This window comes from Budorcas taxicolor, chromosome 18 (assembly GCF_023091745.1).
Source record: "Budorcas taxicolor isolate Tak-1 chromosome 18, Takin1.1, whole genome shotgun sequence".
Classification (NCBI taxonomy): Eukaryota; Metazoa; Chordata; class Mammalia; order Artiodactyla; family Bovidae; genus Budorcas; species Budorcas taxicolor.
The window spans coordinates 10,446,856-10,518,944 of NC_068927.1; the positions used below are offsets into that span (position 1 = coordinate 10,446,856).

The 72,089-nt window shown below is 39.8% G+C and overlaps 1 protein-coding gene across 1 annotated transcript; it reads right to left on the minus strand.

Annotated features, from left to right (window-relative positions):
- Positions 1-13,071: 13,071 nt before the first annotated feature.
- Positions 13,072-23,544, minus strand: MPHOSPH6 (M-phase phosphoprotein 6). Its single transcript, XM_052656453.1, has 5 exons — positions 23,439-23,544; positions 21,296-21,408; positions 16,448-16,538; positions 14,064-14,158; positions 13,072-13,633 (listed from the first exon to the last, which is right to left on the minus strand). The coding sequence occupies exons 1-5, from the start codon at positions 23,487-23,489 to the stop codon at positions 13,501-13,503; spliced, it is 483 nt and encodes a 160-aa protein (XP_052512413.1). The 5' UTR covers positions 23,490-23,544; the 3' UTR covers positions 13,072-13,500.
- Between the last annotated feature and the right edge of the window lie 48,545 nt (positions 23,545-72,089).

Genomic DNA, 72,089 nt, shown 5'->3' on the forward strand with positions numbered 1-72,089 from the left:
CCCAGAAGGAGACCCTAATGAGGGTTCAGGTGCAAGCAATTTATTTTGGAAGTGCAGGAAATATGCAAACAACATGGATAAATCCCAAAACATTAGGATGAACAAAAGAACCTAGGTACAAAAAGTATATATAAGATTCCTTTTATATAAAATGTTAAAACAGGCAAAACTTACATAATATGGCAGAAACATATCAGTGGTTGCCTAAGACAGGAGGTCAGGAACTGACCACAGGGAGGCAGGAGGGACTTTCTAGGGTGCATGGAAACAGTCTACATCTTCGTTGCGGTGATGGCTTTGCCAAAAGTGAATACTTGTGTCAAAAGTCATCAAACCATAGACTTAAAATGGGTGGATCTTCTCACATGTACATTATATTCCAATGTTGACTTAAAAAAAAAAAAAATCCCTTTACCAGTAGACAGAGTGTCAAAGTAAAAGGGCTGTATAAAATGACCCAACCTCTGAAAAGAATTACTTTTAAAACCTTCAGCTTGAAGCCAGTTTCTTCCTTGGCCCCTTTCTCAAGGAAGCTCAGTGTAAAAAGAGCTTTCAGGACTTTCTCCCCACCTTCATTTTCTTCTTATGGAGGAAAGTATTCTCCATCAAGGAAATGAAGAGTGAGTTTATAGTCAATTTTTTATATTTAGAGTTGATTTAATATGAGTTAGAATATTTGGAACAAGACAGTACTACTAATTCTAACACTTTAAAGTATTAAAACCCATAAGCCTCCAACATGCATAATTCACATTCATGAGACAGCTTTTCTTAGCTTCATAATTATTACTTCCTCCTACCTTTGGAATCGTTGGCATCTATTTCATGCATTTCTTGTTTTTTTGTAATCACTTCATCTGGGCGAAGTAAGCTCCAGGAGACCTCAGGCATTTCTTAGTTTTGCTCTTCTGCTCCCAGGTATAAACACTTGGAAGCATACCATTTTTGATTTGAAAATTCCCAACTGCCAATCCAGGGGGCTGGAGGGTGTGTTGAAACCCTCTGCCTCCACCCAGCTGTCTCTGCCTCAACATGAGGACAGCCGGTTTCAGCCTCACTTTCTTTTATACCAGCGAGCCTTCTGACCCAGTGGTTTCCCATTGATTCTTGCTGGAGGCTCTGGGGCTTCTGCCACTATTGTTACAGAGGATAGGAGTCACTCAGAATTGCACATTTGGTACTATGGATTGTAATGTCTAAAAATCCAGTCGACAACTTTCCCAGAATCAAGGGCATAGGTGCCACAGTCTGTTGAACAGTGTTATCACTGAAATCAGCTACAGTGTTACCACCAACCTGTGTAATATGTGGCTAGCCAGCAACCTAACATTCTGGGATTATTTGCATCCCTTACAACTTCTCTCCAGAAATATCTGCACTGTAGTTTATCCCACAGAGCTGATTTCTCCTGGGTAATTCAGAGAAACATGTTTTTTTTCCCCCTTCCAAACCTTGTTATCCAATGTACAGGTATAGGGGTACCCACAGGGATTAAAAAAAAAAAAGGATTCCCAACCCTTCTAACTGTTGGTGGGAATGTAAACTGGTATAATCACTAAGGAGAACAGTATGGAGGTGCCTTAAAAAACCAAAAATAGAGTTACCATAGGATCCCGCAATTCTACTCCTGAGCATATATCCAGAAAAGACAAAACCTCTAACTTGAAAAGATAAATGCACCCCAGTGCATGTATGGTAGCACTGTTTACAATGGCCAAGACATAGGAGCAACCTACATGTCCATCAACAGATGAATAGATAAAAAAAGATGTTACCTGCACACAGTGGAATACTACTCAGTCATAGTAGTCGTGTGCAGCAACATGGACGAGCCTAGAGATGATCATACTAAGTGAAGTCAGACAAAGACAAATATCATATGATATCACTTACAGGTGGAATCTAAAAAAAGGGATACAAATGAACTTAGTTACACAACATAAACAGACCTACAGACATAGAAAAATAATTTGCAGTTAACAAAAGGGAAAGGGTATAGGGAAGGATAAATTAGGAGTTTGGGATTAACAGACACACATTACTGTATATAAAATAGATAAACAGCAAGAATCAACTGTATGGCACAGGGAACTGTATGCAATATCTTATCATAACCTATAATAGAAAAGAATATACAAAAGAACATATATATAAAATATACATAAGTGAATCACTTTGCTGTACACTTGAAACTAATGAAACACGGTAAATCAACCACATTTCAAATAAAAAGTTTCCTAAACTCACTAGTAGCCGGGAAATGTAGATGAGAGAAACAAGATGCCATACCTCATACACGTAAGATTGGCAAATGTTTCAAAGTCAATATCTGTTACGCATGGCTGTGTAACAAACCACTCCCATTAAGATTTTTAGAATCTCTCTTACATAACAAAGAAGATCTAGGAGACAAACCTTCAAATCTGACATCCCCAAATCGGAAAATGATCATATAGCTACATCCTTGAATTTGATGATTTACTTCAATATTTATTCTAAGACCAAATTTTATTGAAAACTCTCCAGATTTAATCTTCACATTTTCTTACTTTGAGGGCCTTTTGCTTGGCTAGAAAGATTACTCCAGGCTCTCACATTTTCTCTAAATTCTGCTACAAAACTAAACAGTTCCTTCTGTAGCTCATCTATCTGGCTTCTTAAAACCACATTGTACACTGGTGGCGGATTCATGTTAATGTATGGCAAAACCAATACAATATTGTAAAGTAATTAGCCTCCAATAAATAAATAAATAAATTAATTAAAAAAAACCACATTGACCTGTTTTATCATAGGCATCAAGAAGAAGCCATCTGTCACCTTTAACTTTTTACCTGGGAATGTCCCCAACCAGATGTTACCAGATGTAGTGGGCCTGTAGTTAATTTCTGGGAAGAACCTTGCATCTTCTGCTTGACAGAGAGAGTAGAATCTGGCACCAGGATTAAATCAGAAGGGAGAAGTACATCCTAAACTAAGATTTTCATAATTCTAATCTCCCGGAGAAAACTCGGAAGTTCTCCATTACTCTTGAGCACTGAACACCTGAAGACTTTGAGTTTGTGAATATATGCCTGCAGATAGATTTATCTTGCAAGACAGTAAAGTATGCAGAATATTTGAGGAGCCAATATTTATTAAACAAATTTCACAGGAGAGTCACTAAAAACATTATGTGCAGTTAGGTAAATAGAAAAACAGTTTTTTAAAGTCTATTATCTTTTAATTACCTACTTAAAAAAACAAACAAACAAACAAAAGCCTGCTTGAGGAATTTGGCTTGGAACTAGACAAAGAAGAGTAAGGCATAGTTGACTTTCCTGGTGGTCCAGTGATTAAGACTCTGCCATCCAATGCAGGGGGTGCAGGTTCTATCTCTGGTCAGGGTGCTAAGATCCCACAGGCCTCGAGGCCAAAAAACCAGATCGTGAAACAGAAACAATGTTGTAACAAATTCAATAAAGACTTTAAAAGTGAGGCATAACTCTTGTTTTCAAATTAGGTAATATTTCATAGAATGCGACCTAAACAAATATGTGACGACATACAGTTACATTCCAAGTGATCACTCGTAATTGCTTTTCCAATTGTTTTTATTACCATAGAGAGTCACACATGAAATCTTTCTTAATACAGGATTACTGATGTTGAGAATATCCTATTTAAAAAATAAATCATTTGTGTTGAAAACAGATTTTTAGTGTGAATTTAATGGAATGTGAAGTCAAGTGGGCCTTAGGAAGCATCACTGTGAACAAAGCTAGTGGAGGTGACGGAATTCCCGTTGGGCTATTTCAAATCCTAAAAGATGATGTTGTGAAAGTGCTGCACTTAATATGCCAGCAAATTTGGAAAACTCAGCAATGGTCACAGGACTGGAAAATGTCAGTTTTCATTCCACTCCCAAAGAAAGGCAATGCCAAAGAATGTTAAAACTACTGCACCATTGCACTCATCTCACACACTAGTAAAGTAATGCTCAAAATTCTCCAAGCCAGGCTTCAGCAATACGTAAACTGTGAACTTCCAGATGTTCAAGCTGGTTTTAGAAAAGGCAGAGGAACCAGAGATCAAATTGCCAACATCTGCTAGATCATCGAAAAAACAGAGTTCCAGAAAAACATCTACTTCTGCTTTACTGACTATGCCAAAGCCTTTGACTGTGTGGGTCACAACAAACTGTGTAAAATTCTTCAAGAGATGGGACTACCAGACCACCTGACCTGCCTCTTGAGAAATCTGTATGCAGGTCAGAAAGCAACAGTTAGAACTGGACATGGAACAACAGACTGGTTCCAAATAGGAAAAGGAGTACGCCAAGGCTGTATATTGTCACCCTGATTATTTAACTTATATGCAGAGTACATCATGAGAAACGCTGGGCTGGAGAAGAAAGCACAAGCTGGAATCAAGATTTGCCAGGAGAAATATCAGTAACCTTAGATATGCAGATGACATCACCCTGATGGCAGAAAGAGAAGAACTAAAGAGCCTCTTGATTAAAGTGAAAGAGGAGAGTGAAAAAGTTGCCTTAAAGCTCAACATTCAGAAAACTAAGATCATGGCATCCTGTCCCATCACTTCATGGCAAATAGATGGAGAAACAGGGGAAACAGTGTCAGACTTTATTTTTGGGGGCTCTAAAATCACTGCAGATGGTGACTGCAGCCATGAAATTAAAAGACGCTTACTCCTTGGAAGGAAAGTTATGACTAACCTAGACAGCATATTAAAAAGTAGAGACATTACTTTGCTGACAGAGGTGTGTCTAGTTGAGGTTATGGTTTTTCTAGTAGTCGTGTATGGATGTGAGAGTTGGACCACAAAGAAAGCTGAGCGCCGAAGAATTGATGCTTTTGAACAGTGGTGTTGGAGAAGACTCTTGAGAGTCCCTTGGACTGCAACGAGATCCAACCAGTCCATCCTAAAAGAAATCAGTCCTGAGTGTTCATTGGAAGGACTTATGTTGAAGCTGAAACTCCAATACTTTGGCCACCTGATGTGAAGAGCTGACTGATTTGAAAATACTCTGATGCTGGGAAAGATTGAAGGCGGGAGGGGATGGGACGACAGAGGATGAGATGGTTGGATGGCATCACCAACTCAATGGACATGAGTCTGAGTAAACTCTGGGAGTTGGTGATGGACAGGGAGGCCTGGCGTGCTGCAGCCCATGGGGTTGCAAAGAGTTGGACATAACTGAGCGACTGAACTGAACTGAATGCATACCATCTGGAAAAATAAATTCAGGAAAAAAGGAAATATTAAAAGAAAATAAGGTAGTACATTGTACTGCTGAATGATTCTGTTTGGAAACAATCAGGGTCTTGGGAAGCTATGCGATTTTATGCCTATTTCCTAATTCTGTTCTTTTGCTTTTGCCTGTGGAGTGACATGAGAGGAAAAGTGTCGGCTTTGAGGTCAGTAGACCTGGGTTCAAATCCTGGTTCTATCACTTACAAGCTGTGTGACATCGGGTGAGTCAGTGAATGTCTCTGTGTCTCAGCTTCTCCTTGGATAAAATGGAGATGGTAAATTACGTCTCCAGCCCACAAGGCAGTGCCTGGCTGAGTGTCAGAACTCAACATTTATTAAACAGACAAACAGTGGAATAATCTCAGAAATATCCCTGGCACATGGCTGACATTTAATGACAAATCTCCTCTGCATGGTTATTGTTGTGGTATCAGAGAAACTGTTTCTTCTTTGATTTATTTTTCTCCAGATGACATCTGGGTCCTCCATTACCAGCACCCTTCTTGGTTAAACACCTGCAGGGTCTCTGATGATCCAGTGTGGGTTTGTGCTTCATACTACTGACTTAGTTCAGGTGTTCCGTTATCATGGAGTCAAGAATTGGTCCATGCCTTGAAGAGCACGCTTATTGTTCTTCTCCGTTTTTGAGCCGTTGCCATTCCAATGAGGTCAAATGAGAAGCTGAGGTGGGAGCAGAGAAGTGTCAGGTTCAAGGATAGGATCTATTCAACAGGGGTGTCTTATGTGGTAAAGTGACGCAGGGACAATGATCAGAGCAGAGGTCGGAGAAGGGGAAGTGGGTGTGAGAACCTAGGTGAATGGTAGATGAGCGAGAGAAGTCACGGGGAATCACCCTCTGTCAGTATTTGTCAGATTGCCATCTGCACTACCTGGATGGTCTTGCTTGATCCTGTTGCAATTTTGCAACAACATACGGTTACCTCTGATACTTCTGGGCTGACAGGGTTTTCTCCCATCCAGGCAGTACTGACGAAAGAGGGATTTTAGCAAGGGATACCATCCAGATTAAAATACGCCTTGAGGAGAACACTGTGACTTTGTAGGGTGCGTCCAGGGACTTCTACTTCACAACGAATGTCTGAAACTCAGTGTGTCTTTCATCCCGGGGCAAGTGAAATCATAGGGCCATATGGAAAACAAGCTAAATATGTTGGAAAGAAACTCCAGGATATGAAATTGAGCTGCTGATTTAGAAAGTAGCATCCTCTCTGTGCAAATAGTTTCTTTGTCCAAACACAGCTAAACAGGGCACATTTATGGGTTAATGACTTTCACAATGACTAATGTTAACATTAGAATTTACTGTGTAGTGGGAAGCTTATAGCTCTGTAAGAACTTACAGAGCCACCAAATAATTTTAGTAAACTGCTTATGGAAGGATATGCCTATACGGAGAGGGAAGGTCAGACCACAGACTCTTTAAGAAGCTGCCAACACACCTTGGACTCAAATGATAAGGTACCTGTGTGTTCTCTAAAGCCAGGATTGGGAAAATGAAAGACTGTTTTGGCAGGCAAGTGGAGAAACTGATTTTTCTTCATAAAAGACATATTAAACAGTGGAAGTTCTCTGGGGATTTTCTTGAAATTACTATTAGAGCTATATCTTCTCTTCCTCTCCAAATATAGCCCACTTTGATAGTTTGTCAACCAACTTGAATGTTAGTGAATGGATGGTTGTATACCTGAGTGGAATGATGATATCTTTTCAATTGAATTTTATATCCATTAGCCAGTGGTATTCAGTTTTCGTCCCCAAGATCTGGGATGGTAAAAGGTTTTAATTGCTTGATTTGGTGGCTTTGTCTTTGTGGCATTAACTGAAAGTGTCTGCCTCCAACACAGACAGCTCCGTTAACAGCTGGAGCCACAAAAATCCTCGATCCCATCGGTGGCATTCTGTTTTTAAATTGGGTGCACATTTCCTTGGAGACATGACGAAATGGTTGCATTTTACAGTATGATTAGAAATAAACTTGCACAGAGACTGAATACACAAACGGACCATGGGCAGGCCACATATAAAAACAGAACTTTGATTCATAACCTGCAGTAACCTGCCCAAGAAATCAAACCTTCATCTATAATAAACAACTTAGGAAGCCAGCCTGCTAAATGTCAGACTTGGCAGGAAGTCAGTTAGTATCTCCAGTGAGCTAAAAAAAAACTTCATAATAGTCAGCCCCAAATAGTCAGAACTTGATTAATAATTGACAATTATCTTACCTAATTTTTGTCCCCACTTCCAATTTGGGACCAACTAGAGAAAATAACAGGTTTCCCTGGTGGCTCAGTGGTAAAGAATCTGCCTGTAATGTAGGAGACATGGGTTTGATCCCTGGGTCGGGAGGATCCCCTGGAGAAGGAAATGGCAACCCACTCCAGTATTCTTGCCTAGAGAATCCCATGGACGAAGGAGCCTGGTGGGCTACAGTCTATGGGGTCACAAGAGTCAGGTATGCCTTAGCTACTAAACCACCCCCACCAGAGAAGGTAAAATGTGTGACCCTAACCAATGACTTACAATATACTGCTTCTAGTTGGCTGCCTAGGGCTTTTCAAGGCTTTGACAGCCGCCAATCAAGGCATCCTCAACCCTTCCCTTCTTCCCCACTGTAAAGCTCTCCCACTCTCTACCTCCCTTTGAGTCTCTGCCAAAGCACAAGAGATGGTGGCTGACTCCCTTGCTATATAGCAAGTTCAGAGTAAAGTCTTTATTTTCTCTCATTTGATTGATTGTTAGTTCCATAGCATGCGTGCGTGCTAAGTTGCTTCAGTTGGGTCCAACTCTTTGCGACACTATGAATTGTAGCCTGCCATCTCGTAGGCTTCTCTAACAATACTGGAGTGGGTTGCCATGCCCTTCTTCAGGGGACCTTCATGACCCGGGGATCAGATCCTTGTCTTTGGCATCGACCTGCATTGGCAGGCGGGTTCTTTACCACTAGCGCCACCTAGCAGTGTGGTTTAAATACACTCTGTAGACCAACTGGTTCCCAAATCATCCAACTATCATTCATTCATCCATTCATTTAAGAAACATTTATCACAACCTTTAATATAAGCCATACTCCTTGCTAGGTGCAGAGGCAAATGAAAAAAGATATAGTTCCTGCCTTACAGGACATTAATTTGCTTGGCAACTAAGGAGGTGAACATGAACAACTCAGCAACCAGGTTGATGGGCGTTACTGTGCTGGGCAGTGTTCTTCAAAAAGTGTTATGCTAACTACGGCTTCCATGAGATAACTTCCAGGAAGTGTGAAGGGTTGAATGTTTTTACTTTAATAGCCATAAACTTGAGGGGTATGATGCTAAGGGAAGGAAGCCAGATTATAGAAAGACCAAACTTGCATGATTTCACTTATATATGGAATCTAAAAGAGCCAAACTCCTAGAAATGGAATGAGGAATGACAGTTGTCAGGGGCTAGAGGGATGGGAAATTGGGAGGTGTTTGTTCAGGCGTAGTTTCAGTTAGGCAAGATGAATTCGCTCTGGACATCTAATGTATGCAATGTGAATAGGGTTAATAATCCTCTGTTGTGTACTTGAAATACACTAATAGGGTAGATCTTCAGTGTTCCCACCAAGAAAGAGAGGAGGGAAGGAGGGGAAGGGGCAAGGGAAGGGGGGAAACGTAGCTGTGTGAAGTCATGGATATGTTGACTGTGGTGATCATATACCAATGTATACACGTACCAAAATGTATACCTTAAAGGCATATATTTGATATTTGTCAATTATGCCTCAATAAAGGGCAGAAAAGGGGGGAAAAAAGGGATTTCAAGCTCTACCAAGCCCACGGTTTCACAGATATTACTGCCTTATCTGTATCTGTCAAAATCTAGTCAGGAGATAAATCACCCTTCTTTTAACAGGAGAAATTCAACATAAGTAACTATTCAGTTCAGTTCAGTTCAGTTCAGTCGCTCAGTCGTGTCTGATTCTTTGCAACTCCATGAATCGCAGCAGTCCAGGCCTCCCTGTCCATCACCAACTCCCGGAGTTCACTCAGACTCACGTCCATCAAGTCAGTGATGCCATCCAGCCATCTCATCCTCTGTCGTCCCCTTCTCCTCCTGCCCCCAATCCCTCCCAGCATCAGACTCTTTTCCAATGAGTCAACTCTTCGCATGAGGTGGCCAAAGTACTGGAGTTTCAGCTTTAGCATCATTCCTTCCAAAGAAATCCCAGGGCTGATCTCCTTGCAGTCCAAGGGACTCTCAAGAGTCTTCTCCAACACCACTGTTCAAAAGCATCAATTCTTCAGCACTCAGCTTTCTTCACAGTCCAACTCTCACATCCATACATGACCACAGGAAAAACCAGAGCCTTGACTAGACGGACCTTTGTTGGCAAAGTAATGTCTCTGCTTTTCAATATGCTGTCTAGGTTGCTCATAACTTTTCTTCCAAGGAGTAAGCGTCTTTTAATTTCATGGCTGCAATCACCATCTGCAGTGATTTTGGAGCCCCCAAAAATAAAGTCAGATACTGTTTCCACTGTTTCCCCATCTATTTCCCATGAAGTGATGGGACCAGATGCCATGATCTTCATTTTCTGAATGTTGAGGTTTAAGCCAACTTTGTCACTCTCCTCTTTCATGTTCATCAAGAGGCTTTTTAGGTCCCCTTCACTTTCTGCCATAAGGGTGGTGTCATCTGCATATCTGAGGTTATTGATATTTCTCCCGGCAATCTTGATTCCCGCTTGTGCTTCTTCCAGCCCAGCATTTCTCATGATGTACTCTGCATATAAGTTAAATAAGCAGGGTGACAATATACAGCCTTGACGTACCCCTTTTCCTATTTGGAACCAGTCTGTTGTTCCATGTCCAGTTCTAACTGTTGCTTCCTGACCTGCATATAGGTTTTTCAAGAGGCAGGTCAGGTGGTCTGGTATTTCCATCTCTCTCAGAATTTTCCAGTTTATTGTGATCCATACAGTTAAAGGCTTTTGCATAGTCAATAAATTAGAAATAGATGTTTTTCTGGAACTCTCTTGCTTTTTTGATGATCTAGCGGATGTTGGCAATTTGATCTCTGGTTCCTCTGCCTTTTCTAAAACCAGCTTGAACATCTGGGAGTTCACGGTTCACGTATTGCTGAAGCTTGGCTTGGAGAATTTTGAGCATTACTTTACTAGCGTGTGAGATGAGTGCAATTGTGCGGTAGTTTGAGCATTAATGGGGTATTAAAAAGCCAAAAAGGCACAGAGATAATACTCAGGGTTATCATGCAGGAAGCTGCCACTCTTAGGGAAGAGGCTGAAATCGTTCAATTTTAGAAGCTTGGAGGACCCTGGAGAGCTGAAATACAAGATCCTTTGACAAGTAGCTGCTTAGTTAAAACCAGGGTCTCTGAGCTGTGAGTGGGGGGTACCAGATAGACATAAGAGGGCATCAAGTGTTACCGACAACTGTGACTGGAATGTCAGCCTCTGTTGGGGTGAAGAGGTATTGGGGGATGGGTGAGGTGGGCAAAGGAATAGGAAGCAAAGAGACAGAAAGAACTGAGCCCCTCCTCCTCCGGTAGCTTTGCTGTCTCCTTTGGGCTTCATTGGCAGATCCCAGTAAGGAGGCAGCTGGCAAAAGAGAAATGGGATTTGCTGAGGGCTTCCCTGATAGCTCAGTTGGTAAAGAATCTGTCTGCAATGCAGGAGAACCCCATTTGATTCTTGGGTTGGAAGATCCCCTAGAGAAAGGACAGGCCACCCACTCCAGTGTTCTGGCCTGAATTCCATGGACTGTGTAGTCCAGGGGTCGCAGAGTCAGCCACGACTGAGTGACTTTCACTTCACTTCTTCACTTAGCCCAGCGTCAAAGCTGAGTACAGAAGCATTTAAATATGAGAAACAAGAGGTTAGAATCTGCTACAGTCTGTTGAGTGGGCCATTCAACATTCACGTATATACATGCTTCAAAATGTGATTAAACTTCCCAGAAGAAAAACTCCATTTCTCCCAAATGAATTGCAAACATCCTTTGTACAAAAGATGTTCTCACTCTCTTCTCCAAAATCTCTGTGGACATTGTATCTGTTTCTGGGAAACAGTCACACTATTCATCTTATCTCCTGTCAGTTATACCTAGACTTTGGTCAGACTCATCTGAATATTGTTATCTCAAGGCTAAATAGCAAAGTTAACCCTCTTTAGACAAAAATGGACACAATACTAAGAGGAAGGAGAAATTAGCACACACACACACACCAAGAAAGAAAATGTGTGAAACTGCTTGGTAACCTGTTTCTGTAATTGGTTGCAAGTTAATCAACTTCATTTTTACCCCTAACACTCCGTGTTTCCTCTTTCCTCAGCCAGTATCTCAACTGCTCAGGGTTGACACCTGCTAGAGCGACCCAAGACTTCAGAGTCTAAAGGGTTGAAATCTTTTTCACCTCTGAGGTGTACTTTTCCTTTAAAACTTATCACTGGACATGGAAGTGCTACAAAAACACGTCCTAGAGGAAGCTCTGGGTTTGACATCCTTCATCACCTATTGTGTAGGAACAACACAAATGTCCCTTTGTTTCCAAGATGACAAGCACTAGCCGGGAGAGTTAACGTTTTTTGCCTACTGGTTTAGTGGTAAAATGATCAGATTGTTTCAATTTCTGTCTTCTCGGGACCACTGTTGTCTTCCCTAGTGGAAACAAACCTTCCTTGGAAACCCAGAGCTCCAAACAACAGAGATCAAAATCGAGGGACAGGAAGCAAAATGTCTGTGTGGGTGTGCGTGTAGCAGAGGAGCTGTTCCCTTTGCCTCCGCTGATTCCAGACGGTATGTTCTGACCAACAGGAGAGCAGATGACCCATCTGAGTGCTCAGTGACTCAAAGCATCAGTTACATTTTGTAAGATAAAGAGTGTCGTATCCCACCTAGAGCCACGGTGCGTTGCACCTTCAGTAGACCATTCCACTGTCCTATCACGGTGCAGTTTTGTGAGGGTGGATGAGATGTTCCATAAATTCAGGGACTGTGGTGCTGGCCAAGCGCCGTGAGAAACTTCCAGCTTGTGGCTCAGGATGTAGAGAGCGGGAAGGAGAGCTGTCCTCACCTTCACAATGAATTCAGAGCCAAATTAACTTCAAAGTCACAACTTTTTTGTAACTCACCAGAGAACTGCGGTCACAGAGCAGTCTGAATCTAAGGAGCCTCTGAGAGAGAGGAGGAAAGCACCTCATTCAATTGCTAGAACATAATTAGATGAAATCAGTATTTCTCAGATGTCCTAGGTAAACATCTCCAGATGGACAGACACACATACACATTTAATTACATGGGCCTCTCACTTATTATCTAGAATAAGGTTCAGATTAAGAGATGGTGTCCCTGGTTTGATCCCTGGGTGGGGAAGATCCCCTGAGAAGGGAAAGGCTACCCACTCCAGTATTCTGGCCTGGAGAATTCCGTGGATAGTCCATGGAGTCACAAAGAGTTGGATATGACTGAGTGACTTGCACTTTCAAGAGGTGGTATGGTTGGTGGTAAATTTTACTGGGTTGAACTATTAAAAATTGATCACTGTTTTTGGCCCACAAAAGTTTCAATCTAATATATCACCATATTCTAAGTCAATGGCTACTGGACATTACCATTTGGACAAAAGTTCCAATGCTGAATTAGACTAAAATTCTTATTTGATAAGAGAACAAAAAAGTATATGAAAACAGGTATTTATTATAGAACAATGTCTAAAAATTAATTAAAGGCTTAAACAACAACAAAAAACATAATTCTATACATTGACATTGACTTTGTAGCATGAAAATACTTAGGCCGAAGAGGCAAGTTTGTTCTTGATGAATTAACATATAATAAATTCTCATGACATGATTCCAAAATATATGTATGAACTGACTTGACATGTTTATAAACATAAGGGCAATTTAAACACTGGTATTAGTTTTCATGAGTTCAATTTAAGGTCAGTGACTGGGGAGTTATATTAAAAAAAAAATCTGAGATAAAATATTCTTTAGGAAGCTACCACATACCTATGTACATTTGAAGACCAAGGGTTTAAAGTCCACTCTTGATGAACACCGTTAAGCAAAGGATGTATAACATCCATCACATGTCTGTTCCCAAAACAGCATGTTTCCAAAAGTATACATTTCTTTACAAATACACATTATGACATTAATAACTATAGAGGAACCTACAGAGTTGAGTTCCAAAATATGCTCTCATCCCTGAGCCATAGCTTAAGGCCTCCACTTTAATCTTGGGGCTTTAAGAACATCTTCTTTGCTTTAATTGGTTTTATCTCTCCATTTTCATCTTCTTCGTAAATGGCACGGTCTCTTTTCTTGGCAAACTTTTTCCCAATTGTCCCCACCAAGGTCTCATATCTGTTAAGATGATAAAACAAAACAAGTTTAGTTTCAGATAAAAAAGGAATCAAAACTTGTCAAGAATATCAAACCAAATACACAACAAAGAATAAGAAAAACCAAAACTAGGATTGAAAGAAATAATCTGATTTAAAATTCATGAGTTTCTCTGTGAACAATTCTTTTTTGGTTCTGCATTATCCTAATAAATTAAGATGCATATTTTAAAATATGTATTAGAAGCAGCACTAGAAATTAGCCCTCAGCTGCCAGCCTGTGACAGGTATGAATCCACCCCAGGTCATGTTAGAAAAAGCAGGAAGCCCCCTTTCTGCTGGGGTTACTCCCTTCAAAGGCAGGGCAGACCCATCACTGGGCGGGAGGAGGGTAAGCATGAGTCAGCGAATGCTGGGCTCAGATTATAAACCTGGTCTAAGGTAACACTTACCTTCTAGCCATTTCTTCATCTGACACATCGAGCTCCACTGTTTGCTCTTCATCTTCTTCTGTTTTGTTCTTGGCGTTCATCTGAAGCATTAATTTCTGAAAAAAACACAACGGTGGTGACTAGCAGGGCTGGAAAAAGCTTGTTAAAGGAACTAGTGTCAGACACATTTGAAGGTAGACACAGAATCTACAGGACTAGCCAAAACTTATAAGGGAGTCTCTGTAAAATTTAACCAACTTTATTCCACAATATGTTGATATAAGCCAGCTCTGAATTAAAAATAAGACAAAGCCTCAGTAGATTAGACTTCCTGTTAATGAGTTCAAACGGTATTTTAGATTAGAAATGTATTAGTTACTTCTGTCTGAAGCAGGCACACTGCTAACACACTGCAGTGAGTGGGGGAAAGAAGTGGCAAACTTCAGGCATCCTCTGAACTTCCCACTTTTGAGCCAAATGGGAGAAACACTGCAGTCTGGAGTAATTTTAAACGCAGCTTTGGTGGTAGCTGGGGAAGGAGAGCAGCGCAGTGCTGAAAGAGCTGGAAGGCTGGCGCTGGTGTAACGGTGGGGGGCCCTCCTCACCCCTTAACATGAGGGAGGATAACACACTGATGCCCACATGATGTCTGTATGCCACGGATCTTTCCTTGGCTTCTTTTTCTCACATTAATGTTTTCTTGACAGGTATCCACCAACAGACTTAAAAACAGTATCCTCTTTACCAGAAAGGTGGGACCAGGAAAGGAAAGCAGAAATCACTGTTGACTAGCTTTTCCAGCGTTTAAAGGACTGAAGACGAAGCAGTCTCAGTACAAGCTCTGTGGGGGCACAGACTTTGGTTCCCTGCTGCACTTCCAGTGCCTCCACAGGGCTGATGCACCACAGGCACACAGTAAATATTTCACTGAATAAACCCCATGGCAGGCATCCCTAGAAACACACAGAGACTATGAAATGTGTCCTAAGTACATCCCGCTTGTAATAAAGTAAGTGTTCCCAAGTTGGTATCATTCTTTTTATAACCAGGTACACTGAACTTTTCTCACAATTTATGACAGCTCAGACCTGCACGCCAAACAGTTCAGAACCTTTTCCCAGAGAGAATATATTCAGTGTAATAGAGTGCTGGTAATTAAAGTCACTTTCTAATAGCGTCCCACATCAAATCTGGAGGGTCAGATCAACACTATTCCCCACTGCATCACTTTGGAGTCCCTGCCCACCCAATACCCTGGTCTCTGGGCATCATTCGCTCATCATCTTTGTTATCTTTATCTTTTACCCCCCTTGCTCTCATTCTCTTCCTAAAGTTTTCAGCAGGCCAGAACAGGAGATATATTAAAAACAAACACTTCTAGTGTTGATTTTGTGTAAAGTCGCTTTTACCACTTTAATTAGCACACCCACTCAAAAAAAGGAGACAAAGGAAATCAACCTGCAGTCTTTATAAATAAACACTGGTGTTTAGTTTGGCTAACTGTGGTTGCTCCAGGCGTCCTTAGAGAACCAGTTTTCGACCAGGGATGATTGTGCTCACCGGGGCGCCCCTGGCAACATCTACAATGTCTGGACACAGTTCAGGTTGTCACAACTGGAGTGTGTATGTGTGTGTCTAGTGGGTAGGGGGCAGAAGTCAGGGATATTGTTCAACATCCCACAGTGCACAGGAAAGCCCCCACCACAAAGGAAATTCTAGCCCCAGTGTCGACAGTCCCAGGACTAAGAAACCGCAGCTTCATGAGATAGTTACCGAACGAAAGCTTTGTATCACAAACCTCCATTTGGTTGGCTAACTACTGATAGGAGAGCTTTCAATATCTGAGCCCGAGTTCCAATAATTATTTGTTAAATGGACAAGTCTGTGCTTCTCTACAAACCCGAGGCAGGAAGATTAAAATAAACAGCTCAGTTATAAGGTGAATACTTCCTTTGAAGACAAACTTTTTAAAGAATCACTTAAAAATCTATTTACAAGCTTGGATTAAAAGCTGTCCATTAAAAAGTCAAATCATTCAATTTTTAAGTAACACTTTTTCCATTAGAAAAGATAGATTTATAGATGCCAGAAAATAATTTTTCATAATGGTATCAGATGAATAAAATCCTGACATTCCTGTAAAAGACCTGAGCTAAAATTCTAATACTTACAGTGGCACTGTCAGGGACTGTATACTGCTAAATTAAATCATCTACTCAATTCTAACACAAAACTAGACTGCAATGCCTGCAATTTTTAAAAATAGCTACGGCCATATTTCAAGACTTGTTATTTTCTATATAATGAGGAGAAATGGTATCTGTTGGGAAAAAACCTAAACCCAATCATTAGCAGAAAAAATTCAACTGGAAAAATTTTAAATCTGAAGCAATTATATTTAATACCTCAACCTCAGGATTAAATCCTCTGAATGACATTCTTCCATAGAGAAGATCTTCACACAACAAGAAACTCTGCTCTTCTATAATGAAACTCCTAAATGAGAAAATAAACCTGTATTAAAAGCATGTCTACTTGTAGCAAAGCACAGCAAATAAAAGTCAAGATTTCAAATGAAAAATACATCTTATGGTTCTCAGTGGAATCAAGGAAAAATACACTAAGCTTTCTAACCTAAGGTTAGAGATAAAAACAGATTGCTTTGGTCAACAAAAGCACTGTGAGGCAAGAACAGAGGGCACCTGAATTTTCCAAATGTAAAGTGAAGTTTCCTTGATGTTTATGCCGCCCCCCAACCCCCAGTTTTTTATTAAATTTGCAGAAATCAGTGTCCTAGGTAGCTTTAAGTGAGTGTCTAAGTTGGAGCTCTCAGCTATAAATAACAACGACTAATGTTGGATGACTTAAGCAGAGCAGTAGTTTACTCTAAGGATACAGGGTCTCTTACAAGACACTGGGAGAGCCAGATGAGCAGGACTGGAAAATGAGCAGAAATAAGAGTGGCTAGGTGGCTGACCCCACACCAAGATCATCCAGGTGAAAGCAGCGCTGCTACTGAGAGGCTTCAACACTGGACACCACAGAGGGCATCCGGAAAACAGGACGCAGGTGTGGATGTTTCAGTGTCCGAAGGGATTCTCCCATGAGTCACCAGTGCATAACCCCCATCCCAAGTGAGCACATCCGACTGCAGCACATGTTCTCCTGAACTTTTTGTTCAGTATTTCTCATAAACTTGAGATTCCCCTTCAACTGGCCAATCTTGTTTCTTGTCGAGTGCAGGTGAGAAAACATCACGAACGTCTCAAGTAAATCACCTCCCTCAGGAAAGCACCATTCACACGCATTTAAGCATTCACTTAAGTCAAAAGATGGAGTCACGGAAGGACCAGTGACCCCTCAGAGGGTTTTCTCATGCGTTTCTATTGACTCAATAACATTAGTATGAAAAGGTGGTTTTTATCTACAAGAATAGTTTCAATGATGAGGGACACTCATGGAGCTAGCAAATAAGGGAAATATTCTAAAATGTAACTGAAAACATTCTGCATTTTAATTTTCCTGTTTTCATTAATCAGAATCCGTAACTTTTAGAGCTAAAACACATCCAAGAAATTATCAATTTCGTTGATTATTGCAGATGAGAAACTACTGCTCAGGAAAAAACAGACACCCCTGCCTAGGGCCACAAATAACGAGCACTGCGAAACAGGGCAAAAACTCACTGCTGGGGAACAAGTCTCTGTGGGTCTCCTTCATTTCCGCCCACCTGTGAGTGAGGCACTAGATGTCCTTTCGTTCTTTTCAAGGATTACATGCACAGTGAAAAGCTTTGAAAGGCTGAGCGACTATCTCCCTTCTCCTGCTGGAGCAACACATAGACTTGCTTTAAGGCTCAAAATAAGGATACTGCCTCCTCTGGGGCCAAAGGCAAATCTGTTTGCAGTTCAGTATCAAAGACTCGGGGCCCGTAAGCTCAGGACTTCTCTGTTCTGCTGTTAACCTACTGCGGGTACCATGTCATCCTCCCTGGGATAAGAGGAAATGATGCCAAAGTGATGCTCAAGCTGCTTGCTGTGCTGTGAGTAATAAAGTCCTCTGTCTCTGACTCAGAACTCTCCTGCCTTCCACCAGTATCCCTGAAACTGTAGCAGGCTGGCTTGTCAGTTTGCAAGTAGGGTCAGTCTCAGACCTCACAGTTCTTTAAGTTCACCAGGCCACAATATATAAGCACAAGAAGCACAGCAGCCAAAAATACTTTTTAAACATCATCCTGTGGCCGGCGAGTCATTAAACTGGCTATACTCACATACTCTAAACCACAGCACATCCTTTGGAGAAAAACATGGCAACAACAGAGCAAAATCTCTGATCTGGTAACTTCCACTTCTATACTAAGTATCAGGTTCCCTGGTAACAGACTCCGAGATAAGAGTTCTGCACAAAAGTTTCACTGGGGAGTGCTGGCTGGGAGACACCCCTCTATGGAAGTGAGGGCTACAAGACTGGGCTGAGGGAGAAGCTGATTTGCAGCGTGGCTACACCGAGACCTCAGCCCCTACAGGGAGCTCCAGAGTTAGGAAGCTCTGCAGGTGTTTCAAGCTGAGGCAAAGCAAGCAGGTCTTAATCCACCTACATAGCCTGGTCACTGGCTAGGGGAGGCATGCACACTGAACAGTCCTAATGGTCATCACTGAGTTACACTCCAATATAGCTGAATGGCAACCTCTAGACTCCCAGAGCATATACACAATGAAACCTCCAGCTTCAGGGAGATCGGTAACCCTTTGGAATAATCCAGGTGGTACTACCAAGTAAACGTTCACAAACACAAATGAGCAGAAAGAGTGGTTGAATTTCCTAATGCTGAAATACAAGGAAGCACATATACTGCTAACACTTTGGGCTTTACGCCTGGCACTGCGGTCACTGCTTCACACCTACTGTCTCATTTACTTCTCATATTATCACACCCAATATACCAATGGCAAGAGACAGGTCCAAAAGCTTGTCTAAGATCACAAGTAAGCAAGTGGCAGAGGCGGGCATCAAACCCAGGTCCGCCTGTCTCCAGAGCCCATGCACCAAATTAGCCAATCCATCCCACTTTCTGGGGTGTTAAAGCCCACACACCTCAGCAACATGTCATCCGGTCTACTTCGCACCTCCCACAGCCCGCACCATCAGTGCCTTGGGAAGCTGCTCTGAATGTAACACATGAACGGCTTCCTTCCATAGGCTTACCTGGGCTGGCTGTGCCCTCAGATAAAGATGGCGACTCCTGCAACATGCTCCCTCCACACAGCCCGTCTTCAGATTCAGCAGCCACTCCCCACCTTGACCCCCCAGGCCTGGGGGAAACCATCTCTACTACACAAGCCACCGAGGAGCCGCACTGTCCACAGCTGCTTCCCTACTCCTGCCCACACTTTGGTGGTCTCTGTTATACGCGCCTCAAATTACCCAACTGGACAGCTTCTTCTCTTCTAGCTGATGTCCCAAACTGATCTTCATTTCTAAACATAAATATGACACTGAATGATGGCAAAAGGTTATTATTAATATTTACTGCTATGATCTGAAAGTTCGTGTCCCCCCATAAATTCATATATTGAAATCCTAACTCCCAAAGATGAGGATATTAGGAGGTGAGGCCTTGGGAAGGTGCTTAAGTCATGAGTGTGGGACCCTCATGGATGGGATCAGGGCCTTAGGAAAGACCCCACAGAGATCCTCAGCCACTTCTACCAGGTGAGGATACAGCAAGAAGGTGCTGGCTCTGAGCCAGGAAGAGGGCCACCATCAAAACACGATCAGGCTGATATCCTGATCTTGGACTTCCAGCTTCCAGAGCTGTGAGAAATACATTTATGCTGTTTATAAGCTACGCAGTCTGTGGTATTTTGTTATAGAACTTGAACAGACTATGTCACATACCTCCCTAGGAAAGGAGTCTAAAGGTCATTTTCCTGGGACTAATATGCTATGTTGGGGGTGGGGGGAAAGAATACTGACAACAAGATACAAACGGTCTTGCTTTTCATTAAAAATAAGTAAAAAAAAATACATCTGGAATACTCTTGAGCAAGTTTAGCCAAGGCATAAAATTAAATTATACCTCCTTACTGGTAACAGTCCCTTTCCTACCAATCCCTGCTCCCAAATCTGTACCACCTACAGCGTCATCTTCTCCTTCCTCACTGACATCTTGCCTTCTCTGAGAAGCAAGAGAAAAGCAAGCTGAGAAGTAAGCAGAAAAAACAAAGTACTTTCCTTCTGTCCCTCCTGGTGGGATGCACTTTCTATCTTTAGAGAAGGATGTTTAACCTCCCAAGAAAGTCTAGAGAAGATTAGCCAAGCAAACAATGGACAACAACTGCGTTAGAAAGAAAAAAATAAATTATAAGGTATGGAAAGGGAAAACATAAGTGTGTCTGAAGACAATAAGCAGCATCTTTAGTCATTTGACAAAACGTAAGTAAAACTACCATACCACAGAGGCTATCAAGGTAAGAAAAGAATCAAGGAGAAATGATAAACAGCTTTCAGAAACACTTAGAAAAGTTAACTGATGATGCGAATCACCACTCCTTCATCAAAAATTTATCATGCATCAACCAAGCTTAGCGGTGGAAGAGAAGTGATCTAGTGTGTTATCCTGTTTCAGTAGTAACTATCTGGTGACCCTAAGCAATTAACTCTCCCTTAAGCTTCAGTTTCCTCAACCATAAAATGGGTGGAATGATGGTAGCCAGCTCTCAAGTTTGCTGTGAGGATTAAATAATTCAGAGACATAAAGTGCTTTGCCCAGGTCCTAGTATATACATTAAAGACTCAATAAATGTTAGCTAAATGACTGGTATTAATAGTAAAAATTAAAAAGAAAATAAACAAAACACTCTTGACTTTACAAAGCTCAATCTATGGAGAACTCTGTTACTGAAACAAAACTGGAGAGACTTGAAGTACACATATAATCTTCAGAACTTAATACAATAGAGAGCACATTGCAGATTTTCTTAAAAGGTCCCCAGTTATCTCCAGAGACATATGGCTTAGATTCCTTTATTCTAAATAAGGAATGTAAAAAAGAGAACAATGTTGTAAATGATGGCAAGCATCAATAAAAACATATAAATGCAAGTAGAACTCTTACAGACTTAATGATTAAAAAAAATATTTGCAGGGCTAACTCAAGAAACTGAATAGATGGGTTCATGGGTTTTATGTCACTGGAATGATGAATCACATTTACAGAGATGTGAACTTCCAATGTATCATAAAAAACCTACTCTTTCTCTTTCAGCTCAGGCAAATCCAAGTACCAGTGCTCTTCACTAATGATTTTCTTTTCTTCCTCTTCTAGTTGTTTCTTGGTCTCCGAGTCCAGTCCCCTTTGCATGAACTGTCAAAACATAACAAAATCAGAGTCAGCAACTATTTCCCCCAATAACCTCATTTCTCTGGGAATCCCATCTTAAGGGTGGGGGTGGGGTGACCAAACATATTAGCTGACCAAGACAAGAGGACTTCCAGTACACTAGAAAATAAACAAGCCAGTACTAAATCCTCAACCCTCTCATTCTTGCTCTATATTCAGCCCTGGCTGAACAGCTACACTAGATAAGGAGACCTAAAGCAGCTGCTCCCTTGCTTCTCATAGGATACCCCACTTTATCTGTATACCCTGTGTCTCCTGCTCTTCTGCCAGAAGGCTTTTTGTCGGCAATGGCCAAACTTGCTAGAGAAGCTGGGTAATTGTTTCTCTCTCCTTTGCTTCAAGTGTCTAGTTTCGTGTTCCCCAACCGCCCAAGCAGGGTTAGATAACTTTTTAAAGTTAACTTCTTCCTTCACAATTACAGAGTCAGATTGTTGGTCTGAGCCCTAAGCAGTCAGCATACCTTCATTTGACGTATTCCAAGACTAAAACAACTGCTAAAATCTTCCCAATGCCTGCTTTGCCAATATACTTCTCTGAAATTTTCATGATTACAAACCATAAGCAAAGAACCCCCTTTGTTTACTGAAGATCCAAATTTTGCTAATACATATCAAAGAAGTACTTCAGAAATGATTAATTACTCTACTACTCACCCTCCACCCTCACTTGCCCTATCCATCCCAGGTTATACTCCAGCTCAACTCCACTCACCTCTTGCATATGCCATTTACTCTCCAATGTTTCAAAACATTATTTATGCCCTGCTTCCCTTCACTGCAAATTCCATTATTCTGTAAACAAGACATTTAGCAGTTTGCATCCAGATGGTGGTGTTCAGTGACAAGCAGTACAGAGCTGTACTGATAATTAAGAGCAGGGGCTTCAGAGCCAGACTGCCTGAGTTTAAGCCCTGTCTACACTTATTTATAAACTGTGTAACTTTGGGCAAGTTACCTACTTCTTGTTTCAGGTGCCTTAGCTGTAAGAGAGGGGTAATAATCGTATCCACCTCAATCGGTTATTATGTGGCTTTCCTGCCTTATAATATGCAAATCACTCAGTGTCTAGCACACAGAGCTAGAAATGTTCGCTAATAACATTACTTAAGTATTAAGGCTTACATGTTTCTCCTGTATTAATTCCTGTATTCATTTTATCTACCCGTGTCCGCACACCTCATATGAAAATCAATGTCTGAAGTTGGTGACATAACTTCACTTTCACCTCAATTGTTAAAATTCTCTGTTCCCACCACCACTGAAAGCCCTCACCCAGATCATCAGTCCTCGCTGGTCGTTATGACTGTAGTTTTGTCGGGTCTTTCTGTCAGCAATGTATTCTCCACAGGACAGTGAAAGCAACGGTAAAAACTTAACCACAGCTCCTGATACTCGCCCCGGTGCTCAATCGCTTCCCAATGCTCACAAGATAAAGAAAAAAAATTCATAATCTGGCCTAAAACTCCTTCCTTGCATGCTGTGATTACTGGCTCCTTTTCCAGGCCCATTTCTTGCTACTTGCCTTCCAGACAGACTGAATGACCTTTAGTTCTCTGAAATTACGGATTTGGGGTGGGGGTTGCCTTACCAACTTCTGAACTCGCGTATCCCGCAGTCTGTGCCGCTCTGTCCCCCACTCTCCCACCTACCCTTCAGTGTCTACTTGATGCCACTTCCCGCAGAAACCCAAGTAAGTTCCAGGGGCTACGGCGCTTCTAGCACCACTGCACTGAGTACACTATATTTTAAGTGCCTGCTTACGCGTCTGTCTCTCCTATCCGACCGCCGGTTTTAAGAGAGAATCCGCCGAAATTTATAATCCAGTTCCCGGTGCCTAAAGCAGAGCAGGCGCTGCTCCAGTGAATGAATGAACCCGAGAGCTGTATGTCCTCCGGGGCTTCTCTAATGCCCTGTACGCCCGCCGCCTCGGCTCCAGCCAGGTCGGAAAGACGGGGTATCCCCACCGCCCGACCCGCCTCCCTCGCGTCCCCGCACCTTCATGCGCAGCAAGTTCTTGGACAACTTAGTTTTGCGCTCGGCCGCCATACTGACTCGCACCGGGCGCCGCGGTCTGCAACTGGACCCACCGCGCACGCGCGATTCTGCGTGTGCGTCGGCGCCCTCATACGTAGCGTGCGTCGTCCCGCCACGTCGGCCCCGCCCCTGTTTTTCGGGAGTCGAGTTGGCCCGCGCTTTTTGCTCGTCGCTTCAGAGACCATTTTCCTCAGGAGGTGCTCTCTTCGTGAAGAAGCCCATGGTAAACACGGCTGCCAGCAGGAGTGAGAGCGACTTGACGCCGAGAGAGAGGGAGAACCCAAAGCGGCCGCTGCCTCAGGAGGCCGTAGTCCTGGGCGCCGTCGGCCTTCCCTGAGGGCTTCGATTGGTCCCCTCAGGGCTGCGCACCGGCCTCGTGCCACCCGCCTTACGGGCCCCGTCTGGCCGCGTGTCGCCGACCCAGTTGCTCTGGTGAGACCTTTGAGACAGTGGCCACACCAACCATTCCCCCTGGACCGTTTCTTTGAAGTGTTTCTAATGTGGCTGGCGAGTTTCCTGTGGCACTCCACGTGTAATAAGTTCATTTTCCTGATAACCCCATGGGGCCGTCATTATCCTTTTGTTGCAGTTGAATAAACTGAGGTACAGGGAGGTTCCAGAACCAGCCCAAAGCCAAGGTGAGGGAGGTGGAGGTAAACCCAGGCAGTCTGGCTGCCGAATGGCTTTTACAGTGTCAAATCCACCTGTTGACTGGAGTGTGCGTCTTTAAACCTAAAGTGGCCAGTTAAATAGGAAGAATAGGGAGAGGTGTATGTCAAAGACATGAGCATGAGAACATGACCTTATTTTCATAAGAAGAGTTAAAATAACTTTGCCAAGATGATAGTTTTAATGCTGCGCCTTACCACCTAAACACAGTTTTCACGCCATTCATAGCTGCCACACTTTGAAAAACACCCATCCTGATAGCTCTTCGGCTGATAGCGTGCACTATATAATGAGTTACAGGTACCGCATGTCTTTTATTTTTTATTTTTAAAAAAATTTGATTTTTAATTTTATATTTTATTTTTTCCCCTGGGAGTGTGTATTGCTTTAGTTGATCCTCCTAAAAACTCTAAAGTATTGTGGTCCTCATGTCGTTTGGGAACCTGAGGCCCAGAGATTAAGGGACTTAACAGAGTTTACACAGCTAGTGAGTGTTAGAGCTAAGATTGATCACAGAGCTGACGCTTGAATGAAACATAGTCATTCCCTGGCAAGTTTTCTTAGAGGAGAAAAAAAAGTCATTTTAATATGGTAAGTAGGTATAGAAACTGACTCATTCGTGTCTGTGTGTGAGACACTGGGTTCATCTCTGAGCTACACTGATGCATAAAATCACATGACCTGTCTTTGCTGGAGCTGACTATCTGGTGAGAGCCATGGCAGAAAGAAAAGGATGATGTGTTAGAGGGACTTTTAGGGTGACATTAGATAAGCTGATCTGGGATTGCTCTTGTCAGATGATAGTGCCTATACCTGGAAGTTGGAAAACAAATTGTATGAAAGATTGGAGGTAGAGTGTACCAAAAGGAGGGAATAGCAACTGTGAAAGTCCTGTAATGAGAACAAGATGAGTTATCATAGAGTTACCAAGTGGGAATAGTAGAGGTAATCACATGTTATGGGCGGAATTGTGTCCCTCCAAATTTCATCAGAATTTTGTTTCAGAATGTGGCTGTATGACTTAGAGAACGAACTTATGGTTGCCAGGGGGAAGGATAAGAGGAAGGGATAGGGAGTTTGGGATGACATGTACACGCTGCTGGATTTAGAATGGTTAACCAGCAAAGAGCTACTGTACAGCACATGCAACTCTGCTCTGTTATGTGGTATCCTGGTTGGGAGGGGAGTTTAGGGAGAATGGATATATGTATATGTATAGTTGAGTCCCTTCACTGTTCACCTGAAACTATGCCAATGTTATTAATCTACTCCAATATAAAATAAAAGATTAAAAGAAGGTGGCTGTGTTTGGAAACAGGACCTTTAAGGAGGTGATTAAATTAAAATGAGGCCCTTAGGGTCGGTGGCAATCCAATCTGACTGGTGTCCTGATAAGAAGAAATTTGAATACACAGGAAGATACCAGGATTGCGCATGTACAGAGGAAAGACACAGCAAGAAGGTGGCCATTTGAAAGGTGAAGTCGCTCAGTCGTGTCTGACTCTTTGTGACCCCATGGACTATAGCCTACCAGGCTCCTCCCTCCATGGGATTCTCCAGGCAAGAGTACTGGAGTGGGTTGCTATTTCCTTCTACCAGGGGATCTTCGCAACCTAGGGATCAAACCCAGGGGTCCCGCATTCCTGGCAGATGCTTTAACCTCTGAGCCACCAGGGAAGCCCAGAAGAGGTCTCAGGAGAAACCAAACCTTCATCTCAAACTTCGAGCCTTCAGAACTGTGAGAAAATAAAGTTTTGTGGCTTAAGCCACCTGGTCATACTATTTTTTTATGACACCAAATTAGTTCTCGATTACAATTATAATAAGAGCCCTACGTGAAAAATATGGAACTCATGAGAGGATACAGAAAAGGCATCTAAACAATTCTGGCCTGGAAAAGGAAGTTTGCTTAAATGTGTGACATTTGAGATCTGAAAGGGAGAGGAGTTAGCCTGAGGAAAAGCCTTCTAGTCATTTAGTTTTGTGCTACTATAATTCCCATACATCCACAGAAAACTTATCTTGCAGAACTGAAATGCTACTCATTGAACAAAAACTTATTCCCTCTCCTCCCAGCAAACTATACTACTTTCTGCCTCTATTAATTTGATTTCTGTTCAGGATTTTGAAAGAGGCTGTGAGAGCCACGGTGAAGAAGTGATCCATTCTGCCATCTGCATCCAGGCATCCAGGAAATAGCTGACTATGAACACTGTCTTGAAATATAGGCACATGTCTTGTCAGATTTAAGAGGGAAACAATTCCTGAAGAAATAAGAGCATATGCACACCAGCTAAGGAAGCTAGAAGCTCTACACTTCCCCTCTGGATCTCTGTTGTTACCAATCTATTTGCACACTGGATTCTGATTCCTTTTCCTGAAACACTGGCTTCATCATGGTCACTCTCCTACTCCACAGTTTACAGTGAATATTGTTGTCTGAGGGATAATAGTCAAATTCCTCAACCTTCAAAATTAGGCATTTTTATTTGATATAGAAAATACTTACATTTAAAACAAATCCTCAAAGCCTCTACCTATCAAAATGTAATGAATGAAAAGTGGTTTAAGAGTAATAATGTAATTTTAACTTTGAATTAAACTTGCAGACAGGGAAGGTAACTCCTTAATCTCTCTCTGCTATTGAACTGTAGAATACAGAGGATGGGTTTCACGCTCAATAATGTGTTAACCTGTTTTAGTTACACAGCCAAAGAAACATCATTTGGGGGGAAGAGGTATTTTCATAGGTTTTCACACAATTCTGAATCCTTTCATAATGGAATTTGTTGGACGAGTGAAAACCTCCAATTACTTCAGTTACTAGACCCATTAAGAAAAGGTTCCTGAGTCTCGTCTCTTTGGGAGCAGATCATTTCTAAGGCTATGCAGCCCAGTACAGTAAACCTATGATTAATATGAGCACTTGAAATGTGGCTAATGTGACTGCATAATGGAATATTTGTTTAAATTTAAAAACTATAGCAGTGTAAAATATTTTCCTGTTTTACACATTTTATTATTTTGGCAGGACTGTATTTCACTTTAGCCTGTCTATGTTGAGATGTGCTATAAGTGTAAAATATATACTACATTTCAAAGACTTGGAAGGAACAAGAGTAAAATATTTATATTTTTTGTATTGATTAAATGTTGAAATAAGAGTTTGGATGTATTGGTCTAAATAAAACCTAACATTAAAATTAATTTCATCAGTTTTGTTTTTTTAGTGAGTCTGCTAGAAAATTTAAAATTATATATAATTTCTTTTACTATTGTATTTCTTTTTTCTTTTCTCTTTTATGCTCTCTCTCTCCCTCTCACTCCTTTCTTTTTATTTCTTTCTGTTAGCTTTTGTTCTTTTGTTTTTTTGCAAGTACCAGAAATTGATCATGGCTTATTAAATAAAACGGGGATTTATTGGAAGGACATTTCTATTAGTTTATAACAAGGCTGGAAGAAAGGGCAAGTTAAAAGGACGGAAACCAGGGCAGTGCAGGTATCTAGGAAGTGGGAATTAGTGTCACTGCAGGAATAATGAGCATCAGATGATTGCTGTGGGATTTTCAAATTTTCATAGCCAAGGAGAGAATCTCATTGAGTCTTAGGTAAGAGAGGGCAAGACCCGATTTATAGTCCCTTTAGGACTATACACAATGGGGGAGGGTAATTTTTTAAAGAGAAATTGGGTGTATAACCCAAAGAAAAGATAATCATTGTAATAGCCCAAACAGCAAAGCCAAGGTTAAGTATCTATTTGAGGCAGGAAGGAAGAGAGTTCCCTTGACACAGCCATGGAGGACAAATAAAGAGCATCAGTTGGGAAACTGACACACACATCAGATCTATTATTTCTCACAAAATGTTTTCCCTATTGCTGCCAAATCTTACTACTTTTATATGAGTAACAATCATAGACTCCTGTTTTTTCTGCTGTATGCCTTTTTCATTCTTCAACAAATATTTTTAAATATGTCTTATGTTCTTGGCCCTTTGGTAGGTGGTAGGGAAACTACCTCTTCCTAATGGTACGTTGTAGACAAGGATATAGGTCTTAAATGCTGTCATTGAGATAAGACTTATTGCAGGAAACCTAATCTGGATTTGAGGAGCTTGGAGAGTCTTCCTTGGGAAAGGGAAACCTAAGCTGAGACCTCAAGATAAATTAAGCGAAGGGAAAGGGGCAGGAGGAATGAAGGAGGTATTTAATTCTGATGGAAGTTTTTTTCAATGATGGCAATTGTGTAAGTGACAAGTGTGGAGAGGCAAGCTAGGGCCAGATCTCAAAGGCCATGTGTTAAGTCAGTAGAATTTTGAAAGTTCCTGTGAAGCTATTAAACTGTTTTACCAGGACAATGGCATCATTTCAGAATTGCACAATAGAATTGTGTTCATCTTAAGACCACTCTGAAAGTAAAAAACGTGACAGTTGCTCAGTTGTGTCTGACTCTTTGTGACCCATAGACTGTAGCCCGCCAGGCTCCTCTGTCTATAGAATTCTCCAGGCAAGAATCTTCCCAACCCAGGGATTGAACCCCGGTCTCCTGTATTGCAGGCAGATTCTTTACTTGCTGAGATACCAGGGAAGCCACTTTGACTGACCACCAAAAACTATTAGAAATAATAGATGAATTCAGTAGAGTTGTAGGATACAAAATTAATATGCAGAAACTTGTTGCATTTTTATATGCTAATAAACTATGAGAAAGAAATGCAGGAAATAGTCCCATTTACAATTGCATCAAGAAGAAAATTACCTAGGAATAAATTAAACCAAAGAATTGAAAGATCTGTACTTTTGAAAACTATAAGACAAAGACAAAAGAATTTGAAAACAACACAAATAAACGAGATATGATATTCATGGACTGGAAGAATCAATATCCTTAAAATGCCTATACTACGCAAAGCAATCTACAGATTCAATGCGGTTCCTTTCAAAATTTGCATAGCTTTTTCACAGAACTAGAACACAGTGGTAACATTTGTATTGAACCACAGATGGCCCCAAATAACCAAAGCAGTTTTGAAAAAGAAAAAGCTGAAAGTATCACACTCGACTTGAAACTATAGCATGCTACAAAGTTCTAGTAATCAAAATTATGGTACTGGCACAAAAGTGTATACATAGAAAGATAGGATAGAATAGTACAGAAATAAACCCATGCTGTTATGGTCAATTGATCTATGACAAAGGAGCCTAAAGTATATAATGGGGGAAAGATAGTCTCTTCAATAAATGGTGTTGGGAAAATAGGGCAGCTACATGAGAAAGAATGAAACTGGATCACTTCTTACACCATATATAAAATAAACTCAAAATGGAATAAAGTCTTAAAAGCAAGGCCTGAAACTGTTAAGCTCCTAGAGGAAAACTAGGCAGTAACTTTTTGACACCAGTCTTAGCAATCCCCTCAGGCAAGGGAAACAGAAGCAAAAATAAACAAATGGGACTGTATCAAAGTTAAAAACTTGCACAGTGAAGGAAATCACCAACAGATCAAAAAGATAATCATGGAATGGAAGAAGATAGTTGCAAATGATATATCTGACAAGCAGTCAATGTCCAAAATAAATAACTCATACACCACAGTATCAAATACCCAAACAACTCCATGAAAAAAATCAGAGGACCCGAGTAGACATTTTTCCAAAGAAGACAAATATATGGTCAAAAAACATATGAAAAGGTGCTCAACATCACTCTGGGGGGATGCAAATCAAAACCACAATGGGATACCTCATACTTGTCAGACTGGCTGTTTTCAAAAAGACAAGAAACAAGTGTTGGTGAGGATGTGGAGAAAAGGGAACCCTCGTGCACTGTTGGTGGGAATGTAACTTGGTTCAGCCACTGTGGAAAACTGTTGAGAGTCCTCAAAAAAACTAAAAATAGAACTGCTATATGATCCAGTAATTCCACTAGTAGGTATTTATCTGGAGAAAATACAGATTCAAAAAGATATTTGTATCCCTATGTTCATTTGTATCCCTATGTTCATAAGCCAAGCAGATGTAATGTGCATGTAGGGAATATTGTCAATAATATTGTAACAACTTTATATGGTAACAGATGGTAACCGGTTTTATTTTGGTTATTTCATAATGAATAAAAATACCAAATCATTATGTTGTACACTTGAAACTAATAGCTTATTTATCTATTTTAATTATAATTCAATAAAAAGTATTTAGAGACTGAGTTTTAACTGAAAGTGGAGTAGGGAAATGGAGGAAGAAAAAAAAGAGAAGGAGAAAGTCTAGCCCTTAAGTAATCTCAAATGTTCTTTTAGATTACTCTTCCTGGGAACTCCCTGGTGGTCCAGGGGTTAAGAATCTGCCTTCCAATGTGAGGGATGTGTATTTGATCCCTCATCTAGGAAGTAAGATCTCACCTGTCCCAGGCATAAAGCCCCTGCATGACTCAACTAGAGAAAGCCTGCATGCAGTCAAGACTCAGTGCAGCCAGGAAAAGAAAAGATAATCTTCCTAATTTCTTTTAATTTCTTGTTTTAACTAGTTTATCCTATCATCTGTTACATAAAATCCAGATTGATTACAAGGCTTTCTACACCTGCCCTCTAGCCTTATCTCTTACCTTTTTGGCCCTGTCTTGTATCTGACGTGACTGAGTGACTGAACTGAACTGAACTGTATGCCTCAACTTCATTTCCTCTAGCCAGACTGATCTACTCGCTGTGCCTCCAAACATTTCATATTCACCTGCCATGTAAATATTCATACTGCCTTCTATTTCTGGAATGATGCCCAGAATAATGCTTTCTCTTTTTTCAACTTTTCAAATCCTGCCTATCTCTCGAAACCCAATTCAAATTTCATCTTCCTCTTACATCAACCAAATCAACCAAAAATGATGACTTTCTTTTTCTTTTTTCTTTTTGCTGATAGGGCTGTTTTACAGTTTCAGTGTTTAATTACACACTGCTTTTTATTGTCACCTAACAAGACTCTTGAGAGTCCCTTGGACTGCAAGGAGATCCAACCAGTCCATTCTGAAGGAGATCAACCCTGGGGTTTCTTTGGAAGGAATGATGCTAAAGCTGAAACTCCAGTACTTTGGCCACCTCACGCGAAGAGTTGACTCATTGGAAAAGACTCTGATGCTGGGAGGGATTGGGGGCAGGAGGAAAAGAGGATGACAGAGGATGAGATGGCTGGATGGCATCACTGACTTGATGGACGTGAGTCTGAGTGAACTCCGGGAGATGGTGATGGACAGGGAGGCCTGGCGTGCTGCGACTCATGGGGTCGCAAAGAGTTGGACACGACTGAGCGACTGAACTGAACTGAACTGAACATGATTGCAGGCACACCAGGCCTCCCTGTCCATCACCAACTCCCAGAGTTCACTCAGACTCACGTCCATCGAGTCGGTGATGCCATCCAGCCATCTCATCCTCTATCGTCCCCTTCTCCTCCCGCCTTCAATTTTTCCCAGCACCAGGGTCTTTTCAAATGAGTCAGCTCTTTGCATCAGGTGGCCAAAGTATTGGAGTTTCAGCTTCAGCATCAGTCCTTTCAATGAACACCCAGGACTGATCTCCTTTAGGATGGACTGGTTGGATCTCCTTGCAGTCTAAGGGGCTCTCAAGAGTCTTCTCCAACCCCACAGTTCAAAAGCATCAATTCTTCGGCACTCAGCTTTCTTTATAGTCCAACTCTCACATCCACACGTGACCACTGGAAAAACCAGAGCCTTGACTAGATGGACCTTTATTGGCAAAGTAATGTCTCTGCTTTTTAATATGCTGTCTAGGTTGGTCATGACTTTCCTTCCAAGGAGTAAGCGTCTTTTAATTTCATGGCTGCAATCACCATCTGCAGTGATTTTGGAGCCCAGAAAAATAAAGGCAGCCACTGTTTCCCCATCTATTTCCCATGAAGTGATGGGACCAGATGCCATGATCTTAGTTTTCTGAATGATTGCAGGTACCGGAGGGGAGTTCTGAGCTTTATAGTTGCCTGAATCTTTCACAGCTTCAAACAATTCTTAGTATACTCAATAAATACTTACTCAAGTCAGTAAGTGAAAAACTGTTCTTTAAAATGGGTGAGATAGCATCTTTGAAAATTACACACATTCTTTAATAACTAACTGATAAGCCCCGGAACACCTAACCATTTCTATCTAGTGAAATTGACATTTAAAATTTTATTTTACAAAAGAAAAAAAATAAGAGAAATAAAAGGCCAGGGATGTGGTAATCAAACCACCTTATTTTCCTGAACTAATTCTATTCAAAATATTCCATTCAGTTAAAAGATAATGATGTCTTTGGACTTTCTGTGGAAGTTTCTGAAGAAGCCAGTTGCTATGGGGATTGAGAAGACAAAATATTTAAAACTATGATCAAATTTATGCATATGAAGCTACCATGTCTAAACCTGGAAGACACTTATTTGATGGAGGGGTTTCACAGAGGGAAAAAGAATGTGGAAATGAATTGTTGGGGGAACATGTTATGGTGGTGGAAGTCAAGACACAGTTAAGATGGGTGTTTATTTTCTTTAAGGGAAAATTGTGTGTTTACTAATAATAAGGAAGAACAAAAGAAAAGTTAAACAGAGGGCTGGAGAGACTAAATGGTTTTCTCTTTACATATGACAAGTTTTTTTATATATAAATTTATTTATTTTAATTGGAGGTTAATTACTTTACAATATTATATTGGTTTTGCCATACATCAACATGAATCTGCCACAGGTATACACGTGTTCCCCATCCTGAACCCCCCTTCCTCCTCCCTCCCCATACCATCCCTCTGGGTCGTCCCAGTGCACCAGCCCCAAGCATCCAGTATCATGCATCGAACCTGGACTGGCGATTCGTTTCATGTATGATATTATACATGTTTCAATGCCATTCTTACTCATGAAAAAAATTATAGAAGTCAAAAACCGGTAGTTGAAAAGGAGGCTGCTGAGCCTTTGAACCAAGCCAAATTAGTGGCTTTTACTGTTTTATATCCCTCTGTCACTCTTAAGAATATGAGTCCCACACTGCAAAAATAAAAAGCCCATTGTTTTTCTTAAAAGGAAAGTTATGTTTGTAGCTATTGTTATTTTATTTACTATTTGTAGTAAGTTTTACAGACAAAATGCATTTTTGCCTTTTGGAGAAATATTTCCTGTTACAACTTTACAAAAGAAACAACCCCCACCCCCGCCTCCCACCCGCTCTCCTTGATGATTACTACCTGTTTGCTCTGAGTATGCCTGAAAAAGTGATGGCAAACGCATTCAGCCTTGTCCACTCACCAGATGGTGTAGGTTGATGGAGAGTGGAAATTTTCATTCTGGTGCTGTTCTGAGTCCTTCTCTGGTGTTCTTGCCACAGTTGGAAATTCCTGGCCTAGAGGACATGGACAAGCCAGGGCAGGCTTTTTCATGACAGAAGTGAACTATTAAAGAAATGAAGGTATTCTTTTTTCAATTCCTGAAAAGAGAACCAGCAATGATGTTTTGTGATAAAGAGGAAAATAATTGAATTAGATATTAGATCCCTTTGATTAAAAACTATCTAGTTTTCAAATTATAGTGTGTTATTTTTTTATATAGTGTGCTATAAAAGTAATACATTTTATTGTAGCCAATACAGAAATATACAAATGCACTAAGTAGAGAAATGAAAACCTTACCTGCTTCGTTCCCCTAATTCCCATTCCTTACAGTCAACTTCTGTGAAATCCTTTGGTTTTGAAAGTTTGAAATAGAAAAATACTGTCTAAATAAACTTTATGTCTGTTGAATAGTTTTAACTTTAAGCAAGATATCTCTTTCTGATAGTAAGAAGGCATTGCAAAGTGTTATAATCTCTTTTTATCTTTAGAAAGATACCTGTTTCTGATAGTAAGAAGGCATTGCAAAGTGTTATAATCTTTTTTTTTCTTTGGCCGCTGTGCCTGTGAGTGTTTGTTTTGTTCTGTTTTTCTGTATCATGAGAAGGTTTGGCCATGACTTACTACCACCATTGGGTGGCAGCCTAAATTGCAACCTCTTAAGAAATCATCCTCATTGGGTTCTGTGAAATTCATCCGAGAAATGACAACTTTGCACAGATGTTTTTAAAGAAAGAGTTGAATAAAATTTTCCTCTTATTCTGAGAGAGAGAATGCAGCTGAGCAAAGGAAATAACTAATGACCAGATACCTGGGAGAAAATCCTCTCTTCCAATAAGTCATTTGCTCCTGCACCATCTACTCTCAACAGTTTAAGAGCTACTGAACCCTCTTAACCCTGTGAGGATCAAATGAGATAACACGTGAAAACACCTTACCAAATGTACAAAGCTGTGCAGATGTGAAAGATAATTATCATTATAGCATGGATGCGGGTTGCTTTCATAGCCAGTTTTATTGGCATGATTGCTTTTTAAATGGAGTCATCTGTGTGAATTAAACAGAATTCACAGATCTGCAAAAACTATTGCACATATTTATTTTATTTGAAGTCACTTAAATCCAGATCTAAGTAAAACCTCATCATACTTCTGGGATGGCAGGAATTAAATCTAAATATTTATGTAGTACTCTTCTGTCCCAAACACTGCAAAAATTCAGGTTCTTGAGTGAGTGAAAGTTGCTCAGTTATGTCCGACTCTTCGTGACTCCATGGACTGTAAAGTTGGGATCTTCCCAACCCAGGGATTGAACCCAGGTCTCCCACATTGCAGTTGGATTGTTTACCAGCTGAACCACAATGATAGCCCAAGAATACTGGAGAGTGTAGCCTATCCCTTCTCCAGGGCATCTTCCCCAGTCAGGCTTCCCTGATAGCTCAGTTGGTAAAGAATCTGCCTGCAGTGCAGGAGACTCCGGTTCAGGATCTTCAGTTCAGTTCAGTTCAGTTCAGTTGCTCAGTTGTGTCCGACTCTTTGTGACTCCATGAATCGCAGCATGTCAGGCCTCCCCGTCCGTCACCATCTCCTGGAGTTCACTCAAACTCATGTCCGTCGAGTCGGTGATGCCATCCAGCCATCTCATCCTCTGTCATCCTCTTTTCCTCCTGCCCCCAATCCCTCCCAGCATCAGAGTCTTTTCCAATGAGTCAACTCTTTGCATGAGGTGGCCAAAGTACTGGAGTTTCAGCTTTAGCATCATTCCTTCCAAAGAACACCCAGGGTTGATCTCCTTCAGAATGGACTGGTTGGATCTCCTTGCAGTCCAAGGGACTCTCAAGAGTCTTCTCCAACACCACAGTTCAAAAGCATCAGTTCTTCGGCGCTCAGCTTTCTTCACAGTCCAACTCTCGCATCCATACATGACCACAGGAAAAACCATAGCCTTGACTAGATAAGCCTTTGTTGGCAAAGTAATGTCTCTGCTTTTGAATATGCTATCTAGGTTGGTCATAACTTTCCTTCCAAGGAGTAAGCGTCTTAATTTCATGGGTGCAGTCACCATCTGCAGTGATTTTGGAGCCCCCCAAAATAAAGTCTGACACTGTTTCCACTGTTTCACCATCTGTTTCCCATGAAGTGATGGGCCCAGATGCCAGGATCTTCGTTTTCTGAATGTTGAGGATCTTAAATGGTGCCAAATCAGAGTGAAAACATTAGCTCTTGTAATTGATCATTGGACCTCACTGGAGATGCCATTGTCCAGCTAGTTAGGTCCACTAGACTGTTTTACCACTGTTTGTAGTCCATGCTTGGTGTTAGGAATCTTTGAAAGGACCAGGGCGCCAAGCATTTAATCCCTCTGGGTGCACCACACAGACACCCTCTTGTCTTGCCATGCTCTGTGTCTCACTAGATCTTCTGAATCCTTCTGACCTCTTTCCAATACTGAGAAAACTTTTCCTTTTACCTGTTGCTGCCTTAGAAGGTACTCTGGCTATCCCGTTTGGCTTCAGGCCTCATGGATGTACTTCTTCATTGAGTGTAGATGTTGCCAAGAGTCAGGAAGAACTGTAGAAACCATGCAGCTTGTGTTCTGTGGACTTTAAGATATTAAGGGGTTTTCTGCCTTCTTGAAACTATTGACGTGTATACAGAGAAAAATACAAACCAAAGATTCAAAAAGTATTCTACTCCAGTGACATACAAAGGTCTCCTCTTGGCTTCAGTAGGGAGAGCTTTGGTGAGTATACCAGAAAGATAAAAAGATTGTGTCTTTTTATCTGGATGAGTAGAGCACACAACATTATCTTCTTGATTTTTTCTTTTTCTTGCCATACATAGACTAAAGAGCTGTTTTTCTATTTTCATCCAGCTGCTCCAGTTTCAATATAAGAGAAAAACACTTCGTCTGTCATTAACTCTAAAAAGCAATAATTATAATAGTTTATAATTTACACTTGTCGATAAATACTCCCATAACATTAGTGAATATTGCTTCTCTGGGCTGGTTATTGTATTTGGATTTTTATAGCAACATTCAAACTGTGAGGAAGCTAAGTTTGTTTGTGCTGTTTGTTTGGGTGTTGGGAACCGTTAGTTTTGTTGATTAAATTACCTAATCAGAAATTAATTACTGTAAGTTAAATTCATAGCCGTTTGGAATTTAGCAGCTAAATTTTAAGGATCGAAAAATGTTAATTTTTTTAATATGGAAAATGTCAAAAATATTTAAAAATACAGAGAGCAGAGAAGAGAGTAGTCTAATTAAGGCTCATATGGTGACTTCCCTGGTGATCCTGTTGGGTGAAAATCCACCTTGCAATTCAGGAGATGCAGGTTTGATCCTTGGTTGGTAAACTAAGATCCCACATGCCTTGAAAGATAAAAACACTCATATACTCACCAACCAGCTTAATTATTAATTCATGGCTAATCTTGTATTATTTTTGTCCCCTCATTTTCCTTCTCTGTATCCCTTTTCCAATTATTTTGAAGCCAATCTTAGGTATAATATAATCTATTGGTAAACATTTCAGTGAAAGTGAAAGTCGCTCAGTTGTGTCTGACTCTGTGACCCCATGGGTCCATGGAATTCTCCAGGCTAGAATACTGGAGTGGGTAGCCTTTCCCTTCTCCAGGGGATCTTCTCAACCCAGGGATCAAACCGGAGTCTCCTGCATTGCAGGTGAATTCTTTACCAACTGGGCTATCAGGGAAGCCCAAATATTTCAGTAGATATCTCTAAATGGTAAAGGACTTAAAAATCAATGTAATCACAAAGCTGTCATTGCTCTTAAAAGTCAAACATGATGAAAGAATGCTGCCTCTTTATTTTTTCTCCTTATTTAAAATTTAATACTAAACTTATGTCAACAGAATAAATCTTCATATAGTAACATATACTGAAGGATATCCTGGACATGTTGTTAAGTGAAAGAGGAAATAATAGAGTAATTTTTATAACATGATTCAATTTCTACTTTGCTGCTGCTGCTGCTAAGTCGCTTCAGTCGTGTCCAACTCTATGTGACGCCATAGATGGCAGCCCACCAGGCTCCCAATACCAACTATGATTATCTTACTTTAAAGGTAATAACTATTCTTGATTTGATGTATTATATATATGTCTAAGCTTTTACATGTTTAAAGAAAAACAGGTGTGGTTATTTATAATCCAAAGGATTATAAGATAAGATAATCACAGTTGGTATTAGAGATGGGTATGGAACTCTTACTTTTAACCTATTCTTTAGTATTTTTTATTTATAAAATATATGTGTATTACTTGGAATTAAGTTTTCAAAAAATAATTCATGAAAGGAATAAATTAAATTATGTCAGTATGAGAAATAAGAGACTATCAGTCTATCAGGCTATCCTGTTCAGATAGTGTCCCTCAGTTGAATAATCCTTATTCCTGGCGTATAGAGAGTTGGCTAGGTGCAGACCCTTTGACAGTTGCTTTCAATCTGATTATTTATTTCTTACCACAACCCTTTGAAGTGGGTATTCCCATTTCCCTTATGAAGAAACATGATCTAGAGCAGTAAATAACTTGTCAGAATTTGGAAGAGGCTGACCAGGCTTGGAAATTAGGTGCTGGGACTCCCCTGCCCATGCACTTCACTGATGGTCCCACTTCCCTTGGATCTGAAGGTCTCACAGTTACAGAATAAGTTTCATTATTTCAATTCATACTTGTTTGACTCTTTTGTTCTTAGTGTCTATGTTAGCTTTAATTACTTTGTTTTGCAATATTTTACCTTATTTTATTTTACTATAAACTTAATAGCTCAGGCAAAACCAAGTAGTAAGTCCTCTCATTTCCCCCCATAGTCCATAGAATCTTGCCTGGAGGACTAAAGGGAGAAACAACCTCAAAAGAACATCATGCTTTTCTAATACGAGAAACATTTAAATGACAGGCAGAAGGTTCTTGTCAATAGCGGCTTTATGTGCAGTTATCCAGCTATCTAACTTTTCTTTCTTGCTGAAAATTCTTATAAAGCTGTTCTTAATTTATCTGTTTCATAAATGTAGGACAGCAGAATTGCAAGTATATGGGAATAGAAGTGCCCAGCACTTTTATTTGGGATACATTTTACATTATATATGTAAACATGCTAAAACTATATTTTTAAGAAAGTTGTTTTGGATTAGTCCTTGCATACTGTAGCAGATTTATTTTTCACAACTTGACATTGGCATTCATAATGCTTTGGGCTTTCTCAGAGTAAATTTCTGTTGTTGTTCAGGAATAACAAATTAACTTATTATTTAACATAAAAAATGCAATAGGAAAGCAAAATAGCCTATATAACAAAATACCTTAAAACACATATAGTAGGATACAAAAATTATTTATGTATTCTATATATTGTTATATCCTTCATCTACTGGGGATAATTGAGATATTACTGAGTATCCAAAAGAAAACTGTGTCTAAACAAGGAAAACTGATCCTTACAAAAATTTGCTGAAATTATTCAATTAACTTTTTAAAAACATGAGTGTTTTGAAATTTTCTATCCTTTGCACTCCTTTTCTCTGTTCATCCTGTCAGGGAGCAACAGGAGTTCTGTAGATTTTAAGAAAATGCCCCTGTCAGTTTTCCAGAACTTAGACCACATTTACACATTTACTTTGTCACGCTGTGAAAATGTACAGCATGTACTTCACACACTGAAAGAAGATACTGTCCAATCCTGGTTGTATTATTGAAATAAAATTTGAGATTTTAATTATTTAGATTTAAAATTTTGCTCTTCAGATAAGCTGAATGGCCACTCTAGTGGGTAGTTCACAGTGCTTGGAGAAGTAATTTAATATTAATTCTTCAGCAAATGTATAGCTCTACTCTGTGTCTCTGTCTGGATACTCCAAAGAGGTTATTTTGAGGAATCTTACAAGTACTTGTAATTATGTTTGTTGAGATGTTTTAAATAATTCATTTCTAATTCCTTTGAAAGTAAAAGTTAGGAGGTCCAGACAGAAGGGGGCTTATTTCTCTGAAGGGTGACGAGTTTTCCACTGCCTAATGTCAGAAAATGTTGTACATGCTTTGGAAGCTTTTAAGTAATTTAGAGGCCATATTGTGGAAAACCCAGTTATGTAACCTTTCCTCTAGGTGGGTCTCACACCCAACGTCTGAGGAAATTCATGAGTTTAGGTCTGATAAGCTGCAGCTGTATTTCTCCAAGGAGATGTGTTTTTCCTGTGACTTATATACCATGATTGGCTTTTTAGTTATTTCTTCCTCTATATTATCTTCCAATTGTTACTAGAAAGTAAGTATCCAGACATGGGTGTTTGGTTTTGTGATAAATGCAACTTTAATATAAAGAGGTTGACAGAGGATGATTCTGTAAGGTTACAGTTTTCATGATATTTTAAGTGTTAGAGCTAGAAATTTTCTTAAAGATCTCCACTCCACTCTTTATTTAACTCATTAGGAAGCGGTGGTTCCAGCAAAGGTAAGCAAGCAGTGGCAGTTCTAGGACTAGAGAGGTCATATTAAACTGTGGATAAGTGTTTTGCCTCTGAAGTTCTGCAGCCTGCCTCTGCCACTTATTAGTTTTGTGACCTTGTGCCAGCTAGGTCATCTCTCTGTGCCTCACTTTCCACACCTGAAAAAGGGATAGCCATGGTACATAGTTTGTTGGGATATTATGAAGATTAAATAAATGAATGTGAGTTAAATGCTTAGCACAGTGCCTGGTACATAGTGAGTACTGAAGAAATGCTGTTAGAATTCATGTTTCTTCCCTCACAGTGGATTGCCTTATGGTTGTGCCACATTGTCGCTCCTGACGTCACGTAAATATATTTGATATGGCATTAAAAATATTTCATCACTGTTATTTCTCATTAGAATTGATAAAATATTTTAGAAAAGAGCATATTTAACAAGTATCATAGCTATTTTTTTCCATGTGTGAGATGGCCATGTAATAAATGAATGGCAAGGGAAAAATTAAATGATGTATGTCTGAGTATATTCAATAGTACTTTATATAATAAATTACTTTTTAATGCAGCCACAATTCCTAATTTACATCAAGAATTGTCCACTTCAGTGGCTTATTAGATAAATTGAGCCCAACTAACCAACACAAGCTTATTACAAATGCACATCTGGAATGTGAAACTATTACAGGAAACTCATTGGAAGAGAAATTTCCCGTAAAGGGAATCCTTGATTTTTCAATAAAAGAGGAAATATCTTTTCTGGGTTCATATAGATAATATGGATTTAGCCATGATTTGTTCTTCAATTATAATTACTGCCTTTTAAAGAGAGATTCATGTCTTTGCAAGTTTCTATGAAGATATACTTCTGCAGCAACAATGGCTAATCTCAGATCTATGATAGTGTCGGTTAAACCATTTGTGTCAGCTTTACGCCTTGAGCCATGTGTAGTGAGTTAAGGTCTATTTCTATTCTTATTAGATGTATGTAGCAGATACTTTAGGCTGCCTACTCCACTAACCTAAAATACATCTCCTTGGAGGAACACGGTTTCTATTAGAATCCTATTTTTCCCTCAGATATTAGGCTTTAGGGGAAGCTGGAGTAACCCTCAACCTTACAGGGAGGTAAATCTTGAGCAGTCAAAACCAGACATTCTCATTCTCATTATTACCCTTCCAGTAGTTGATTTAGACATGAGTTTGTGATATAGTTTTGACCAATGAGAGTTGAGAGGAGTCTTTGGGAAGGAGGGTGCTTCTGGATAAAATTTATGCATAGAAGGAAACATTTCTGTCTCTTAACGTTGCCATCTTTGTATAGTGCCTGGAATTGCAGAAACTGTCTTAGGACTCTGAGGAGGACCAGCCTCAGAGGACAAGCCAGCATGCTTTCACTGGCAGAGGAGACACATAGAAAGGCCTGGTTCCTACTTGACGTTGTTGAGTTACCCAGTGAACTCACCCTGGAACTGCTCTACCTGTGGACCTCTTGTTTTGTAATATAATAAAAGTCATTGTTGAAACAAATTTTACTCAGCCTTTTACTATTTTCAATGGAAGCATGCTAATTGGTACAATGTAAAGTCATGTAATTATAATTCTGGTTTCTGTATATTCTTTGCTCGTAGCTGCCAGAATGAGCTGAGGTCTGAAAATTGCTCAGCAGGATCAGGCATAGCACGGGCCTCTCCTCTCCTCTCGTCGTTTCGCTTGCCAATGACCACTGTCTTGATAACTGTAAGTATTTAAACTTGTACTAACCAGTTACATGTCTTTATACCTGGAGTTAATGTTTTAGTTATAATCATGTAAATACTAAATTATAAAATTATTAATCCTCATAGGGTCCCATTTTGCTGCAATTTCATTTCCTTTTGGGTAACCCATCATCTGGGGGCCAACCTGAATGGGGGATTACTTCTGTCAGTGTAAGGAATGCTTTAGATCTTTTGTTACATTAGCATAGCAATCTCTTTTGAATTGACATAGTGTTTTCCTACCAAAAATGCTTAATTTGGGTGTCTTAAAATTAACTTTCCTCCTTTTTTAAAAGTCATGAGCACAGAATCATGCAATAGCAGCTGTAGATTGATAAGACTGAACATATGTGAGAAAGGATTCATGTTTTGATAAGTGAAACAAAAAATTAACTTACATATATTTCAATCTATTTAATTTTTCTTTTGGATGATTACTAGACATAGGCATTAATTGATTCATGTAAATTACCAGGGTTACAATTTATTTATTTATTTATTTATTTTTTAGAAATCTTTCAAATATTTATTAACTTTTTTTCTTTCTTTACTTTAGTACTACTGTACTTATTTTTTTTTCATTTTTTCATTTTTTTCTTTAATTTTAAAATCTTTAATTCTTACATGTGTTCCCAAACATGAACCCCCCCTCCCACCTCCCTCCCCATAACATCTCTGTGGGTCATCCCCATGCACCAGCCCCAAGCATGCTGTATCCTGTGTCAGACATAGACTGGCGATTCAATTCTTACATGATAGTATACATGATAGAATGCCATTCTCCCAAATCATCCCACCCTCTCCCTCTCCCTCTGAGTCCAAAAGTCCGTTATACACAGCTGTGTCTTTTTTCCTGTCTTGCATACAGGGTCGTCACTGCCATCTTTCTAAATTCCATATATATGTGTTAGTATACTGTATTGGTGTTTTTCTTTCTGGCTTACTTCACTCTGTATAATCGGCTCCAGTTTCATCCATCTCATCAGAACTGATTCAAATGAATTCTTTTTAACGGCTGAGTAATACTCCATTGTGTACATGTACCACAGCTTTCTTATCCATTCATCTGCTGATGGACATCTAGGCTGTTTCCATGTCCTGGCTATTATAAACAGTGCTGCGATGAACATTGGGGTACGTGTGTCTCTTTCAATTCTGGTTTCCTCGGTGTGTATGCCCAGCAGTGGGATTGCTGGGTCATAAGGTAGTTCTATTTGCAATTTTTTAAGGAATCTCCACACTGTTCTCCATAGTGGCTGTACTAGTTTGCATTCCCACCAACAGTGTAGGAGGGTTCCCTTTTCTCCACACCCTCTCCAGCATTTATTGCTTGCAGATTTTTGGATCACAGCCATTCTGACTGGTGTGAAGTGGTACCTCATTGTGGTCTTGATTTGCATTTCTCTGATAATGGGTGATGTTGAGCATCTTTTCATGTGTTTGTTAGCCATCCGTATGTCTTCTTTGGAGAAATGTCTATTTAGTTCTTTGGCCCATTTTTTGATTGGGTCGTTTATTTTTCTGGAATTGAGCTGTATAAGTTGCTTGTATATTTTTGAGATTAGTTGTTGGTCAGTTGCTTCATTTGCTATTATTTTCTCCCATTCAGAAGGCTGTCTTTTCACCTTGCTTATAGTTTCCTTTGTTGTGCAGAAGCTTTTAATTTTAATTAGATCCCATTTTTTTACTTTTGCTTTTATTTCCAGAATTCTGGGAGGTGGATCATAGAGGATCCTGCTGTGATTTACGTCTGAGAGTGTTTTGCCTATGTTCTCCTCTAGGAGTTTTATAGTTTCTGGTCTTACATTTAGATCTTTAATCCATTTTGAGTTTATTTTTGTGTATGGTGTTAGAAAGTGATCTAGTTTCATTCTTTTACAAGTGGTTGACCAGTTTTCCCAGCACCACTTGTTAAAGAGATTGTCTTTACTCCATTGTATATTCTTGCCTCCTTTGTCAAAGATAAGGTGTCCATATGTGTGTGGATTTATCTCTGGGCTTTCTATTTTGTTCCATTGATCTATATTTCTGTCTTTGTGCCAGTACCATACTGTTTTGATGACTGTGGCTTTGTAGTAGAGCCTAAAGTCAGGCAAGTTGATTCCTCCAGTTCCATTCTTCTTTCTCAAGATTGCTTTGGCAATTCGAGGTTTTTTTGTATTTCCATACAAATCTTGAAATTATTTGTTGTAGTTCTGTGAAAAATATGGCTGGTAGCTTGATAGGGATTGCATTGAATTTGTAAATTGCTTTGGGTAGTATACTCATTTTCACTATATTGATTCTTCCAATCCATGAACATGGTATATTTCTCCATCTATTAGTGTCCTCTTTGATTTCTTTCATCAGTGTTTTATAGTTTTCTATATATAGGTCTTTAGTTTCTTTGGGTAGATATATTCCTAAGTATTTTATTCTTTTCGTTGCAATGGTGAATGGAATTGTTTCCTTAATTTCTTTTTCTACTTTCTCATTATTAGTGTATAGGAATGCAAGGGATTTCTGTGTGTTGATTTTATATCCTGCAACTTTACTATATTCATTGATGAGCTCTAGTAATTTTCTGGTGGAGTCTTTAGGGTTTTCCATGTAGAGGATCATGTCATCTGCAAACAGTGAGAGTTTTACTTCTTCTTTTCCAATTTGGATTCCTTTTATTTCTTTTTCTGCTCTGATTGCTGTGGCCAAAACTTCCAGAACTATGTTGAATAGTAGTTGTGAAAGTGGACACCCTTGTCTTGTTCCTGACTTTAGGGGAAATGCTTTCAATTTTTCACCATTGAGGATAAGGTTTGCTGTGGGTTTGTCATATATAGCTTTTATTATGTTGAGGTATGTTCCTTCTATTCCGGCTTTCTGGAGAGTTTTTATCATAAATGGATGTTGAATTTTGTCAAAGGCCTTCTCTGCATCTATTGAGATAATCATATGCCTTTTATTTTTCAATTTGTTAATGTGGTGAATTACATTGATTGATTTGTGGATATTGAAGAATCCTTGCATCCCTGGGATAAAGCCCACTTGGTCATGGTGTATGATCTTTTTAATGTGTTGTTGGATTCTGATTGCTAGAATTTTGTTGAGGATTTTTGCATCTATGTTCATCAGTGATATTGGCCTGTAGTTTTCTTTTTTTGTGACATCTTTGTCAGGTTTTGGTATTAGGGTGATGGTGGCCTCATAGAATGAGTTTGGAAGTTTACCTTCCTCTGCAATTTTCTGGAAGAGTTTGAGTAGGATAGGTGTTAGCTCTTCTCTAAATTTTTGGTAGAATTCAGCTGTGAAGCCGTCTGGACCTGGGCTTTTGTTTGCTGGAAGATTTCTGATTACAGTTTCAATTTCCGTGCTTGTGATGGGTCTGTTAAGATTTTCTATTTCTTCCTGGTTCAGTTTTGGAAAATTGTACTTTTCTAAGAATTTGTCCATTTCTTCCACGTTGTCCATTTTATTGGCATACAACTGCTGATAGTAGTCTCTTATGATCCTTTGTATTTCTGTGTTGTCTGTTGTGATCTCTCCATTTTCATTTCTAATTTTATTGATTTGATTTTTCTCTCTTTGCTTCTTGATGAGTCTGGCTAGTGGTTTGTCAATTTTATTTATCCTTTCATAGAACCAGCTATTGGCCTTGTTGATTTTTGCTATGGTCTCTTTTGTTTCTTTTGCATTTATTTCTGCCCTAGTTTTTAAGATTTCTTTCCTTCTACTAACTCTGGGGTTCTCCAGTTCTTCCTTTTCTAGTTGCTTTAGTTGTAGAGTTAGGTTATTTATTTGACTTTTTTCTTGTTTCTTGAGGTATGCCTGTATTGCTATGAACTTTCCTCTTAGCACTGCTTTTATAGTGTCCCACAGGTTTTGGGTTGTTGTGTTTTCATTTTCATTGGTTTCTATGCATATTTTGATTTCTTTTTTGATTTATTCTGTGATTTGTTGGTTATTCAAAAGTGTGTTGTTCAACCTCCATATGTTGGAATTTTTAGTAGTTTTTCTCCTGTAATTGAGATCTAATCTTAATGCATTATGGTCAGAAAAGATGCTTGGAATGATTTCGATTTTTTTGAATTTATCAAGTTTAGATTTATGGCCCAGGATGTGATCTATCCTGGAGAAGGTTCCATGAGCACTTGAAAAAAAGGTGAAATTCATTGTTTTGGGGTGAAATGTCCTATAGATATCAATTAGGTCTAATTGATCTAATGAATCATTTAACATTTGCATTTCTTTGTTAATTTTCTGTTTAGTTGATCTGTCCATAGGTGTGAGTGGGGTATTAAAGTCTCCCACTATTATTGTGTTATTGTTGATTTCCCCTTTCATACTTGTTAGCATTTGTCTTACATGTTGCGGTGCTCCTATCAGGGTTACAATTTATAGGAGACTTATAAAATAAGTACATTTGGTTAATTGAAGAATGATCAAGTCTACAGGGAGAGCTTACTACCTTTAAGAAATTCTCAGTTAATTTCACTACTGAATTAAGACACTGCATTTTGGCTACTGTCTCCTCACACACTCTTACTGTGTAGAGTTACTGATCAAGTAGTATGCCCCTTCTATGATAATAAAGAGGGAGTCACTTTTCATATGGCTTCATCAAGAGATTTGTTATCAGTTACCAGACCATGAATGTCAATGATAGAGGGTCTCAGTAAAGGGTGACAGTGTCCTGTTAGGTATTTCATCAGTCATCTCGGCAAAGCCAACTGTGAGTGAGCTGCGCAGATGGGCCTGTTCAGAAAGACCGGTAGGAAGGTGCCCAGGTGGAGCCTGGGCCCTTGGCATGGCTTCTTTTCTTGATGTTAAATAGACTAATAGATGATGATCAGTGTTCTTAATTAAAGAACAAAATCCCCATCCCCTTTTCTGGTATACAGGCTGCTGTATATTTAGAATAAGGAAAATAAAGAGAAACATTTGCATAAAGCTTAAGAAATACCTGCTTAAAGCCTGTTAATTGAGAACACCTGCTTGCTAGTGCATTTTAGTTGGTGCGTCTGTAGAGAGACTGGGAAGAAATTGTTCTTTCCTGTCCTGTGCAAGGCAAAATGAAGATGTAAAGGATGTCACTGTGGGTTTTTAATTTTTGTCCATAGACAATTCAAAACCTTTTTTAGGACTCTGTCTACTTTCTGGGAAACCTTCCTCCAATTCAGCCCCTAAAGAAACCAGCCTTGGATAATTAAAATTCTTTCACTTTTAAGTAGAATTCAGGAAGTAGTATGAGTAATACTGAGATATTATTTGGTGTATCATTTGATTGGAAGTGAAGAGCATGTGAGTTTCAATCTTCTGGCCTCCTGAAATTTCCTCCCCTTCTTGCTATGAAGAATGAAACTGCAGTTTGTGCTGGAGATGAGAGGCATCTCAAATTTGGGAGAATATTGGGACAGGCCCTAGAAATTGTCTTTAATGGTGTCCATGAGGCTCCAGCCTCATGTTGAGCTCCTTTGGGGAGTAAGAATGTGAATGTTTGTTGAGGTCAAGGGGTTTGGGTAGCTGTTGTGCTGGACTCCATAAACTTGACTGCTTTCCAAGAATCTTACACAAAGTGAAATAAGTCTTTTTGAAAATCTTAGTATGTCTCATTTGTATTGAGGAATGCCAAGAAAACTCGTGTGTGTGTGTGTGTGAGAAAAATCACAGGACAGAGCAGAGATTACTTGCATTGCCTCTACATCCTCTGGGAGAAGCTCCTTCAAGTGCTGGAAGCTTTCAAGCTCTGTGTTTCATTTCAGTGGTGTGGTTTAGTCACTAAGTTGTGTCTGACTCTTGTGACCCCCATGGACTGTAGCCCACCAGGCTCCTGTATCCATGGGATTTTCCAGGTAAGAATATTAGAGTGGGTTGCCATTTCCTTCTCCTGGGGATCTTCCCAACCCAGGAATCAAACCCAGTTCTCCTGCAGGCGGACTCCTGCATTGCAGATGGATTCTTTACCGCCTGAGCCAGTAAGGGAGGTGAAACTCCAAGGCTTTATGGGTCACATAAGGCCCTAAATAATTACATAACAGATTATATTCATTTTCACATTTCAGCATATTTTTATGTATTCTGCAAATTTTTTGTCTGGTTTCTACCCTGTAATGTAGGCCCCCTTTATCAGCAGATCTTCTGTATTCTAATTCTTTTGTGTTCTTGCATGTGACACACTCTGTAAACTGTGGGGATTCAATAAATTCTGATAACTTGCAAGTTTTAACTAGTAGATAAGATAGTCCTCTGAGGCTTCCCTTGTAGCTCAGTTGGTAAAGAGTCTGCCTGCGATGCAGGAGACCTGGGTTTGATTCCTGGGTTGGGAAGATCCCATGGAGAAGGAAATGGAGACCCACTCCAGTATTCTTGCCTGGAGAATTCCATGGACACAGGAGCCTGGAGGGCTACAGTCCATGGGGTCGCAAGAGTTGGACATGACTTAGTGACTAAACCACCACCACCAGGATAGTCCTCTAAAGGTTACAAAAAAACTTTGGCAATTAGCAGCAGGAGCAGTCTTAAGCTCTTTTCTTAAACAATACATTTAGGAAGAATGTGTAAACACTTCAGTTGTCTTGGTATCATTCTTCCTATGATTTCCACTTCTTTAAGTAACAGACATCAGAGAAGGCGATGGCACCCCACTCCAGTACTCTTGCCTGCAAAATCCCATGGCAGTGAAGCCTGGTAGGCTGCAGTCCATGGGGTTGCAAAGAGTTGGACTCGACTGAGCGACTTCACTCTCACTTTTCACTTTCATGCACTGGAGAAGGAAATGGCAACCCACTCCAGCGTTCTTGCCTGGAGAATCCCAGGGACAGGGGAGCCTGGTGGGCTGCCATCTATGGGGTCGCACAGAGTCGGACACGACTGAAGTGACTTAGCAGCAGCAAGTAACAGACATAATTTAAGCAATTTAGCTATTGTTGTCATCTAATTTATTAAACACATAATTGCCCAGTATATATTTTCTTTTATTTATCCCTGTCAACTATACTGTATTTCTTGTTTTGTTTTTTTAGGATGTTTTCATTGTTAGTTCAAATGCCAGTTTTCCTGCCCAGTCAAGGTAGATGTCAAGTACAGAAGGGAGGCCAGGTCTTTGGCATATCAAGACTTCTTTGCCCTGGGCTCATTTAACCCACTATTTGCCTTCTATCACTAGAGTGTGCACCTGACCAACGATTAGCATTTAATGGCAACAGTGAAGCCTATGGTCTCCGAGAGGTGCAGGTATCTGAGGCTGCTGCTGAAGGAAGAAGCAAACACAGCGAAATAGATATATCTGCCTTGGTTAATAAAGATCACAGACGGAAATACTTTTTACCCTCTGTGGACATGCTGGGATTTTAGAGCTGATGCTATTAATCAATCTGTCCTAAAACAGAAATAGTTGCAAATATGAAATATACAGTATCTGTGGGATAGAAAACAAACCTTTAACTAAGCCTGTTTTTTTTTTAAGTTGGAAAATGTTGCCAGCCTGTTTTTGATGTAATTGAAAATGTTTAGAAGCTTTCCTAAAGAGTTGATTAATATATCAAAATCAAAAAAGGCAATTTTGAGTCTAATATTGTTTGTTTACTGTGTTATACAGGATTCTTGGCTTTGAAATTCTGCCATGCAGGGTGAAAAATGACTGTCAGTGTGAAACAAAGTAGACTATTGAAAAGAACATTGTGTCTAATAGGAAATGGCTGATACCAGCTCAGTGAATGCTATCTGGTATTAAAAGATAGCATTGTAATTCTAAGATAGAGAGTCCAGATTTGGCCAAGGGTTGGGGTGGGAGTTCTTTTGCCCCACCTACGTCTGGAGCAAGAATCCCAAGGTGGAGAGTTGGTTGGGAAGCTCTTTGGTCCAGGCTGGGGGAACCAGGAGAGTTTGCAACTTTGATTAGCTGCACAGCATAGAGCATCCCCACAAAGGCAGAAGTGATGCCATGAAGGAAGGGTTGGTATTGGAGGAAGGAGGACCCCCTTCCAGGGTCTGAGAGCATGCTCTTGTCTAACACTTGGAAATGAGTTGTCCGAGGAGACACACATGCTGACAAAGCAAGAGACTTTTTTGGGAAAGGGAGCCTGGGCAGACAGCAGGAGGGTAAGGGAACCCAGGAGAACTGGCTCACAGTCTTGGGGTTTATGGTGATGGGATTAGTTTCTGGGTTGTCTCTGGCCAATAATTCTGACTCAGGATCCTTCCTGGTGGTACATGCCTTGCTAAGCCAAGATGGATTCCACTGAGGAGGATTCTGGGAGTATGGTAGGACATGTGGCATCTCCTTTTGATTTTTCCCGAATTCTTCTGGTTGGGGGTAGCTTGTTAGTTCTGGGTTCCTTACCAGGACCTCCTACTATAAAATAACTTACATTGGTGAATATTATGTTGCCTGGCCTGGATGAGTGGTTTCTGTCAGTGTTTCCCCTAACACTGGCATAGCTTCTATAGGAGGGCTTGGACTTTTACTATATTCCAAGAAACTTTTCTGAGAGCTTCTTGATTTTCTAAATGCGAATGAACTGAAGTAGTTACTTATATTTTTGTTCTCAGTTTTTGGAAGAAGAGGCCATAGTTCAAGAAAACTTGCTGTACTAAGAAAAAAATAAGTGAATGCTAACCAAGAGTTTCTGCCTATCTGATTGAAAAGTGAGTACTCTAGGAGTTTTTCCAGTAGTGATGTATGGATGTAAGAGTTGGACTATAAAGAAAGCTGAGCACTGAAGAATTGATGCTTTTGAACTGTGGTGTTGGAGAAGACTCTTGAGAGTCCGTTGGACTGCAAGGAGATCCAACCAGTCCATCTTAAAGGAAATCAGTCCTGAATATTCACTGGGAGGACTGATGCTGAAGCTGAAACTCCAATACTTTGGCCATCTGATGCGAAGAACTGACTCATTTGAAAACACCCTGATGCTGGGAAAGATTGAAGGCAGGAGGAGAAGGGGGTGACAGAGCTTGAGATGGCTGGATGGCATCACTGACTTAATGGACTTGAGTTTGAGTGAGCTCCGGGAGTTGGTGATGGACAGGGAAGCCTGGTGTGCTGCAGTCCATGGGGTCGCAAAGAGTCGGACATGACTGAGCGACTGAACTGAACTGAGAGGAAAATGCCTGCCCTAGAGTGGTTCTACAAATTCCTTTCCCCAGGAAGGTCCCCATTTCAGATATTTCCCCCATTGTTTCAATCATTGGTATCTCCTAGAAACTCACTATTTTGGTAGCCAATGGCACTGTATCTGCAGGACTGTCTTTGAAACACAGTCTTCTTAGGACCACAGGTCTTGGTTTGGGGTTAAGAAAATAATGTCACTGTATGCATAAGGAGGTGAATGAATGGTAATACAGAAAGTCAACTAAATTTCATACCTTACTGGGTAGATACTAAAGTATCTGGGCCAAGTTGTCAGATGGCCTCTGCTTGAATATCTCCCCTGACAGAGTGGCAGTTCATAGCTCAGAAGGCATCTCGTTATTAGTAAACTTCTTTGTACCTTTAGTCAAACCTGTTTCATCAGATCAACAGAGAAGGTCCTCCTGTTTATTGTGATGGTTCTTTTCCGATAGGCAAATTGTTATTTTATCCCCACAAGTCTCTTTTCTCCCAGGCTTCATCAAGCCCTTTGATCTTTCTGTTCATAACAAGATTTTCACCATTCTAGTGGCCTTAATACCCTACTTTGACTGTGGTTTTACTAGTCTAAGTTCTTCAGAATAGAACTGGGTCCCCCTTGCTTTAAAAAGTCTCAAATAATACAGTTTAATACCATTGTAGTTCATTTGATGGCCACATCTTAATGTTGGTTTGTATCGCGCTTATGGTCAACTGGTGCCTCTTGGTCTGTTTCAGATAAATGAGTGCCCCGCACCCCTTCCTCCCGGCACCCTGTACATGTGCGCTGGATTCGTAAAATTGGCACAGGGGACTTCATCTTTGCATGTTTTTTGAATTCTGACCTGCCATTCAAATATGTCAAACTCTTGTAAAATCTTGATTTTTTTCATCTCATACTGGCTTTCCTGTCAGATACAAATTAGGTAATTTTTTCCCATATTTTTGTAAGTATTATCATATTATTGTAAAAAAGCATGTGCTTTGCACTGAGACAATCTGGGTTTTTAATCCCAGCTTCCTGTACCTGCTGTCTCATGTTGACATGTTGAATTTCCCAAGCCCAGTTTTCTCATATTAAAATGAAGATGATAGTAAATTCTACCTCTTAGGTTTATTGTGAGCATTTACAATAATATAAGCTCCTATTGTTGAGTAGGTGATGATTTTGGTAATAATAATAATAATAAATTATTTGTAACATGGAACCAATTCTCTTATTTTCTCTCTCCTCATCTGAGTCAAATTTAATATTTTGGATAGGGCTAAGAACAGAGCCATATAGCTTCTAGAGACCATTCTGTAGCCTGACATCCACTAATTAATCAAATATTATTGAGAAATGACTATTTATTGAGGATGGCTGTGTTTTAGTACTATCCTAGTGATTGGGGTTATAGTGGTTAGAAAAAAAAAAAGGGCAGTGAAATCCTTGCCCTCATGGAGCTGTCATTGAAAAGGGCAGGACTACCATAAAATATCAGGACCTCATTCACATAGAATTTGTTGACTCTGCAAGAGGAGAAGATAGACATATGTACCTAAATACATACATACACACATAGAGATACCTCATATATATGTAAAATACAGTGTCAGTGTATATAATACAATGTCAGATAATAGTAAGAGCTGTAATGTATAATGTGTCTGACTTTGCAACCCCATGGACTAGACAGTCCATGGAATTCTCCTGGCCAGAATACTGGAGTGAGTAGCCTTTCCCTTCTCCAGGAGATCTTCCCAACCCAGGGATCGAACCCAGGTCTCCCATATTACACACAGATTCTTTACCAGCTGAGCCACAAAGAAAGCCCAAGGTATAATGTGACATCAACTAATTGCAAGCACTATGTGGAAAAATAAAACAAGGTACTCAGAGTACAATAGGGGCAAACATTATCTTACATGATTGGAGAAAATCTGTATACATCATGGAATACACTTTTCTTCTCAAGTTGAAGGATTGGAATGCTGTTTTTCTAGCTCCATTGCCCTGGTGCCTTTTCTTGTCTCTGTGATCCCTTAAAGATTGCTGACAGTGACTCTTAGATTACATCTGCAAAGTCTCTCCATACTCTGGGATGTAATTTGTTTAGGCCTACAGACTTGAACTCATTTAAAACAGCAAGGTGGTCTCTAGCTATCACCTTACTTATCTCATACTTCAATTCCTTCTAAACCACATTTATTCAAGCCTCCTGAGTTTAAAGATCATTCTCCTTGATAAAGAAAGATGGAAATACAACAGCAGTTGAGATATATGACTTTCTCTTTGCTGTTGGTTAATGTTGTATCATGTGCCCCAAGCAATAAGTGTGTTTTTTAGGTTCATCCTTTTTACTTTGATTATAGCTGATAAGGGTGTGTGTGTGTTTCTGAGTTTGTGGATGGAAGGTTTGAGCATATTTCACTACAGTGCAGTGAGGGCCTACCTCCTGTCGTGTTCTTTCAGTTCAGTACTCCTGTACGCATTTTCTCTTGTTTTAGCGTCAGTTGTGAGTGAAGGCTCTAGAACTACACAGTGTTAGTCGCTCAATTGTATCCAACTCTTTGTGACCCCCATGGACTGTCCTGTTCTTGGAATTCTCCAGGCCAGAATACTGCAGTGGGTTGCCATTTCCTTCTCCAGGGGATCTTCCCAAATCAGGGGTCAAACCTGAGGCTCCCACATTGTAGGCAGTACTACGTAGTCCAAGGGCAAATCCTGGCTGTGCCATTTCCTATAGCAGTGAGACCACGGGCAGGTTAGTTAACTTCTTTGAACCTGATTTGCCTCACCTGTACAATGGAGATAATAATGCTTGCCTCCTAGGACTTGAGAGTCAATGATTTAATACACAAAGAGTGCTTAGGATTCTGTTCGGCGCATAGTAAGTGCTTATCACAGCCAGCACCACTATCATCATTTCTAATGCATTCCTGTCATCTTTCAAATGTATTTTAAAGAGACTGACCTCATCAGAGAGGTTTCTGGTCAGCCACAGTTTGTCTTGTGGTTAGGGGCCCTTCAATCTGATTTTTGTATCTTGTGTTTCTGTGTATCCAGTACCAAACAGTTAGAATTGATGTAAATAATGATTCAAAGACCATGAATCATCAAAGAAAGATTAAATTATGCTTAGTGTGCTCATGGCAGCAGCAAAATAAATGGATGAATTCTTTATAAAGTCTGTCATTTGAATATGGCTTGAAATTTTTTAAAAAAGAATTTCTTCCTAATCAGGGAATCCAAGTAAACCAGTACACTCACTTCCAAGCCTTCTGACTTAATTTAAATGCTAAAGGAAAGCTTGTCTTGATCCCAGATGAAGCTAAACAAATCCACAATACCTCATCAGTCAGTTCAGTTCAATTCAGTCGCTCAGTCATGTCCGACTCTTTGCGACCCCATGAATCATAGCACGCCAGGCCTCCCTGTCCATCACTAACTCCCGGAGTCTAGTCAAACTCATGTCCATCGAGTCGGTGATGCCATCCAGCCATCTCATCCTCTGTCATCACCTTCTCCTCCTGCCCACAATCCCTCCCAGCATCAGGGTCTTTTCCAATGAGTCAACTCTTCACATGAGGTGGCCAAAGTATTAGAATTTTAGCTTTAGCATCAGTCCTTCCAATGAATACCCAGGACTGATCTCCTTTAGGGTGGACTGGTTGGACCTCCTTGCAGTCCAAGGGACTCTCAAGAGTCTTCTCCAACACCACTGTTCAAAAGCATCAGTTCTTCAGCTCTCAGCTTTCTTCACAGTCCAACTCTCACATCCATACATGACCACTGGAAAAACCATAGCCTTGACTAGATGGACTTTGTTGGCAAAGTGATGTCTCTGCTTTTGAGTATGCTATCTAGGTTGGTCATAACCTTTCTCCCAAGGAGTAAGCATCTTTTAATTTCATGGCTACAGTCACCATCTGCGGTGATTTTGGAGTCCCCCAAAATAAAGTCTGACACTGTTTCCACTGTTTGCCCACCTATTTCCCATGAAGTGATTGGACCACATACCATGAGCTTAGTTTTCTGAATGTTGCACTTTAAGCCAACTTTTTCATTCTCCTCTTTCACTTTCCTCAAGAGGCTCTTTAGTTCCTCTTCACTTTCTACCTTAAAGGTGATGTCATCTGCATATCTGAGGCTATTGATATTTCTCCCAGCAATCTTGATTCCAGCTTGTGCTTCTTCCAGCTCAGCCTTTCTCATGATAGGGTGCAATATACAGCCTTGACGTACTCCTTTTCCTATTTGGAACCAGTCTGTTGTTCCATGTCCAGTTCTAACTGTTGCTTCCTGACCTGCATATAGGTTTCTCAAGAGGCAGGTCAGGTGGTCTGGTATTCCCATCTCTTTCAGAATTTTCCACACTTTATTGTGATCCACACAGTCAAAGGCTTTGGCATAGTCAATAAAGCAAAAGTAGATGTTTTTCAGGAAATCTCTTGCTTTTTCAGTGCTCCAACGGATGTTGGCAATTTGATCTCTGGTTACTCAGCCTTTTCTATAAGCCAGCTTGAACATCTGGAAGTTCACGGTTCACGTATTTCTAAAGCCTGGCTTGGAGAATTTTGAGCATTACTTTACTAGTGTGTGAGATGAGTGTAATTGTGTGGTAGTTTGAGCATTCTTTGGCATTGCCTTTCTTTGGGATTGGAATGAAAACGGACCTTTTCCAGTCCTGTGGCCACTGCTGAGTTTTCCAAATTTCCTGGCATATTGAGTGCAGCACTTTCACAGCATCATCTTTCAGGATTTGAAAGAGCTCAACTGGAATTCCATTACCTCCACTAGCTTTGTTCGTAGTGATGCTTTCTAAGGCCCACTTGACTTCACATTCCAGGATGTCTGGCTCTAGGTTAGTGATCACACCATCGTGATTGTCTGGGTCGTGAAGATCTTTTTTGTACAGTTCTTCTGTGTATTCTTGCCACCTCTTCTTAATATCTTCTGCTTCTGTTAGGTCCATACCTTATCTGTCCTTTATTGAGCCCATCTTTGCACGAGATATTCCCTTGGTATCTCTAATTTTCTTGAAGAGATCTCTAGTCTTTCCCATTCTGTTGTTTGCCTCTATTTCTTTGCACTGATCACTGAGGAAGGCTTTCTTATCTCTCCTTGCTATTCTTTGGAACTCTGCATTCAAATGGGAATATCTTTCCTTTTCTCCTTTACTTTTCACTTCTCTTCTTTTCACAGCTATTTGTAAGTCCTCCTCAGAGAGCCATTTGGCTTTTTTGCATTTCCTTTCCATGGGGATGGTCTTGATCCCTGTCTCCTGTACAATGTCACGAAGCTCCATCCATAGTTCATCAGGCACTCTGTCTATCAGATCTAGTCCCTTAAATCTATTTCTCATGTCCACTGTATAATCATAAGGGATTTGATTTAGGTCATACCTAAATGGTGTAGTGATTTTCCCTACTTTCTTCAATTTGAGTCTGAATTTGGCAATAAGGAGTTCATGATCTGAGCCACAGTCAGCTCCCAGTTTTGCTTTTGTTGGCTGTATAGAGCTTCTCCATCTTTGGCTGCAAAGAATATAATCAATCTGATTTTGGTGTTGGCCATCTGATGATGTCCTTGTGTAGAGTCTTCTCCTTTGTTGTTAGAAGAGGGTGTTTACTATGACCTGTACGTTCTCTTGGCAAAACTCTATTAGCCTTTGCCCTGCTTCATTCCATACTCCAAGGCCAAATTTGCCTGTTTCTTCAAGTGTTTCTTGATTTCCTACTTTTGTATTCCAGTCCCTTATAGTGAAAAGGACATCTTATTTGGGTGTTAGTTCTAAAAGGTCTTGTAGGTCTTCACAGAACCGTTCAACTTCAGCTTCTTCAGCGTTACTGGTTGGAGCATAGGCTTGGATTACCATGATATTGAATAGTTTGCCTTGGAAACGAACAGAGATCATTCTGTCATTTTTGAGATTGCATCCAAGTAATGCATTTCAGACTCTTTTGTTGACCATGATGGCTACTCCATTTCTTCTGAGGGGTTCCTGCCCACAGTAGTAGATATAATGGTCATCTGAGTTAAAATCACCCATTCCAGTCCATTTTAGTTCGCTGATTCCTAGAATGTTGACACTCACTCTTGCCATCTCTTGTTTGACCACTTCCAATTTGCCTTGATTCATGGACCTGACATTCCAGGTTCCTCTGCAGTATTGCTCGTTACAGCATCAGACCTTGCTTCCATCACCAGTCACATCCACAACTGAGTATTGTTTTTGCTTTGGCTCCATCCCTTCATTCTTTCTGGAGTTATTTCTCCTCTGATCTCCAGTAGCATATTGATGGCACCTACTGACCTGGGGAGTTCCTCTCTCAGCATCTTATCATTTTGCCTTTTCATACTGTTCATGGGGTTCTCAAGGCAAGAACACTGACGTGGTTTGCCATTCCCTTCTCCAGTGGACCACATTCTGTCAGAGCTCTCCACCATGACCCGCCCGTCTTGGGTTGCCCCCCAGTCATGGCTTGGTTTCATTGAGTTAGACAAGGCTGTGGTCCTAGTGTGATTAGATTGACTAGTTTTCTGTGAGTATGGTTTCAGTGTGTCTGCACTCTGATGCCCTCTCGCAACACCTACCATCTTACTTGAGTTTCTCTTACCTTGGATGAGGAGTAGCCTCATGGCTGCCCCTCCTGACCTTCAACTTGGAGTAGCTCCTCTGACCCTCCCCGCGCAGCCGCCGGTCCTTGGACAAATCCTCAAATATGGTTTCATAACAATATGAAAAGGTAAACTTACAGTCACTCACTCATCCTGAGCTATCAGATCTTTGGACCATGAATAGGGACTTTGGTGGATGCTTTGACAGATTTGAATGGTTGCTCTAAGGAGAGACTCTCCATTCCCCTGCCTTTGTGTTTTTATGGTGGATTTCCTTTGTCATAACAATCATCACATTGTTGGCATTTTCTGATAGGAGAAAGAACTAAACCTACTTAACTCACATCTTTCTTTCTTGGTGGTCTTAGTTCTACAAGATACTGACACATGTTGCAAACCACAGAAGCAGCCCCTGCCTGGGTGGGTAGGGTTCTAGAGGGTTGTACAGTGGTGTATTGATGCCTGTGATTGGTGGGTAAATTTGTCTAATTGAGAAGTAATATTAGTAATCCATTTGTACCCAAACATCAAGCCAAATTCTCAAATCAGTTTTTATCAGCAATAATGATAATGCTGGTGTTTTGATCTCTATTTGTCTGTCTTGCTTGTCTTATTTCCTGTACATTCTTAGAACTTGATATTATTTATTGATCTGCTCATACCTCCAATGATGCACACAATAAGAGTGAAGACAAGCAATACTCTTTCCTTCCTTTCTTCAAATGTAGCCAAGATATGAACCAAGATTGTCTTTAAGTAGCTTGTGCAAAAATAACTGGGATTGACTATTCCCTGGGAAGTGAAAGTTGCTCATTCTTGTCCGACTCTTTGCAACCCCATGGACTATATACAGTCCATGAATTCTCCAGGCTTAAATACTGGAGTGGGTAGCCTTTCCCTTCTTCAGGGGGTCTTCCCAACCCAAGGATTGAACCCAGGTCTTCTGCATTGCAGGCAAATTCTTTACCAGCTGAACCACAAGGGAAGCCGAAGAGTACTGGAGTGGGTCGCCTGTCCCTTGTCCAGTGGATCTTACCCCCCAGCAACTGAACTGGGTGTCTCCTGCATTGCAGGTGGGTTCTTTACCAACTGAGCTATCAGGGAAGCCCCAATTCCCTGGGGAAACCTGCCCTTGTTTCTACCTTTCATCAGGGTCAAACAGACATATAAATAAGCCTAGAAGCCTGTGATAAAAAAGGAGCTATTGGTAGCACCTAGCCAGAGAGGAAAGCTAGACTGAGCTGATGGGAAAATGACTTTCAGAGCAGCTGTGGTGAGAGGCTATCTTTTTGTTTGTTTTTTTATAGAAGAGGAGGTAGTGGAGTGTCACTGTCCAGGGAACAAGAGACAGTTTGAATAGCAGGAAGGGCACAGGTCATATTTAGATGCACAAAAAGTCACACTGGAAGTTTCTTAAAACTGTTGTCCATATAAAAATCCATGCAGTGCCTAGATGCATCTTTAGGTCTCCCCTTAACTAGTGCACATACTAAGCTTCATCCTTGCTGAGTCAGAGAGAGTTAAAGAGTAGACCAGAGAATGGAAGTAAGCAAAAGGTGGCCTAGGTATACAGGAAATTGGATAGATATGACTGAAGAACTAAGAAATAGGGCCAGGTTTAAATGAGCACAATTCAAACAGATTGACCAGAGGAGAAAACCCTGGAAGTGCTATACAGGACCTTCTGGGAGTGGAAGGGAATGAGGAGAGGAGGAGTTAGAGTTCTGAAGGTGAAGAACCAAGGAGAACCACAAATTATTTCCACTTCAATTCTAGGAAAGCCCAGAGAGAGTGAACGGAATTTGAATGGAAGATTGATTTTCCTAGAGGCCAGATATCAGAGTTGAATTTAAATCCAGAATTCATGAGCTATTTATTGTTCAATTGCTATATGCCCATCACTGTGCTGAGAACTGGTGAAAAAAAAGGTGAAGCAACACGACCTGATTCTTGTTGTCATGAGGCTTAGAATCTAGGCGGTGAGTTGCAGAGCCAATTAAGACGTTGCAAGTGCTACACAGTACAGGGTGCCATGGCAACACAGAGGCTGTACCTGATCTCATAGCTGGGAGGTAGGTCAGGAAAATCTTTCTGGAGAAGGTTCCATATGAGCTGAGATCTGAAAGGCAAGTCAGAGTTAGGTGATCAAGGAAGACAAAGTGAGTATGAGGTGGTAAGGCCAAGGCCTAGGGGATGGGTGAGAAAGAGCTTCAGAGTTAGGCACTCAGAAAGCTGCAAGTGGTTCAATATCATGCTCCAGGTACTTCTTTGTAGGTAGTCACTTTTCCTGAGGTTTGAGTCGGCAGAAAAAAAAAAAAAAATGGGCCTTGGGAAGGTCATCAGGTGGAGAATGTTCTTTGGTGTCTGTCTGTTGGGATGCAACGGATAGAGCAATAAAAAGTGGCATTGATGGGGGCTCCGGGAGAGAGGAGTAGGTGTTTTGAGATTCTCTGGATGCTGAGGCAATGGGCAGAGGGACAGCATGCCACTAAGTCCAGAAGAAAAGAATAATACTGCATAGGAAATTGAACTTTGTGCATGGCAAGGAAAAAAAGACGATTTAGTTTTATATGTTACATTTTAATAATAGTCATTTGTAACTGCATAATGAAATTTGCGAACAAAAGTTCATTTCCAGAAGAATAATCTCTAACTGATATGCAATGCCTCAGTAGGATTTGGCCAGGTTTTAATTTTAGTTTGAATAAATAATGTAAGATACTAGGCTGTGAGATAAAAGGAAATCTCTGTACTTTCATCTCTCCATGATGGAAATAATAACTACTTTATTTCAAAACAAGTTTCCAATTAGTTTCTGTGAAATATTATTATCCCCTTTTTCCAGATACTGTAGCTCATTTTGAAACTTAATTTTGATAATATATAAACATTTCTGAACCTTACTCTACAGGAATGACAGTTATATTTGGAGTTAGGAATGCAGTTGAACTGTAACTGTATTTTTGGTTCTGCTCTAAATAATAGTAAAAATAACAAAAGAGAATTAGTCAAAGTATAATCTTGTTTCATGGTTATTCATGACCTGGCATGGAATATCTTTACCCTAGAGTATAGATCAAGGCCACATCCTCCAAGATTGTTCAGTGGATTTTTTTTCCTTTAAGATTAGTTATATTTCACTTGAAGTTAGTTACATATTGTCTTTTCCCTATTTAAAGAGTTGATATTATTAAAATAACTAATGTACTCATTCAGTAAACATACTTGCATGCTAACTGTGTATTAGACCCTGGGCCAGATACTGTGTGGTGGATTTGTGTGGTGAACCAGGCAGCTGTGACCTTTCTTTTGAGATGCTTACAGGTTAGAGATACTTGAGGAATTCTGAGGACACTTACTGGGGAGAGATTCCTCCACCCAAGTTTCCCTCTGGATCCTGTAGAAATAAAGACCACATATTTTAATTAGTATTATAAGTCAGAACCTGACTATTATCTTGAATCATTCAAGGTGGATAAACTGAGGCACAGATTCAGTTCAGTTCAGTCCCTCAGTTGTGTCCGACTCTTTGCAACCCCATGGACTTGAGCACGCCAGGCTTCCCTGTCTACCTCCAACTCCTGGAACTTACTCAAACTCAAGTCCATCGCATCAGTGATGCCTCAGGCTCAAATGATCTGTAATGAAGTGGTGACTTTGGTTGAGAAGTGTGGGTCCCTGATGAATTCCTCACTCCCTAGGCCCCATTAGTTTGCTTTTCTACAGTTGAGGGGTATTGTTTGCTGTTTTTCTTCCCTCAAAAGAGAAAGGCAGACTGGTGATGCTATTTTTCAGATGAAGAAAACAAGGCACAGGGAGTTTACCCAAGGCCACTTATCACTTTTATGGAGGAGCCAGAATCACAGCTCCTACCCTTGGAGTTTCCAGGCTGTTGCCTAGCTACCAAACCTCCCTGCCTCTTCCACTGCACAGCAGCTGAGCAGGCACTTAATAATCATAATTGATGGTGCTGGGTAAAAGGGAGAGCTCAGAGTGATTCCAGGAGTTTGTTTTCACATACCAGTGAATGTTATTCTTCCTGTGGTCAATGACCTCTACCCATTTGTTTTAGATCACATCTCTTAGTCCACAGTGTAGCTTTCTTACCTGCATTGATGATTTCTGTTTTCTCTTTCTCAACTATTCTTTCTGGGGGAATTCAGTTGCTGTCTACAGGTATTACAAATTAAAGAAAAAAAAGCAAAAACAAAACAATGTCTGCCCTAGGGCTTCCCAGAGAAGTCTCGCTAGCAATTAAGTGAAAGTTAGATACATTCTGCCAGAATGTAACACTTCTGCTTCTTAAAATATTAGCTGCGTTAATTAATCGATTACTTATGTTAAAAATATTTGAGCACCTATTTGTTCCAGATACTAGTGGAAAGGTACTGTGTGCTCAGTCGTGTCCGACTCTTTGTGACCCCATGGACTGAAGCCCCCCAGGCTCCCCTGTCCATGGAGTTCTCCAGGCAAGAATACTGGAGTGGGTTGCCATTTCCTCCTCCAACTAGTGGAAATAGAAAGATACATTTGTTTATGGTTTCAGGTGCAATTTATTGAGTTCACCTGTCACATGCCAAATACTGTTCTCATGCTGGGAATTCCATAGTTTTCCTCAGGTTACTTATAATTCTGGGGGAGTCAGACAATTTTGAATGATCACACAAGTAGATAATTGCAACTTTCACATGTGCCTCAAAGGAGAAGCTCAGGCAGCTGTGAGTGCTCATTATCATGGTTTTGACAGTCAGGGAAGGCTTCCCAGACAAAGTGATGTTAGACTTGAGTCCTGATGAGTAAGTCGAGGGTACTGGACAAAGAGGGAAGGAGAGAGTATTCCAGGTCCAGGGAACAACATGTTCAAAGGCCCTTTGGTAGTCCAGGGGCGGTAATACTTTGAATGGTTTGAATGAAGTCAGATAGTGAGAGGGGCCTGGAAGAGGAAGGTAGAAGCTGGACCATGCATAGTATCAGACACCTTTACTGCACCACTTCACACCTCAGTCTGATTCCAGCCAGAGCTATGAGGGACAGTGCTATACTAGTTCCCACTGATCCTGTGCTGACCTCATTCTAAGTATGCCTGGGCCTTTTCTGGTCCCCAGGTCTGAGGCTCTTGCAGGAGACCACTGGCAGTCACATGTGAGCAACTTGGAAGTGTCAATGAGTTAGCACCATAGGGCAACTCTCACCCATTGGCAGATGAAAGTCTATGGGTAAATGCTCTTCTCTTTGTCTCTGGTGGACAGTTCTGAAATACATTCCCCACAGTCCTCAGAAGTTCCTCAAGGAATTGATCACAGTTGCTCATGGCAGTGGTCAACTCTCTCATTAATATCCTCCTTCTCTGTTTCACTCACTTTCCAATACCGATGATTCAGGCTTCTTGGGATCACTCCCCAAATGATATTTTAGTCTTTGTCTTAAAAGCCATGGAAAATGATTGAGTGTTTTGAACAGAATGGTGAAATTAGCACTTTAGCACTTAAAAGAGATCACTTTGGCTGGAGTGTGGAAGATGGATTGGAGGGTAGAGCAGTTAGTGCTTTGTAGTAGTACAGGCAAAAATAGTTAGAATAGAGTGGGAACAGTAAAGATAGAAAGATATAGACAGATTTGAGAAATATTTAGGACCTATAATTGACAGGATGTGGTGACAGATTGGATATGGCAGGTAAGGAAGGAGATACTGGAAATGACTCCTTAGTGTCTGACTTTTAGAGCCATGTGGATAATGATGCATGCATGCATGCTAAGTTGCTTCAGTTGTGTCTGACTCTGTGCAACCCCACAGATTGTAATCTGATAGACTCCTCTGTTCATGGGATTCTCCAGGCAAAAATACTGGAGTGGGTTGCCATGCCCTCCCCTAGGGGTTCTTCCTGACCCAGGGATCGAACTCAGGTCTTCTGCATTGCAGGCAGATTCTTTACCATCTGAGCCTCCAGGGAAGCCCATGGCTGCTGCTGCTGCTCACTAAATCGGGGCAGTCTGGAAGGTCAGGTGTACCAGAGGAAGTATCCGTTTCTATGTTCTCCTGATAGAAAACCCAATACAAACTTGCTTAACCAGAAAGAGAATTAGTTGACTTACATAAATAAAAAAAATAGGGTAAACTGGCCTTAAGAATGGCTTGTCTTGGGACCAGTGGGATAAGAATCAGTCTCTTGGGTACCTTTGAAAACTTAGGGGGAAGCAAGATGATCACATACTCAAACCACCAAATAGAGGAATTTTCTCTCTAGGAGCCACTTATGGTTTCACAGTGATACCATATCACTGTGACTCATTACATCCACCAAAGTGCTCATTGCCATGGAAAAGTTCCTGACTTTCATCTTGAACATGTGTTTGAAGCATTCAATAGATGATGGATGTGTGGGTTTAATCTCAGAGGGTTCTGGGCTGGGTATACCTTGGGAGTAATCTGCACCAAACTACTCATTGAAACTAAGGGAATGGATAGACAACTAGAGGGAGGAATATACAATGAGAAGGGAAGAGGATCAGGACCAAGTATTGAAGGATGCCAACACTGAGTTGGAATTCTTCTAGGTAAAGAAAAGTTAATCTGAAAATAGGAAAGAAATAGCCGGAGAGGTAGTAAGAAATCCTGGACTTGTTTAATAAATAGTAACAGGCAGCGGCAACAGGTAACAACAGTAGCTGCTTTTTTTTGGAGTTTGTAGTCCAGAAATGAAACATGAGTTCAAAACTGAAGGTAACGTAGAGAATTTCACCACAAGTTACGTGTTGTATTGGAGGTATGAACCCCCCAGCACATCAGATGGGAGCACGAAGAAGAGATTGGCGAATTGTTCTTGGGGGAGAAAGGGATCATGTAAGAAACCTTGAAAGATGAGAAAGATGCTGCCAGTTGGAGAAGGAAAAAGCCCCAGGTCCAATTTGAATGGAATCAGAACTAAGAGAGGGTAACCGAAACTATAAGCACTTTAGGAAACAGGCAAGGACTGAGTAGGGTTATGTTGGTGAAGGGAGAAAAGCTGGAGGCATCAGTAGGTTATCTTTGTGGATGGTTATTTATCTGAGGGTTTAAGCTTTATCACTCCATCACTTGAGTGATCACGCCAACATTTGAAAAGCAGCTTGACTGACTTATGTCCTGGATTGGCTAGTTGGTCAACATATGATCTCTGTGTGTGTGTTTATATATGCATGTGTGTGTTTTCCATTAGAAAGACTCTAAATTAAAAGGTTTTATCAGGTTAGTAATGATTTATTGCTTACTGTTACTTCCAAAGTGAGGACAAGAAGAACTGTGGTCACGTTTCAACAAAGGTGATTTAAATTAGACATTAGGAAGTGGGTTTTTTCTTTAAATTATTTATTTTTTTTAAAATTAATCCATTTTAATTGGAGACTAATTCCTTTATAATGTTGTGGTGGTTTTTGCCATATATCAACATGAATCAGCCATGGGTGTACATGTGTCGCCCATCCTGAACCCCCCTCCCCCCTCCCTCCACACCCCATCCCTCTGGGTTGTCCCAGAGCACTGGCTTTCAGTGCCCCGCTCCATGCATCAAACTTGCACTGGTCATCTATTTTACATACGGTTATGCACATGTTTCAGTGCTATTCTCTCAAATCATCCCACCCTCACCTGCACATAGTACAAAAGTCTGTTCTTTACATCTGTGCCTCTTTCGCTGTCCTGCATACAGGGTCATTGTTACTGTCTTTTTAAATTCCACATATATGCATTAATATACTATTGGTGTTTCTCTTTCTGACTTAAGGAAGTGTTTTCTTATCAGTGACATTTATTTTACTTGTCTGCATCAGTCTTCCAACTTATAGTCTCAGTCAGACAACGGATAACAGTCAAAGAAAGGAAGACTGCAACTAACAAGCAAACAAACAGAAAACAGAAATGACTAATCTGTAAAGTTTATTGGGGATGAGTAAGTTGAGGAAGTTACATCGGGAGCAATCACCTCGACACTTCCGATTACCTAGGGACATGTTTCTAGAGGAGTTACAATTTAGGGACCTGGGTTTTAGGATAGGGCACACTTTCCAGGCATTCCTGGCAGAGGAGAACAGTGATAGGCAGATAAACACGGCCCCTAAAAATGTCTGCATCCCAGTTCCTAGAACCTGTGAATATATTATGTTGCATGGCATGGAAGATTTGTAGATGAAATTAAGATCATTAATCGGCTGACTTTAACATAGGGAAATTATTCTTGATTGTCCTTGTAGGCCCCTTTGTAAACCATAGGGTACTTTAGAGTGGAAGAAGACAGGAGAGGGAGTCAGAGAAAGATTTGAAGAGGCCATGCCGCTGGTTTTGAAGATGGAGGCAAGAGCCATGAAGCAAGGAATGCAGTCACTTTCTAGAAGCTGGAAAGTCAAGGCAGCAAATTCTCTTCTAGAGCCTCCAGAAAGGAAGGGCCAGCGCTGCTGACACCTTGGTCATACCTCAGTAGAGTTCTTTTGGACGTCTGACCTGAGGATTATAAGATAAAAACTTTGTGTTGTTTTAAGCCACTAAGTTTGTGGTAATATGTTACATCAGCCACAGAAAATGAAACAGTGGCTGAGGTGGTCTAAGGAATGGTAGTCATAGAGTCAGTTTTCCTCTGATATAGACAGAAGGTGAAAGTAGGGGAGGCCATAGACTCAAGATGTTGTTATTAACCTCTTTTGTTAATTTTTAAAACTTTAAATTTTGTATTAATTTCAGACTTTTTAGAAAAGTTACAAAAATAGTACAAAAGAATTCACATAGGTTTCCTAAAGGTTAACATTTCAACACATTGCTTTATCTGTATAATAAATATTCTAATTTCTGTGTATATATATATTATATTAATTAGTATATATACTATATACAATATGCTATATATAATTATAAATAATTATAATTTATCATTATATTTATATATAATTATACATATTTATAAATAATATATAATTATAATATAATTATATGTATTATATATTAATAAATAATTATTGCATATATTATTAGATATAATAATAATTTAATAATAATATATTATTATACTATAATATATAATATATTATATGATATAATGTATATAATATATCATATATAATATATAGTAAATATAATATATATTGTATATCTTATATATAACACATGTTATATAATGTATATTATTATATACATATTATAGTATATAATATATTATATAAAATTATGTAATATATAATATATGTAATAATCATTAATTATTATATAATATATAATGTATAATGATATATTATTATAATGATATATTACTTATAAATATTTATAATTTATAAATTATATACTATTGCTATATTATATATAATTATATGATATATTATTAAAACATAATATATTTATTATATGATATAATATATAATATATGTTATATATATGTAATATATAATATATAAATTATAATATAATATATAAATATTATATACTTATTCTCAATTCAAGAATAAAATAATACATACATACATATATAATATAAGTTGAGAATAAGTTGATGATATAATGCCCTTATTCCCCAAATACTCCATTGTGTGATTCCTAAAATAGCACAACCATATATAGAAGACAAAATCAGTAAGTTAAAATGACACAACACTGTTAGCCAACTTGAAAACCTGTTTAAATGTTGCCAATTGCCACATTAATGCCCTTAACAGCAAAGAATATATTTTTCTCTGTTCCAGGACCTAACCCAGGACTGCATACTGCATTTGTCTCCTTTAATTTGGAGCAGTAATTCAGCCTGTCTCTATCTTTCAGGATCTTCATGTTTTTAGAGAGTACAGGCCAGTCCTTTTGTAGAATGTCCTTCAGTTTGGTTTTGTGTAATGCTTTTGAAATGATTAAGAGTCAGAGGATGCATTTTGGACAGGAATACAAGAAATGGTACTGTGTCCTTCTCTGTGTATCATATCAGGAGGTACTTGGTTAAGATCTTTGCCATATTACTTCACTGTAAAATTACCATTTTGTTTATATTTAGTAAGCGTCTTGTGGAGAGATATTTTGAGACAATATATGTATCTTGTTTCTCATAATAATTTTACTCATTAATTTTAGCATTTATGAATCTTGCATGAAATAAGTAACTGGAGGTTGCCATTTAGTGATTTTCTAATTATTTAAAATTCAAATTTATGTCTCTAAGAAGTAAGGATTTTAAAGACATAACCTTAATACCTTCATCTCGCCCCAAATGAACAATAATTCCTTAATTGTCCTGATTATATTATAAATTAAAAATATTTTGTTTTGAGATAATTTTAGATTTATAGAATTTCAAAAGCAGTGTAGAAGGTTCTGTATACCAGTGACTTTGTGTTAAATATATAGATCATATTGGAAAGAATTGACTTCTTAATAATACTGAACCTTCCAATCCATGAATGTGACTATCTGGTTCTTCTTTGGTTTCTTTCTTCAGTGTTTTATGAATTTTGCCTTATAGATTCAGGCACACATATGAAACTAAATTTCATTTTTGGTATACTATTATATAAGTGGTATTTAAAAAAAATAATTCATCACCAAAAATTGACTTTATATCCAGTAAACTTGCCAAACTCACATACTAGTTCTAAGACATATTTTTGGTATATATTTTGAAATTTTCTATGTAGACAATCATGTCATGTGTGAATGGAGACCATTTTCTTTCTTCCTCTCCAATCTGTAAGCCTTTGACTTCCTTTTCTTGTTTTCTTGTATTGGCTAGAATGTACCCAGCATGGTACATCCAGTAGGATGTTGGATAGAAATGGTGAGAGAGGACATTCCTGGCTTGTTCTTAATGGGGACATTCAGGTTTTTACCATGAGACATGTTTTTTCTTTTTTCTGTTACTGTTAATTACATTGATTGATTTTCAAATCAAGACTCCCAGGATAATTGATTGTGCGATATTTATTATTCTTTTTACATAATGCTCAATCTGATTTGCTAATAGTACGTCGACTGTCTTAGCTGAGCTCTTCTTAGAAGTGTCCATTTAGTGGCATCTACCCCAGGTAAGTGTGTGGTCACATCTCTTCTCTCCCTGTAGGTATCTACTTGTATTCTGGATCTGTTGGTTTTCCTGAGACCTCAGTTCTCTAAGAGATTTGAAAAAAAGTTATGAATTTGCAGTTGTCTGACCTTCTTTTCTCTGTTGTTCCTGCTGTAAGGGTGAGAGGAGTGCTCTGTCCAGCTCTCTAAATCCCTAATTGGAAACTGGAGGCTCCACAACTTTTTTCCCACAATTGTTTATTTTAGTCAGAATCCAAATAAAATTTATACAACATAATGTTTATATATCTCTTAAGTCCTTTTTGATCTATATTTTCTTCCCGCCTTTCTCTCTTTTTTCTTTCCCTTGCTACTTTTTTCTGTTATGTCATCAAAGACACTGGGCCTGTCTATCTTACAGAGCTTCCTCCAGTCTTAATTTTGCTGATTGCATCTCTGAGATATGGTTTAGTGTGGTGCTCTGTCTCCTATAAACTGGTAGTTATGTCGTGAGGTTTTATCAGAATCAGGTTTATTTTTCTTTAATAATTCATAATCTAGGTATTTGTGTGTCATGTTATTAGCTGTTGATGTTCAACGCCCAGCTCTGTTAATTCATTAGGGCCTTTTTAAAGCCTTTCTTCTACTGTAATAAACATTATAGTAAAAATGTGCAATGAAAATTCTATAATGTAGTTGAAGAAAATGAGGCTTAGAGAGGTTCAGTGACTTTCCTAAGGCAATACAGCCAGCGAGTAAAACATGTAGTGAGGCCTGGAACCAGTGTCTAATAGATGCAAGTCCTATATGCTTTTTATATCATATTGCCTCTGCAGAGTTTGCATTATTAAGTAATGGGAAGATCAGTGTTTCATCCCTAGGCACATGATATGTATTTATCTCTTTTAGGAAGGCTGAATTCTCTTAGGACCATACCAAATGATTATTCAAAAAAAAATATTCCCCTCAAGTTCTGGGTTATATTCATTTTTATGGATATGATTAAAATTTTTTATGTTAATTCTAGTGTTTGAAACGATATCTAAATTCAACTCAGAATCCTGAGCAAATTTCTGCTTGCACCTCTAGTGCTACAGAAAAGAAGAGAGTAAAACAAACAGATTTAGATTAAGTACTGTAAAGCAATGTGTTTCTTTTGTCTACTACAGTCAAGGCTTGCTACTGAAATTTTTCTTCAGCTTGGAGTAGAGAGAGACGGGGAGAGAAGAAGGGAGAAAATAAAGAGGGAGAATGTTGCAGTTGGTTTTAATCTATCACCTAAATTTTTCATGGGTTTGTTTCTTAAGTGATAGAGTATCTCCCTTGCGGGAGTTGGGGGGGACGGTAAGAAATTCCATGAATTATTGGTTAGAGTTTTGTGGAAACAGCTGAAGAAAAAGACATTTTTAACACTATAAAAATAAATGAACTGTGTTAAAATCAACCAAGGACAGATATCTATCCTGACCTGAGCATTCACTTTTCATCAGAAGTGGATGTACTTAGATACCCAGCCTATATCATCTGATGCATGACTGATGGTCCTAAGCTTATTTTTAAGAAAAGGGCATGACTGTCCCACCCTGCAAGTGTTTCCTGAAATCTCTACAACTTATTAAGTCAATAATAATAAAGATTATTCTTGAAATAATTGTAATCTACTTCAAATCCAATTTATGAAATAAGGAGGGATGAACTTGGCTTTAGCTTTTCACCACAGGGTTCTGGGAATCCCTGAATAGAGGAAGCGCTCTACCTCCCCTATTACCTTCCATGCAGACTTAGAAAGTTAGGTATGAATGGACTTTTTGGCCTGGATAGAACTTTTTCTCTGGACTGGGTCCAATGGAGTTACTGGAATCCTGTTGGATGCAGGAGAAAATGGATCAGAAATCCAAAGAACCAATCCAACTTTGAAAACAATGTATGTCAAAGGTGAAGCACGAGAACCAGGGTGAACAGATGTAAAGTGGGGATTATTGGGTTGGCCAAAATGTTTGTTTGGGTTTTTCCATAAGATAGTATGGAAAAATCCCAGTGAACTTTTTGGTCAGCCTAATACATTTGGATTCCTAGAATCCTTAGAATATTAAAAGTGTTGTGGAGTTGTAGTGATACTGGTCCAGCTCATTTTGGGGAAAGTGACTCATCCAAAGTCCCAAAATTGCCACTGGCTTAAGTAGGTGCTGGAATTTTGTTCTCTTAAGTTATTCCTTAAATGTCTTTTCCCCTGACATCTGAATTCAGAAGACCTGGGCATAAGTCTGGCTGTAATGTTAACTGCAACTGTGATCTTGGGTAAATCACTGATTGTCACTGAAACTCCTTTCCTCCACCTGAAACATGTGAATATTAATACCTTTTAGAATGTAGTGGATTAAATGGGATAATATGCTTAGAAGCCCTTTGTGAACTGTAAAGTGCATAGAGAAGTTATTAGAGCTGAGGGATCAAACTAAGTCTGGTTAGATCCACTGACATTCCCTAGGAAATTTCGTGATAGACCTAGACTTGCCTTCTCCCTGAAAACCTTGGGTATGAACTGAAGCCCACTAATATCTCATGCAATGAGCTGCGGTGAGGTCGTCAGTTGCCACCTTAGTAGGGTCATCCAGGAGGGCCCATTTATACTCTGGAAGGAACCTGATTCTTGAGAGCAGCCCCTACATCTTCCTTCTGCTGTGAAAAAAAAATATATTTAATAGATTTCACTAATGTCTATAGGAGTATTCACCAGGGATCTTTGGAAAGAGTAATCTTCACATTTAGAAATCTTCTCATAACGGATAATGGGATGATGAGGTGAAAAATGATCTTGGCTACTTATGATTCTGAAAAGCCTTCAGACTGAATAATGTATGGTGAATTAGACATAATGGCAGAAAAGAAATAACTCATTTACTTCAAGGTCCACTTAGTTATTTAATCACTTTTACTGTCACATAAATACATACTGCCAGGCAAAGTGGTGAAAAGTTAGTAATAGCAAAGAAAATGCAACTGTATGATGACAGCCTAGCACATGCTTTAAAAAGAGAACTAAATTCTGGACTTTTCACGGCATGTACACTGTAGAGGAGCAGTGACTGGAATCCCTCACTTTGTCTCTGCATGATTATATATCATGGAACAGAGAGGTATAAAATTGGCCAGTTAGATCTGAATCGTGTTTGGACTTAAATGAGATCATTAGAGTGAAAATACTTTGGGAGAATACTAGTAGAATATAGGGTTATTGTTACTTTAAATTTTTAGGTAATTAATTTAGGCCAGAGAATGGAATGGACACTAACATAAGCTGAAACAGAAAAACCTGTCCTGGAGTTATGACAGGCATTAAAATGCCCCATGTGGCGTCTGGGTGTCACCAGAAATAGTTAGCAAAAAGCACAATTACCGAATTGTGTTACAGATACCAAGTGAGCAGGAACTTGGTCATGAAGGGCAGTCCGTGAGAAGTGGAATAATTAGAGGAGCTATACAAAGACCTTGAAGAATGGGAGAAGTTCAGGTGTGGAAAACTGAAAGGTGAATTCCAGTCTGGTTTGTGTTTCTTTCTTTTTAAGAAAGGAAGTTTTCAAGGATAAGAGCTGGAAATATATGGTTCTAAAAGTTGGACTGATCCTAGTGTTGTAGTCTTGCCCTTCTTCAGGGCCTCCAGAGATTTTT

What these genes read in the sequence shown, in the direction of transcription:
- MPHOSPH6 (XM_052656453.1), bottom strand. Translation starts at nt 23,489, where the DNA reads ATGGCGGCCGAGCGCAAAACTAAGTTGTCCAAGAACTTGCTGCGCATG. An exon ending in AGAACTTGCTGCGCATGAAG is followed by an intron (nt 21,409 to 23,438) that starts GTGCGGGGACGC and finishes ATGTTTTGACAG; the next exon opens with TTCATGCAAAGGGGACTGGA. An exon ending in GATGAAGAAATGGCTAGAAG is followed by an intron (nt 13,634 to 14,063) that starts GTAAGTGTTACC and finishes TCATCTTAACAG; the next exon opens with ATATGAGACCTTGGTGGGGA.